At 34.5% G+C, this 72,089-nt stretch overlaps 4 protein-coding genes across 4 annotated transcripts in view; 2 read left to right on the forward strand and 2 right to left on the reverse strand.

Moving 5' to 3' along the window:
• Positions 1–6,383: 6,383 nt before the first annotated feature.
• Positions 6,384–22,904, forward strand: LOC120426077 (trichohyalin-like). The gene is made up of 4 exons (XM_039590787.2): positions 6,384–6,691; positions 10,623–11,047; positions 16,485–18,017; positions 21,932–22,904. The coding sequence occupies exons 2-4, from the start codon at positions 10,644–10,646 to the stop codon at positions 22,728–22,730; spliced, it is 2,736 nt and encodes a 911-aa protein (XP_039446721.1). The 5' UTR covers positions 6,384–6,691; positions 10,623–10,643; the 3' UTR covers positions 22,731–22,904.
• A 14,036-nt stretch (positions 22,905–36,940) lies between these two features.
• LOC120426080 (uncharacterized) lies at positions 36,941–38,669 on the reverse strand. The gene is made up of 2 exons (XM_039590790.2): positions 38,014–38,669; positions 36,941–37,953 (listed from the first exon to the last, which is right to left on the reverse strand). The coding sequence occupies exons 1-2, from the start codon at positions 38,505–38,507 to the stop codon at positions 37,098–37,100; spliced, it is 1,350 nt and encodes a 449-aa protein (XP_039446724.1). The 5' UTR covers positions 38,508–38,669; the 3' UTR covers positions 36,941–37,097.
• An 824-nt stretch (positions 38,670–39,493) lies between these two features.
• On the reverse strand, positions 39,494–40,717 carry LOC120426084 (AP-2 complex subunit sigma). Its single transcript, XM_039590794.2, has 3 exons — positions 40,496–40,717; positions 39,872–40,438; positions 39,494–39,810 (listed from the first exon to the last, which is right to left on the reverse strand). Exons 1-2 carry the CDS (start codon positions 40,496–40,498, stop codon positions 40,013–40,015), a joined length of 429 nt encoding a protein of 142 aa, XP_039446728.1. The 5' UTR covers positions 40,499–40,717; the 3' UTR covers positions 39,494–39,810; positions 39,872–40,012.
• A 9,838-nt stretch (positions 40,718–50,555) lies between these two features.
• Positions 50,556–72,089, forward strand: part of LOC120426081 (uncharacterized) — a 33,600-nt gene continuing 12,066 nt past the window's right edge. Inside the window, exons 1-5 of the mRNA XM_039590791.2 lie at positions 50,556–52,785; positions 52,843–52,927; positions 61,654–61,930; positions 62,057–62,871; positions 62,953–63,469. Of these exons, the coding sequence (XP_039446725.1) occupies positions 50,770–52,785; positions 52,843–52,927; positions 61,654–61,930; positions 62,057–62,871; positions 62,953–63,469 (3,710 nt within the window). The 5' untranslated portion in view covers positions 50,556–50,769. The remainder of the gene's footprint in view (positions 52,786–52,842; positions 52,928–61,653; positions 61,931–62,056; positions 62,872–62,952; positions 63,470–72,089) is intronic.

Below are 72,089 nucleotides of genomic sequence, written 5' to 3' on the forward strand. Positions count from 1 at the left end.
TTTTGCCGGAAAACAAAATTTGCGCACCACTGCACTGGTTCAATTCTAGTGGAAAGACCCCAAATCAAATCGAAGCAGCGGAAAAATTGCACCGCGTACGGTCATTTCCTTGCTGAAATTCTTGCGCAGAGGGAAGTGAAAAGCCCTTACCACGCACATTGGATATCACTTGGACTTGGAACCAGCTGGAACCGATGTCCAGCAACGGGGTGTGAAAGTGCGCCACGGAGAATGATGAAGTAGAGCGTAGCGAGTGAGAGAGAGGAAAATCTAATCAGCTGCGGTGGTAATTTTGTGTCGTGACATGTCAGGTTGAAGTTCCTCCCAGCAACAGCAGCAGCAGGTAGTGGATTGATGACTTAATTTAAGCAGCATTCCAGCGATGTCCGGAGCTTCTGCGGAAGCACAATTTTGTGCTAGCAATTTGCATTTCCTTCTGGTTAGTTCCATTATTTTTATAGCATATGCACTGATTTATCCAGATATTGATTGGACGAATCGCCACAAGAACATGACTTTGCTGAATAAGTTTTCTGTAAGGGCTGCTATTTTCTCAAGTATTTTTTCCAAAGATAGGTAAGCCATTAGTCAACACAAAACTTAAATTATTATTAAATTATTAACCCTCTACTGCTCTAATTTTTTTTTCAATTTTTTTACCCGTGTTGAGAAGGTCATTTTGAGCAACTTTTGTTCTACGAAAAACTTTACTTCTCTTGTTTTAAGTTTTTCTTGTTTTAATTTTAGTATTTTGATTTGCATTTATCTTGTTTAGTTTATCTTAGCTGTTTAGTTTATCTTAATTTTTACATGTTTTAAAGTCACTTTTCCCATTTGTTGCTTGTTTCCACATTTTCTGCATCTTTTGAAGGAACTTTTTGATCGATTTGGTGTCTTCGGCAAAGTTTTTTTTTTTTTTGTTCATAACTTATTTTTATTAGGTCCTTTTAGGTGCTGTGACCAGGTTAGGACCGAGGATCAAAGTTTCGGCAAAGTTGTAGGTATGGATATGGACTACACTGAAAAAAATGTTACAAGGTAAAAAAAAATTGGTGATTTTTTATTTAACTTTTTGTCACTAAAACTTGGTTTGCAAAAACACACTATTTTTTTTTTTTTTTTTGGTATGTTTTAGAGGACATCAAATGCCAACTTTTTAGAAATTTCCAGGTTGTGCAAAAAATCTTTGAGCGAGTTATGAATTTTTGAATCAATACGGTTTTTTCAAAAAATCGAAATATTGGTCGCAAAAATTTTTCAGCTTCATTTTTCGATGTAAAATCAAATTTGCAATCAAAAAGTACTTTAGTGAAATTTTGATAAAGTGCACCGTTTTCAAGTTAAATCCATTTTAAGGTGACTTTTAAGAAAAAAAAAAGTTTTTCATTTTTTTAAATTAATGCACATGTTTGCCCACTTTTGAAAAAAATATTTTTGAATAGCTGAGAAAATTCTCTATATTTTGCACTTTTGAACTTTGTTGATACGACCCTTAGTAGCTGAGATTTTGCCATGCAAAGGTTTAAAAACAGGAAAATTGATGTTTTCTGAGTCCCACCCAAACAACACACCATTTTCTAATGTCAATATCTCAGCAAATAATGGTCCGATTTTCAATGTTAAAATATGAAATATTCGTGAAATTTTCCGATCTTTTCGAAAAAAATATTTTAAAATTTTTTAAACCAAGACTCACCTTTCAAGAGGGCCAAACATTCAATATTACGCCCTTTTAATTTTTCCAATTTTTCGATTTTTTGAAAAAATCAGTATTGATTGAAAAATTCATAACTCGCTCAATGATTTTTTGCACAACCTAGAAATTTCTGAAAAGTTGGCATTTGATGTCCTCTAAAACATATCAAAAAAATAAAAAAAAATAAAAATAGTATTTTTTTTGCATATCAAGTTTTAGTGACAAAAAGTTAAATAAAAAATCACCAAAAAAATTTTTACCGTGTATCATTTTTTTCAAGTGTAGTCCATATACATACCTACAACTTTGCCCAAGACACCAAAACGATCAAAAAAATCCTTCAAAAGATACAGATTTTCGAATTTTCATATATCACTTTTGTATGGCCAGCTGCCAAATTTGTATGGAAAATTAATGATTAAACTAATGATGCAAAATGGCTTCTAAAATTTAAAAAAAATACAAAAAATTAAAATTTAAGAGAAAAGAACAATTTCGTAGAGAATTGCTCTGTTATAAAAAATCGTAAAATATCAATGGATTTATGAAAAAAATGTTTTTCTTAGCTTTTACGTGTTGTACAGACTAGTGAGCACGAAATTCCATTTTTTTATATTAAAAAAAACATTCATCAAAACAAGGCCAAAGTCGTGACCAAGGTTAAACTCCAAAATTTGTCATTTTAAAATCATTGAAAAGTCACACGAAGGTAGACTTCCAACACCGATAATATTCTAAAAATTTAAAATTTAAAAATATAATAAAACAGATATAGACTCAATTATAGGAATTTCGATAATCCGCAGCTTGTATGAGACTTTTAATAAACCAAATTCTGAACAATTTTTTTTTGTGATTTTTTTCTTCAATCGAGTCATGTGGATCTAGTGCGTCCATCCCGGGAATTCCCGGGACAAAAATCCCGGGATTTTTCCAAAACCGGGAATTCCCGAATCCCGGGAATTTTCATAATTTGTCCCGGGATTTCCCGAAATTCGCAATTCGCAATTCGCAATTCGCAATTTTCAGTGTAAGAACGGGCCTTGACCGATCTTATGCACCAGGTTCCCGACGAACACGCACTGCCCTTACACCTACATCTCACCCTTGCTCTGAGTCAGTACGAGCAGCACGCTAGAACACGCTTTGAGTGTTCGTGCCAGGCATGCACACCTTCTTTTCCGGGTACGCATTTTAACTCGGCCGGGGGTGGTACATTACGTAGGGTTTGATGTAAGTATAAGCGCCTAACCATTCAAAGTGTGCCTATCAATTTTCATTAAAGCAAAAACTGTTTTATTTTTAGTTTGAATTCAAAAACTAGTTGTTATTTTACTGTGTATTGTTTTCTCCTGAAATATTCCCTAATGTTAAGTCGTGTTTATCTGTTGCTATTTCTTTTGTCGCGGTGTTTTGTTACAATTTTTGATCCTAAGCATGTTATAAAAGTTTACCAAAAGTACAATAGTAGTGTTTGTGTTAATCCTTTAATCATTCCATAAATTGAGTAAGGGCTCCAACCTTGCTTAAGAAAAAGGTGAAGTTTCAAAACAATGAACAGTGAAGGAAATATACTATGTAAAGAATCAAAAGTAAAAGAAAGATAGTAATTTATGAAGTAGATAAAGAAATTAACAATAGTTAATAAATAGAGGTAACAAACAAGCTTAGATTGTATTGAGGGCAATTTACAGGGAAGATGAGAAATTATTCAAATAGATAAATAAAGAAAAGGCACATGATAAACAAAATTAACATCGCTGCCAAATTAAGGGAAAGCAGACAGTTTGTTACAGCAGCATCAATTGGTAAAATAGAGTGGAAAAGCGTTGAGAAATAAGAGAATCAAATGAGTAAAATCGAAATCAAATGGAGGATAGTAAACAGAAGCCGCGTTACAAAATCAGTGAAACAAAATAAATAGAAGATAGGTGGTAGCTGAGAATGGAGAGAAGAGAAACCCCGTTGTGCGATGTTTCAGGTACATCCACAGCAGTTGACTCAACATACTGCGAATCAAAACAATACCGTCTACAATCACAAATTACTTCCCTTTCCCACATTGACGCGCCCCTTTCTTCTAGCCGTCTCTACTCTGACCCTCGCTGGTCAAAGGTTTACGAGTCGTTTCCACAGGCCACCAGCTAGGTTACACCTTGTCATCATGATGACTAAACCAAGCCAACGTGGAGGTAAGAAAATAGGACACTTGCAAGGAACCAGAGCCATGCTGTTTTGTCCAAACAGCACTACGGATGTAGTTGGGCTCTTTCCGGGATGTTCCTCGCCTAGGTGTGTCAACCGACGAGTATCATCAGTATCATGCACCCTTGGCCTGCAATTTGTCCCGGGATTTCCCGAAATTGAAAAAATATCAAATTTTGGTGTGGAAATTCAAATATGGTTGTAGAAATAGATGAACAGTTGAATACATAGTTATCAATCCGATTTTTAAAGCATTAAAATTTGTATTCGGCATAAATCAGCTTTAATTTGGCTTATTAGGGAAAATGGTTTAAATTTTAGTTCACAGATCTGCAAATTGCCTGGCGCTTTGAATATTTTCTATTTAATTATATGTTTTTTTTAAGACTGTATATTATATTTATACTTAGGATTTTAAATTTGAAAAAGAATAATCTTAAATTATCTTTCATCAAACACCGGAATTAAACCAAATAGTACACCGATTTCCAAATTTATTGCTCTGAAATCTCCTGTTCCTTTTCAGCCTGTAGTCCTTATTTTCACCAGTTGGCAGAAGTAACTTAAAGATAGTTAGTAAAATATGTTTTATATCAAATAAGACATTCAAAACTTATCTAAAATTTTACATTGACGGGTATCATTTAATATCTACAGTTTTTTTTAAATCTCTGGAATTACTCTTAGCTTTAAGAAAAATGTAATTACAAAAGCCGACCAGATCCCAGCATCGAAAAGGACTTAATGAAAACAATTTTATGAAAAAAAAATTTTTTGGAAACATGAAAGATAATAGTAAGCTATAGGACCTTTTATTTAAATAATTTAAATTTATTTAAATAAAACTCTGGTTTTGTTCTCGCTTCTTGTTTTTGTAGACATTTTTGAAGAAATTTGTCAAGCTTTTCTAGTTATGGCATAAAAATATATGTGTAAAAGAAAAATATTTCTAAAATACTTATTTAATTTGAATCACATTGAAATTAAAATTTGTAGTTTTTTTCGAATCCTGAATAAAATATTTTTAATTTCTTTTAAGTTATTTAAAAACTGTCGTAGATTGTCACCAATTATTATTATTATTATTTAGCTAATTCTATAATGTTATGCTTGAAAACTTATAAAATATTATTAAAGCATAGATTTTATAACTGCTTCAAAAATTTCCTGGGATCCCGGGAGTTCCCGGGATTTCAAAAATATTTTTCCCGTTTCCCGGGAAATTCAAAACCCGGGAAAATTGGACGCCCTATGTGGATTTTCGGTTCTTCGAATCAACGAATCCTCGGATCTTTGATTCTTCAGATCTACGGATCTTTAGATCATCAAACCTTCGAATCTGCAAATCTTAAAGACTTCGAATTTTAGAAAATTGGGAGCTTCGATCTGCTAATCTTCGAATCAAGGAATCTCCGGATCTTCAAATTCGAATCATCGAACCTTTGATTATTCAAATCTTTGAAACTTTGAACAGATCTTCGAATCTTCGATTCTATGGTTCTACATATCTTATTCTTAGATTAAAACTTATAATAATAAGTTCCCTTGCATCTCCTAAACTGGACTTCAGTAACTCCATCTAGCATACACTAGAGCAAACAGCATTTAAAAAGTACATCCATTAGCCATCAGAGGTCTCTCCAGTTCAGCCCAACCCGTCACTGAAAATTGGTCCCTTTAAATTCAAGAATCATATTTAAATGTGGGCAAAAAAATAACTTTTTCCAAAATTGCTCAAATCCTGTTTTTAATTGTTTGTAACAGTAACTTAATATATAACGGTTTGTTATTTTTATCAACCAGTCTTTTTCAAAAGTTGATCAAGAATGTCTATAATACACAGAGAAACAGTACATTTAGCTCTGTCTGTATGTGTAGCCTCTCCGCCGAAGTCAACACACTCGCAGCAGTGTAAACGGTGTAAACAAAACATTTCTGACTCTAATCCATCAACGAAACGCATGAATGAATCATATGGACGGCATTGTGTGAGTGAGCTCGATTAGACATTTGAAAGACTAGACTAGATAAAATTATGATGGTCATATTGTATTACTAATAGTTTGTTTAATATTTTATTAGTCTTAGAAAACTACCAAGCATTTCCACTAAAATTACTCCATCAAAAAGAAGTCGCGTGGTGATTTGTTTAAGGTAATTCCAACAAAAACTGAATCCATAATGGAAAAATTAATTTATCAATTTTATGACGTTCTAAAATTAAAATTTCTTTTTTTTAGTCAATGTTTTAGATTTTTTCCAAGCTAAATTAATTCAACAGATCATAACAAAAACAAATTTCCCGGATTCTTTCAACTACAAACACAACGATAATCTACACACACAAACATGTGTGTGTGTGTGTGTTTGTGTGCGTTCGTTCATAACCTGGCAGAACAACACAACTACAAAACGCAGCCTAGCAAAGTGTGATACACCCTCGCGCGCACGTTTCATTCTTCAAATCATTTCTGGTTGCGGCGTTGACGTCGTCGAAGGTCGTCGTGACGGCTCGGCTTCGAAGGGCTTTTTTTCGCAGTGCAAATTTAAGTAATATGGCCTCCGTGGTGCGGGAAAATTCGCGAAAATCGAAGTAATCGCTGGAATTTGCTGGAGTGTTTGGGTTGTTGTGGTGGAAGTGGGAGAGACGTCAAAAAGTAGAAAAGAATAAAAACAAAATTTTGCAAGTGTGAAAAAATCCAGAACCAGGAAGTGTTACCAAATGTTTAGTGACAAACAGTGAAAATTTAAAGTTCAAGTGCAACGAGCTCGTAAATATTCACGTAAAAGGTAAGAATGAGTAAACAATACAGTGATTACAGCATCTGCTTGATGACGTAAAAAATGTCGCAGTTATCATTGCGAAGGGCCTAACAGATACTTGCGCATAAACAAAATAAAGATAGCGACTTTAGTTATCTGAGTTTAAGATCTTTAAAGTGAATCTGAAATTATTGTAATTTTGCAAATCGACTTTTCTTTGTATTGTTTTTTTATTTGGAAGAATCCTTGTTCATCCATTCCCTACGTCAAAAGAAGTCATTCTGCATCATTAGTTTTTCCATACAATTTTGGAGGCTGATCATACAAAATGAGTTTGTAAATGTATGCAATATTGAAAGCGACGCAAAATTTTCTATCTTTGAACGGAAAATCATGACAAAAATGGAAGTCTTCACGTTAAATTTGAATTTCAAAAACATATATTTTTGAAATTTTCATATGTTTTAGGCGACTAAAAAAGACAGGTTTTGAGTCATAGTCCGCTCAAAATCCGTTTAGTAGATATGATGAGTTGAAAAAACCGTGTTTTTTTGGAAAATAATGTCTATTTTTAGACACTTTTTCAAAAGTTGAGCTTGAATTTAAAATTTTGAAATCAATATTCAGAATCAGAAACTCAAAAAACCTTAAAAATCTAAAATGTTTATCAAAAAGTAGCTATGTACATATAACTGAGCAGTTTCGTGAGATTTCGGTCCTTCAGTTTTTTTTTTGTATTTTTTAATCCGGCTTAACTTTTTTGAAACTTTTTTGATGCTTGCCATTTTGCATCATTAGTTTGTCCATGATTTTTCATACAAATTTGGCAACTGGCAATACAAAAATGAAATATGAAAATTCAAAAATCTGTATCATTTGAAGGAATTTTTTGATCGATTTGGTGTCTTCGGCAAAGTGGTATGGATAAGGACTACACTGACAAAAAATGATACACGGTAAAAAAAATGTTGATTTTTTATTTCACTTTTTGTCACTAAAACTTGATTTGCCAAAAAAAAACTATTTTTATTTTTTTTATTTTCTGATATGTTTTAGGGGACATCAAATGAAACTTTTCAAAAATTTCCAGAACGGGCAAAAAATCTTTGACCGAATTATGAATTTTTGAATCAAAGCTGATTTTTAAAAAAAACGAAATATTGGTCGCAACAATTTTTAACTTCATTTTTAGTGTTTGCCTACGATTGGAAAAAAATATTTTCGAAAAGCTGAAAAAATTCTCTATATTTTGCTTTAGAACCCTTAGTTGCTGAGATATTGCCATGCAAAAATTTAGAATCAGGAAAATTGATGTTTTCGATTTTCAATGTCAAAATATGAAACATTTAAAAAAGGCCAAACATTCCATATTACGAATAGAAACATTCAATATATAACACAATTCGAAAATAAAAAAAAGGTTTTTTTCGTGTACTTTTTTTCTGAAACATCCTAATCATAACCTACAACTTTGCCGAAGACACCACATTGATCAAAAAATCCCTTTCCAAGATACAGAATTTCAAACATTAACACACCCATTTTGTACGACCAATTCCGGGTTAATTCTATCTTTCTATAAAATATGTACAAAAGTTCTACGTTCTACGCGTCCAAAATTAGAATTTTTCTGATTTTTTAGTTTATTTTGATGTAGACTTAAAAAAACTCTAGTAAAATCTAGTACACTTCAGGCCTTGGAAAAATTTCACTTCGGTTAATCGAATCAAGAAATAAAAAAAATTGGTTGTCTAATTCTTGATTGTCGAGCATAAGACTACGTTAAAATGATTTAGAATTTTTATATCCAAGATGGCGGAAAAAATGGCGGTGATGTAATATTGAAAAAAATGCATTTTACAGTCGACTCTCGACTCGATCTTCTCGATATCAATAATTCTCCATCTTTCGATGAATTCTTCAGTCCCTTCAATCTGCATACTTCAATTATCTTCATTCCTCGATATTTTCCCTTGCTTGAAGGATCTCTTCCTCGACGGTCCCTTGGATTCTGTTTGCTTTAAAAATCTCATCCGGTTGTCAATAATTTCACTTTCTCATGGCTTGCATAGACATTTTTCTTTGCGAAACGAAGCCTTGAAGGGTGTATGACATTAGTTTGTTTTTGTTTGATGGACGTTGCCATGATTCTCTCCCATAGCTGGGTATCAAGAAAAAAATATTTTCAATCGAGTCTTCATTTTGCATCGCTCTGTAAACTGATGATTCTCTTCCTCGACGGTCCCTTGGATATTGACAACCAGAGAGTCGACTGTATTTTTAAATAGGCAATCAACAAATCAAATTTGACTAAAATGGGGTCGCAGAACTCGAATTTTATGTTTAAAACGTTGCTTAATCCACCTTTAGGTGGGTGGTGCCTTCCTTACATTCATAAAGTTACACTACAGAGCCTCAAAAAAGAGTTTAAACAAGACTTATTTTTATCAAAATATCTGAGATCCGGCCTAAAAAAGTGTATAAATAACACTTAAGTGGTTATAACTTTTGATAGGGTTGTCAGATCTCCAACGAAAGATCTTTTGATTACCTATACAAAGACAGGTCGCATGGTGGATCCGGACAACGTTTTCATCAAAATATTTGAGATCCGGCCTCCAAAAAGTGCATAAATAACACTTAAGTGCTCATAACTTTTGATAGGATTGTCAGATCTTCAATCTTTTGAACGCGTTGAAAAGGTTTTTCAAATACCTTTCAAAAAATGTATAGCATGTTTTCTTACAAAATGCGAAATCGTTTTTTAACTAGGGTCTTGTGGGACCCCAAGACAGATCGAATGAGACCAAAACGGTCGAAATCGGTTCAGCCAATCCGGAGATAATCGTGTGCATATTTTTCGGTGCACGGACTCACATCCAGACACACGCACAGACATTTGTACAGAATTTGATTCTGAGTCGATAGGTATACGTGAAGGTGGGTCTACGAGGTCTAATAAAAAAGTTATTTTTTCGAGTGATTTTAAAGCCTTTCCTCATTGAGTTGAGGAAGGCAAAACAAGAAAATTAAAAAATACGAAAAAAAAAATGATTATCCGATACAAACCTTCGGATAATCTAAACTTACACTTCAACGCATAATTGGGTTATAAATAAAAGTAATAAATTTCTAACTGGGGCAAATAGAGACATATAGAAACGAGTTCATATATGGGGTTTAGGTTTCGAACTATTCAACAAAGAAGTCAATTCGAGCCTTGGTCTGCCTGGAACTTAAACTGAGGAAAGAGTATGCTCTCCAGTACCTGTCGTAACATTCGATTGCGGCAGGATCGTAAGAAGTTCTTGGCATACAAATTTACCTGTAGCAATCCACCAGCCAAAAGCATGTGTTTTCTCGTATTTAAACATATATGCGCAGTGCAATAATTACGCCTCTAACGAGTCTCCTAGTACAGTTCCGACACTGTAAAAGAGCACGCAAAGTGTACAATTTGCTCTTTTTGTTTGGATTCTTTAGATGATTTTATAGTACGTAAAGTGCATGTTATGTACATCTTAAGGTGCAGACAGGAGAGAATCTGACTTGAGAAAAGCAAGGTTTATTTTTAAAAAAGTTTCAGAAAAGAGAAGCTGCGAGAGGTATCTGAGAACGAAAGAGTCTCTGTGTTGATATTTTGTGCTGAACTAAGATTAATGAATTGTGGTAGAAAGTATTTTGGTGTCACTTCTATGGTAGAGTGCAAACAGTGGAAATTTGAGCAATTTTTTCACGGCTTTACTTTTTCATCAAGTGAAGAACACAATACAATCATGGTTTTCTTAAGTACTCAGATGATCTGTTAACCTGAACTTGTAACATAATTCTGCATAGTTCCACTATTCACATCGCTACCCTACGGATGGCCCCACGCAAGATTTAAATTTAAACGCGAACTCTCTGTTTGACTCTCACACTAATGTTTTAATTTGATTTTTTGTATCTTTTCCTACAGAGAGAAGAACCTACCGCAGCCATGGACCCGGTCGTGGGAGAGGATACCGCCACCGGTAACACTCTGAGCGCAGACGAGCTCGAGAGTTGGACCCTGCTAGACAGTTCGCCCCGGCGATCGCCCAATCCGGTCCAGACTATGGACTCCAAGCGGAAGGATCACCCTAGTCAGGTGGAGGACGAGGAAGAAGAAGAGGACGTTTCTGAGGCGGAAAGTGCATCCGAAGAAGAAGAAGAAGCAAACGAAGCAGACCAGGAACAAGAGGAAAAAGTAGAAGAGGTAGTTAGTGTCAAGGAGAAGACCAGCCGCGTTGAAGTGGTCCAGGAGAAGGGGCCTGCTGCACGTGACACCCGGCAGGATGATGCCGTCCAGAAGAAGAAGAAGAAGCATCGGAAGAAGCGCACCGACAGTGAACCAAGCGTCGAGTGAGTATTTGCGTGCAAAACTCTCTTCAGGAATAATTGCACGACGGCACGAAAAGAGTATAGTGTGCACTCGGTTCTTTCTATTTACGGCACTAAAACCCCCCGGTGGAAAACAAGACAAAGTCAAGGGCCACGCGGAAGTTGTTGACGGGATCTCTGAACCTTGTTGTTAATGGCGGTGGAGCACATGGGAAGAGAGGCATATCTTTACCAGAGTTTGCCAGCTGGATAAAGGATGGTATTTTTACAATTTCAAATGCCAGACAAATGGCATTTTCCTGTATCTGCTTTTAAAACATCGGAGCACTGCAATATCTGTTCTTATTGGTTTTATGTTTACTTTGTAGGGGCCTCCCCTAAGATCAAAAAGCCTTTTGCCGGGTGGCCACTCAAGTCGGGAAACCGGGATAGTAGGGACAAAGTCAGGAATTTGTCAAAATCCACGAAAAATCGAAACATCTAACATCAAACAACAGCAAAGCCAAATATGAAAAAAGAGCTTAATTTCTAGGATTACATCAGCACATTGCTTGAATATTTGAAAGCCGAACTTTAGTTTTTCTTTTAAATATTTTACATTTTATGCTAAATTCATTAAGTCATTTCCAATATTGATTCCAAATGTATGTTTACCTTAAATTTTTGTGTGATTTTCAGTTATCGAAAAACTTAAATATCAAACAAAATCCAAACGTTTTTTGTTCTAAATGAAACAAACTCTTTTATGCTTTGAAAATAATTAAACTTCCAGTAAGGATAGAACAAATTTAAATTAATGTTTTTGTCCCTAAGCTGTGGACAGTATATTAATAAATTTATGAAAATATTTTGTATCAAAGTTTAACGCCTTTTTAATTTCTAATTTTTTTAAAGTTTCAGAAGCCTTCATTTGATAAGAAATTATAATTAGGATTAATTTAAAAAAAAAAAGTTTGAGTTAATACAAATATGTTTAAACATATTTTGTCTATAAACATTCGTATAAAATTAGCGGTAAAATATGAAGTGTTATCAAACTGGATTTTCAATGAGGAAAAAAAAACATTCAAATAACGTCATGATTCGAATTCCCGGACGCTTCGAAACCCGGACACCTCATCTTGTTTTATCAATTACTTAGATACAAGTTCGCGTTATGAATGTCAAAACTGTGTTATTGGATGAATTCTAACACCAACTTTCATTTAAAGTTTGTTTGAACGCTTTAGTTTATGCCAAAACAATCAAACACAGTAAAATTATAAGTTTGCCAAAAATTCGAAACATTTCACTGAAATATTTCATGTGCATCCTAAGCACTGGGAAGGCAAAGCAGAAATTTATGGTTTTGATTTTCTTAAATTCTAGCAAATTATTGTATAAAATATCGATTGTTTCGATATAAACAGCTTATTTGAGACCTAAAGAATGCCATTCACTAACATTTCAGTCCAAATTAGTACGATTCATAAGCAAAATAGAGTGTCCGGGATTCGAAGCAAAAGTGTCTGGATTTCGAATCAGGTTTTATCAGTGTCCGGGATTCGAAGCACAACAAGTCATTTTAATTTTAAAATTCTGATGAAAAATTGCTAAAAAAGACATATTTTGCAAACATTTTCCTAAAACTGACTGTTTATACTATATCCTGATGATATTTCTACATTTCCAACTTATTAAATATTTTTTTGCCAGCTATAACAAAAATGGTATGCTACTAAGTGTCCGGATTTCGAAACGTGACGTTACTGACAACTCGATAAATTGACATTAATTCAAAAATTTAATATCGAAAATTAAAAATATATATTGGTAAAAACATCATTTAAACGAATTAAAAGATATTTTAAAATTATAATTGAAAGAATAATAGCTGTAATCATGTGTAAAGCGTTCTTTGATAATAAATATAAAGATTTAAAATAAAATTTAAAATTTTGCTGTCTTTTACTTTTTGTCAGCACCTTTTTCATTGCTAGTTGAAAGGAAGGTTCAAAAAACATAATTTTTGACAATTTTATAAATAACTGTAGTATTTTTTTAAAAGGTAAAAAAAAACAAATTTCCAATTTTTGCTTTTTGGGTGTTTTTGCAACCGCCTTGAGTCACCCAAAAGCCAAAAGCAAAAACTGAAAATTTGGTTTATTGGACCTTTTAAAAAAACTCCAGATAAGGTTTGAAATTATAAGCAATTGTTAAGCTTCCGTTATTTTTTAAAGACTCTGAATAAAAATAATGCTTCCATCACGGACGAACGGATATGACACCACGAACAAATTTGGCCCAGTTTTGTGAGGCAAAATTCAAATTTCAGCCGAATAAAAATACGTTGAAACCGCGATGAAACACTAGCGCCGCTTGTGTTCACGTTGGCGAACTATATTTGTTTTGAAATTATTACACGTTCAGTCAAAGTTTTGGCATACTGCGGCGATTGAAAAAATTCTGTTTTTTTTAACCGCTACCAATACTTTTGTATTGCGCGCTGTTCTTTTTGCGGCGAACGGTAGTTATACACATTTTATTGATGTCAACAATACTTTTTGAAGCGAATCCAAAGTGAATCATGAATTTGTCAATAAACAGAGCAAGCAAGATGTGCTAAGTTCACGACAAATTTAGTAAATAAGTTCAGCTATTTAATTTATTTATAATTTTCCTGACAATTAGAATTTTTCATTATTTTGAGCTCGTGATTAAGCATAACATTTTCCGCTGTCGTAAACGGGAGTAAACCAACATTTTGATGCCATTCTTCCACGTCCCAGGATTCCAGCTTTCAACAGCTATAAATGGCAAAGATATAACCACGGTCGTCCGTGATATAACTAATCAGATCGTCAGAAGGACGCTTAGCACACGGAATTCGAGAACTGGCCTCCCAACACTAGAGAATGGCAAGTTCGTAAGATCCGGTCCATTAATCCGCAAAGCCTCTGCCACAAAACACATGTGCGGGAAGGAAGGAACAGCCAACGGTTCGCGGAACTGTCCCAAATCTAAGCTCTCGGCTGGTCGACACCCAATACGGAAATAAACTGAGCATCTTTGCGGTCGCGGCACGACCTTCTTGCTCCTTTCAATTATTTGATAGTTCTTCTGAGCCGCAAAACAAAACCCACTGCTTAGAAACTGCAAGATCTGAAGGAAATCTGAAGATGCCCCATTCTGTTTCGTTTAGTTGTTAAGGTGAAGCCGTTGATCATTTTCGAAAAAATTTGATCATCACTATAAAATATTCTGTATTAAATTCAATTTAACGAATTTCAGCACCAAAATGAATCAGCATGTGCCAGTTGTTGCCATCTTGAAGCCACTGAAAGAATTTTTGATCTAAATCAATTGTGCTTCAAAATTTATATAATTTTGTGGCACAGTCATTGACGTCCTAGTTGGCAATCATTGATTAATGACGATTTCCATAACTTTACAAGGAATGGGATAATCATTACCAAAAGGAATCAGCATGTGTAGGGCACTATTCTAAATAACTTGTTGAAGGAATTTTGTCAAAATATTGAAAGCGACACAAAATTTATATCTTTGAACGAAAAATCATGAAAATTATGGAAGTCTTCACGTTAAAACACGTCGAAACTTTCATTCCATTTCATTTAGCACGCAAATCGACGATTCCAAACGTTTTGACAAGCAAACGGTCAAGTAAAGCAAACTGTCAAATTTTGTTTTGACATTTACGATCTCGTTCTGAAGGTAAGCAGGAAAAAAAAGAACATGAAGAAGAAAGAGAAGACCAGCTTCAAAATCGAAATGCTGGTGTCATGTCCGTTCGTCCGTGCTTCCATTTTGAAGTGAAGTTTTTAGGAACTTATTGCAAAGTTTTATGTTTACTGAAACTTCATAAAAAATTGTTTTATTTGAAATCAGTCTTAAAGTCAGAAATGCCTATTATTTGAGGTTCTGGAAAAGTCAGGAAAAAGTAGAGAATTTGAAAATTAGATTTGAGTGGTCACCCTGCTTTTGGTGTCATTGGTTCATCCATACAAAACTTGTACGTAAACACTCAAAAATCTGTATCTTGTTGAGGAATTTTCTGATCGATTTGGTGTCTTCGGCAATGTTGTAGGTGCAGTACTTGTACGGTAACTGGGCTGAGAATGCTGCTCGCTAACTGGGCTGAACGAAGAATTACGAGGGAACCACCGATGCAGAATATTTTCCTGATGAAATATAAAAATGAAATTTACTCAAATTTATTTGCTATGCTAGCTTTTCCTATTTCTTTTATTGTGACTTGAAATAAAATAAAAGTTTGAAAAAAGTTTTTTTTTATTTATTTAACATTATTTTTGCACCCAGTTACCGAACAAAATTTAAAAAAAAATATGGGAACTATACCCTTTTTCAGCCTATTTCTATTATCGGCCTATCAGCACTTTGATCATGAATTACAGCATAAAGTGTTTTGGACTGTTTCAAAGAATAAATAGCTCAAATAAAAGTGAGCCAGCAACTACCCATTGTTGATCTGAAAATGTTGATTTATTAGCGGAAAACGACAAAAGTGATGAGAATTGGACGAACGGCTTAGAGTGATTAAAATGGGTAAATTTCCCCTAGTTACAGGAAAAACATTTTTTCCGTATTTTAAATCAACTTTTTTAAATAAAATAAACACACTTTGTAAGGACACTTCTAAGAAACCCCAAAAAGACGCGACTTTCGAAAGGTTAAACAATTGTATAGGAAATTGATCAAACTTGAACGTACTTTTTGATTTAAAAAATATTTTTAATGAGTATTTTACCCCAAAAAAACACAATTTTTTAACACGGCGGCAAACTTTTGGCTCTTACTTCTCTATGGCAAGTTGCGGGCTTGTATCCTCTAAAACACCAAAGAATAAAAATTTGCCGAAGACACCAAATCGATCAAAAAATTTCTCCAAGAGATAAAAATATATTTGTATGGACAGCTGCCTAAATTGTATGGAGTCTTATGGGTTAACCAATGACACAAAATGGCTTCTTTGGTCATTAAAACGTCTCCTTCAAAAACATAAAAATAAAAAAATGCATGCAATTGGCCAACTTCGTATAGAATTGCTCTGGGGTGTTATTGGGGTTTGTTGGATTTGGAATTTCATGTGATCATACCCTAAACCGCATTGTTCAACTTGGGCCAACCGCCTTAAAACAGTCAGTCTGCCAATTGTTTACAGTCCTTATCGATCCAGGGTGTATCCCCAATGTGTACGCCTCCTCGCCTAATAACCCAAAACCGCGTCCAACAACATCTGACGAGCCGTTTCTTATCTCGCCACACGACCTTTGCGCGTGCGCTTCCGCCTTCGTGCACGCCTTTGTTGATCTTTCCGATAATAGATCCCGTGTCCCACAAGACCACCCACAACACAACACGTTACACAACCATTCCGAAACGCAAACACCGAATCCGGTTATCTCTAACGCGCGGGGTTTGTCTTTCTTTTTCACAGATCCCAGGACGACGACGGATGCTCCTCGGACGGCATCAGCGTGATAAGCGAAAGCGATGGGTCCGAGACCCGGGTCGCCCGAGCACGTGATCAACGGAAGGTGCACCTCGCCAAGGGCATCCGGTTGGAACCGGTGGTGACGCCGCTTGACTTGAAGGAGCAGCAGCAGCTGAGTCGAGACGACGCGAGCAAGCAGTTGGTTCGGGAAGACGCGATCGTTCCCTGGGGAGGCGTTAACAGGACGTCGGTGGTCGTGCTGGGGATGGTTGTAACGGCGATCGTCGCCGTTTTGGTGGGGAATTCCCGGCTGCACACGAATCGAGTTGATGAGTTCAGCTTCCAGCACGAGCAGCGGATATCCGAGCTGGAGTTGGAGAATAACATCCTGAAGAACGAGATGAACAAGCTGAAGCATTTGTACACGCGATCCGAGCTGGACGAGCAGGTTCAGCAAGCGGACACCGAGTGGGCTAAGGTGCTGGATGAAAAGCTAGCTGAAGAGCAAGAACGAGTGCAACCCGAACCGGAACCGGAGCCTGAGCCGGAATCGCCAGCGGAAGAACCGCTAAAGTTCCGCAAGGTTCCACCCCAGGACGAGGACGTCAAGCACAAGGTCGTTTGGTCCGGTGACGATGGCCAACCGATGCTGATCGCGGACAAGGACTACGTGCTGCCCGATTTCTGCTTCAACAAGGACGCCGTCCAGGACGATCTGTTTTCCGAGTATTCCGGCAAATATTGCGACATCAAGAAGCGCAAGATCGAAGCCAAGCAGCGCAAGGCGGAGTTTGCCCGGAAGAACCACAAACGATACCGCGACGAGCCGAAGGACTACTCCAAGTACATCATCCCAACCAAGGAGGAGATCGAAGAGTACCAACGACAAGCAACAGCCACCCCTCCAAAACCCCCGTCCCTCTCGCCCTTCGATTTTGACTACCAGAAGGCGTTCGAAACCATCAAGGAGGAAGGTGCCGTCATCGTCGACAGTCTCGTGGCCATCCTAGACCTGGACCCCGAACCGGAATACCTCCCAACCCCATCCCCATCCGCCTCCTCCCTCGAATCAGCGTCCTACCAAGCGGACGACGAGGCCAGCCCCAGCCCAACGCCCAGCACGGACAGTGTTCCGTCCGGAATCCGCTGGGAATCGTACCCGCCCTGGGTGAGGGAAAAGTACGAAAGCCAGCCGGAAATGCACGCCAAGCTGCGCCACAAGGAGTCGCTGCTGTGGGACTGGGAGCGCAAGAAGAACGAGTTTTTGCACCAGGTTGGGCTGGAAACGCTCGAGGAGGTGGGCCGGAAGTCGGAGGATGAGCTGCGGCAGCGCAGGGATGAGTACAAGAGTAAGGGAAGGCAGCAGGGCCAGTCGGGAGAGTGGCGAAAGGAGGAGCATCCGTACAAGGAGAGGAAGCATGACGGACGGAAGGAGGAGTTCCGTGGGAAGAAGTACGACGAGCGGAAGGGAGGAAAGGAGCGGTACGAGGAGAGGAAGGAGTGGAACGATCGGTCGAGGGGAAGTGGTGAAAACAGGTGAGTTTGAGCATTTGATTTGATGTAGTTTTTAGACATTTTTTGAAAATTGATTAAAATTTGGCTCGTGCTGCATCAGGAATCGGCATTAACATTTTTTCAAGTATGTATATAGATTTTAATTTATTGTTTCCATTTTTAAAAACAAAAATTGCACCAAAAATAATCTAAACGATTCAAGGCAAAAAGACGAAGATCAAGAGAGTAACGAGAGTTACTCTCGTTTCTCTCAAGAATTATCTTGCTTTGCTTCGCTTTATTTTCTCTCTATCCATTGTTTACGGAACAAAAAAGAGAGTTTCTCTCTTGCTCACTGTCTTAGCTCTTTTATTATAAAAAAATGTTTCGCTGTTTCCAAATTTTTATTTATTTGTTTTATTTTTTTTATAAAAGACTCTCTGTACCGTTCTTATGATAAAAAAAAACAATTTTTATTATTAGTTTTTCATACAAGTCTCCATATAATTATCTAAATATAAAAAAGATCTATTACTTTTTTATCTTGTTTAATCCGTTCAACTTTCGAACAAATTGGTAATCCATAATTTAAATTTACACTTGCATTTCTGGTTCTTCAATACAAGATCCTATAAAATTGCTATGCAAATATTCGAAAATCTATATCAAGAAAAGAAATTGTTCCGATTATAATAAGAACTTTTACGAAAAAAAACAATATTAAACTCTTCAAATAAAAACTAAATTTTAAAATAAACTTTTTTATCATTAAACATGCAAATCGATAATCTGAAGGTAATGGACAAAAATGGTCATTTTGTGGTAAAATCATGCATAAAATAATATTAGTGATTTATGCATATTATCGAAAGAACAATTTTCAACAAAAACAACTTAGGTACTAATATAAAATCGATTCAAGAAATCGACAAGAATTTCTGTTAAATTATGACAAATTGCAGCAAAGGTCCTGTTTTTCGCCTCAAATATAAAAAATCGCTCACTCATCACCGACCGAATCTTTCCCAACTGAACCATTAGCGAGCGACCCACTAGCTGTCAGCACCTCGGCCAATCGCTTCACACAGCGAAACAAATACTTCGTGATTTTCCTTTCCGTCGACCCGAGTCAAAAAAAAAAAAATTTTCAGCGAGGAGAGAATCTGACAAAATACCAGCGAGGCGCTCACTTGGCATGCACTGCCACAGTTTGCCGTCCATTTATATTTATATTTATGAATATTTCGAGTCTGCTTTGAGCGATAGAATACAATCGCTCTCCCTGAGCCATTCGCTGTACCACCCGATTTGAGTGAGAGGGAGAGCACAGAGAGAGAGAGTATTCAGTGGCGATTGGTGTGGAAGTGACAAACGGTGGAAAAGGGTCAGAGCAGTTTTTCGTCGCGTTTGATTTGTGATCGCGAGTGAATGAGTCTTTTTTGAGCAATCCGGACCCTTGCTTTGTAGACAATTTTTCTAGAAAAAAAAGCTACGGTTGTTTAACAAAACTGAATTCCAGAGTTTTTTTTCGGCGGAAAAAAATTTCTTCAACACTTGGATATTTAAAAAAATAATGATTGCAGATTAGATTAGAAATAATGATTGCAAAACAACTGGGCACGTGTAAAATGCATTTTAAAACACGTTTTTCATTGAAATGTTAATATCATGGCTTGTTAATTTTTTTTTTAATTTTTTTTCGAATTTATTTCAATTCTAGTTTTGAATCTAACTTCTCAGAAGTCTTATATTTTGTCATTTCTTAACCCGATTAAAAAAATCAGTTTTTGATCTTTAAATTAATTCAATCTTCAGGAATCCAGTTTGGCTGTATTTTTTCTAACAATTTCTACATTTTAAGTAATAAATTAGTATGCAGTTATGTTTGAAATGTCCCAGACTACAACAATTTATATTTTTTTACAATTAGGTCCTAAAATTAAGCTTGAATTTATGATATTACTGTTTACAACGATAAATCGATAAAAATAACTTCACGGCCCTTCTTGACAGAAAAGGTCCTGCTTGACAGCTCATTCCAAGGGAACCATAGTTGATCCATCGAAAAAATGTTGTCTTGTCAATTTTTTTTGCATTTAAATCAGGGATGCCACATTTAAAGATTTTCGAGCACAGGCTCAATGCTCAAACGTATTGTTTTGCCATGTTATTCGATGATTTTTAATTAAAATAATTATTCACGTAAAAGATAACAATGTTTAGCTTCTTTTGCCAAAAACAGATTTGTTAAAAATTATTTTGCCATCAAGTTAAACTCATTTGCGTTTTTTTGATGTGCCCGAAAATCTTCAAAATCTGGCATGCCTGATTTAAATGAAAAAAGGTGATCAAAAGTTGTTTGTACATACAACGGTAAAAAACACGCTTAAAAAACATTTCTGATCACTTTTTTTCATTTTAATGCAATTTTTTTTTGACAAGACAACATTTTTTCGATGGATCGACTATGGTCCCCTTGGAACGAGCTGTCAAGTAGGAGCTTTTCTGTCAAGAAGGACCGCGAGGTAAATTTTTCGAAATTGATTTAAAAATCCATTTTAAACTTTTTGTGGTCGTACAAAGGGTCATTGTACTCAGAAAAATAAGCTTTATCGCTGTAAACAATAATATCAGCAATCTAAGCTTCATTTTAGGACCCAATTGAAGTGATGATTTTATTCTACAGTACAGACTCGATTATCCGATGTTTCGTTTATCCGAAGGTTTGACTTCGCCGGGACCCGTGGTGTAGGGGTAAGCGTGGTTGCCTCTCACCCAGTCGGCCTGGGTTTGATCCCAGAAGGTCCCGGTGGCATTTTTCGAGACGAGATTTGTCTGATCACGCCTTCCGTCGGACGGGAAGTAAATGTTGGCCCCGGACTAACCTAAAAAAAAGGATAGGTCGTTAGCTCAGTCCAGGTGTAGGAGTCGTCTCCCTGGGTCCTGCCTCGGTGGAGTCGCTGGTAGGCAGTTGGACTAAAAATCCAAAGGTCGTCAGTTCGAATCTCGAAGGTGTAAAAAGAGGTTTGCAATTGCCTCAACAATCAAGCCTTCGGACACTTAGTTTCGAGTAGGAATCTCGCAATCGAGAACGCCAAGGCAATGCTGTAGAGCGAATAATTTGATTTTGATTTTTTTTTTGTCACGAAAAAAAATCGTTTTATTTTTCGTGTTTTAAACATCAAATTCAAGTTCTGCGACTTCATTTTAGTCAAATTTCAATAGTTGATTACCTATTAAATAACAAAATGCATTTTATCAATATTTCACCACCGCCATATTGGCCGCCATCTTGGATTTAAAAATTTTAAATCACTTTAGTGTAGTTTAGGGATCATACTTAAGCTCGATTATCAAAAATTAGAAAACGAAGAAAACAAATTTTTCGTGATTCGATTATCCGAAGCGTAATTTTTCAGAGGCTTCCGGATAATCGAGTCTGGACTGTTTATCAGAAAATGACTATGACTGACTGACTAAAATTATGAGTCCAAAATGGCAAAAGGTAAAAATGATAGGTGGAGGAAGAATAAGTCAAATTCTATAAGAAGCAAATATAAAAACTAAATGTAAATTTTAATACTTATAAATGGAACAAGAAAAACAAAAAAAGGATAAAAGTAAAAAAAATGTATAGCAAAATTTAAATACTTAATTTTCAACAATTTATTTACAAAAAAAAATTTGGACATTTTGTTGTTTCATTGCCGAGATATACCTATTGAAGTTTCAAAAAATGGTTGCTACGATATCTTCTCACGGCTTTGACCAATTCAACTTCAACTGCATGATGAAGTCCAATTTAAAAATAAATCTGTAATATGCAAATTTGAGATTGTCTACGTTTCTACCCCTTGAAACGATCTCCTAAACACACAATATATTTAAATGTTTAGGTGGTTTAAAATGTAATTCTTCGATAAATATTAATTTTCGCAACTCTCTCATTCTTGTAGATCTCGTGACTACAAAGAGCAGCACCACGACAAAGATCATCAGCAGCAACCACGGAAGAACGACGGCGACAAGCACCAGAGGAAACCCGAGCACCATGGCGAATCCTCAAAGGAGTGGAAAAACAACGAATACCGCAATGATCGCTCTCGAGAAGCATCCGGCGCGGGCAAACCTTACAACAACAACAAGAAGGAAGAACGGAAGGACCCTTCCCGAGAAGACAAGAAGTTCTCGGAAGAGCGTGACCACAAGAAGGACTGGAAGGAGTCGGGTTCTGGAGAGCAGCGGAAGAATCATTCAGGTGAACGTCGTGACGGCAAGCCACAGAACTACAAGAAGGACTGGAAGGATGGTTCCGGTGAGCGCGACGGCAAGCCGCAGCACAAGAAGCAGTGGAAGGAAGCGTCCGGGGAGCATTCCGGCGAGCACGGAAAGCGGAAGAACGATCACGGGGACGACATGCGGAGTGGAGCCAAACGGAACGGGGATCAGTGGAACTGGAGCAAAGATCACGGCGGTGAGGATCATTCCGGCGAGGGATCCTATCTGAGTCAGTATCGCGGGGAGGATCATCACAAGAAGAAGGAGCAGGAAGGGTGGAAGCATGAGGGGAAGCGGAACTACCGCGATGACGATGACGACGATGATGATGATGACGATCATCACAAGAAGCATCACGGCGGCAAGGAAGATTATCAGCGTAAGCATCACCACAAGGATGACGATCATTGGAAGAGGAAGAAGCATCACGACGGCGACCGGAAGTGGCAGGAACACTCCCAGGAAAGGCGGCGATAAGTTGGCGTGTGATTTGTGCGGGATATCGGAAGAATGTGTGAATGAGATTTGAAGATTTTTAAAATTTACGATTGGAGAATGTGCAAAAACTTTGGATAGGAAGGAGGCGAGCTTAACCAAAAATAACCGGAACCGAAGAGATTCCGGAAAATATATATTTTTTCTACCCATTGACAGATTATTTTTGCTGAATCACCCTGTATTATTCGTAGTTTTTATTTGATATTATAGATTTATGCTTGAATAAAAAATCAAAAAGCTACGATTACCGACTACCAACCTACTAAAATAGTCAAATTTAGCTGCTAGAATAAAAACAATCGTGCTTAAAAAGTGGTTTTGAAAAATCGAAAGAAATCCAATTCGAAAATATTCCAAACTAGGTATTTAGAATTATAGCCCAACATCTGTTTCTATAAGGTTTGCCATTTCGACGTCGTCGTGCTATCTTGTCGCACCCGCCATTTTGACGTTCCGAGAAAAACGCGTTTTAATGTTTGACCTTGAATAAACAAAAACGAGAGCACGCAATCTAAACAATAACAAACACGTTTTGTTTGGCTGACCATTCTGTCCATTGTCCCGAAGTTTGGTTGAAGTTGATTGCTGGAGTCCCGAGTTATAATTACAAATGTTTACAAATGTAGTCTTAATTATACGTGCGACAAACGCGTTCTGACCTGAAATCCCTTTGGCCTTTTGTCACACTTACATCAATTTTCAGGTAGTGACAAGATAGCACGACAAGATTGAAATTACTTTAATATGAAAAGTGACAAAAATTTTCTAAGCTTTTTTGGTTTTCATTGAATATCTCAGGATTGAAATCGAATTTTGGGGATCTGTGAAGGTCAAAAGATGTGGCATTGTGAGATGCACAGAATGGCGTTCTTACGACAAGTTAGCACGACGGCGACGATTTGCAGATTAATTTCCTTTTGAAAGTCACATTTTTCTGGCCGTATCGTTACAAATTGTTTTTGCAGGCAGTAAACTAAAGAAGCTATTACACTACAGCAAACAAACAAACTCGTATACTTTTCTGTATTTGACAGTTTGCGGCAAACTCGCAAACAAGACAAAATGTGTGCGGGCTGAAGTTTCTGCAAACAAACAAAGCAGGCAAACAAACAGAGCAGGAAAACTGGTAAACTGACAAAAAGTTTGTTTGTCGTAGCCTAATATGTCCTTAACATAACCTAACTTTTTAAATCTCCAAGCAAACGCCAAAACAGACAATACCTACTAGCAGCAGGTTTTTTTCCAGATCACTTCTGCAATTTTAGAGTTAAACATGTTTAGAATTTTGAGAAATTTTATAACATGTAGAATTAAAATTTGAGGGTTAGAATTTGAAGATTTTGCTCGACTATTTGATAACTAAAAAATAAAATTTCTTATATTTTTTTGATTTTTTTAATGCTTCATTTTTCAATTTAAGAATTTAAGAATTTAAGAATTTAAGAATTTAAGAATTTAAGAATTTAAGAATTTAAGAATTTAAGAATTTAAGAATTTAAGAATTTAAGAATTTAAGAATTTAAGAATTTAAGAATTTAAGAATTTAAGAATTTAAGAATTTAAGAATTTAAGAATTTAAGAATTTAAGAATTTAAGAATTTAAGAATTTAAGAATTTAAGAATTTAAGAATTTAAGAATTTAAGAATTTAAGAATTTAAGAATTTAAGAATTTAAGAATTTAAGAATTTAAGAATTTAAGAATTTAAGAATTTAAGAATTTAAGAATTTAAGAATTTAAGAATTTAAGAATTTAAGAATTTAAGAATTTAAGAATTTAAGAATTTAAGAATTTAAGAATTTAAGAATTTAAGAATTTAAGAATTTAAGAATTTAAGAATTTAAGAATTTAAGAATTTAAGAATTTAAGAATTTAAGAATTTAGATACAATCATAATCCGACAACCGTTAGTTCAACAGATCAACGAATTTAGTCCGATATCATTTCACTATTGATTGATCGAGACTCTATGGAAATTTTGACAAATCAGAATGGTTTTATGCTACTTGAATGAAAATCACCGATTCTGATAGAATTACTAAATTCACTGTTACTAATTTTGTCCCTAAATAACTAAAGGCAAAATATAAAAAGTTGATATTTATAGTTAAAATCCTAAATTCTACAAACACTATTTTTTAAACCCGCATCCTAACCTGACACCCACATTAAGATAGGGAAAAATCACATATGTAGCGGTTCATTGTACAAATGTGATATTTCCACTATCAGAGAACCTCCTTGTCTCGATGACAGCTTACCGGCCATCGATTAAGCCCTGAGACTACGCCAAAGTGGGTTCTCGCAGCATGAAGTGGTGTCCATGTGTAAAAATGGAAGCTTCAGCAATATACTGAACACTTCGATTTTAATTCCACATCGGATCAAATCATACTCTTTGCCAAACAAGCATCAAACCTATGACACTCATTATGACAAAGCCCAGGGCAAAATAATACACAGCTTATAATATACTTATATATCTATGTTTTCTGCAGCCCTACCAGGCCTAGAAGAGGCATCTGTTTATTGTGAGTAAGCGCTTGTTTTCAGAGTTCATTTTTTCAATTTAAAAGGGAGGGGAGACTATTTGCTTCAATGAACTCCTACTTAAGCCCTGGGACCATCTCTAACACTGATCACTCCTAGCTAGGAATTTACACCTAGACACAATGTAGAGATCCGATCGCAAGTGTTGGCCGGATAATTGGGTAATATTATCAATATTTAATTTTATAATTGAGCCAACCCGCTAGCGGCGACAAGATCCTTACTCATGCCCAAGGAAGAATTTAAGAATTTAAGAATTAAAGAATTAAAGAATTAAAGAATTAAAGAATTAAAGAATTAAAGAATTAAAGAATTAAAGAATTAAAGAATTAAAGAATTAAAGAATTAAAGAATTAAAGAATTAAAGAATTAAAGAATTAAAGAATTAAAGAATTTAAGAATTTAAGAATTTAAGAATTTAAGAATTAAAGAATTAAAGAATTTAAGAATTTAAGAATTTAAGAATTTAAGAATTTAAGAATTTAAGAATTTAAGAATTTAAGAATTTAAGAATTTAAGAATTTAAGAATTTAAGAATTTAAGAATTTAAGAATTTAAGAATTTAAGAATTTAAGAATTTAAGAATTTAAGAATTTAAGAATTTAAGAATTTAAGAATTTAAGAATTTAAGAATTTAAGAATTTAAGAATTTAAGAATTTAAGAATTTAAGAATTTAAGAATTTAAGAATTTAAGAATTTAAGAATTTAAGAATTTAAGAATTTAAGAATTTAAGAATTTAAGAATTTAAGAATTTAAGAATTTAAGAATTTAAGAATTTAAGAATTTAAGAATTTAAGAATTTAAGAATTTAAGAATTTAAGAATTTAAGAATTTAAGAATTTAAGAATTTAAGAATTTAAGAATTTAAGAATTTAAGAATTTAAGAATTTAAGAATTTAAGAATTTAAGAATTTAAGAATTTAAGAATTTAAGAATTTAAGAATTTAAGAATTTAAGAATTTAAGAATTTAAGAATTTAAGAATTTAAGAATTTAAGAATTTAAGAATTTAAGAATTTAAGAATTTAAGAATTTAAGAATTTAAGAATTTAAGAATTTAAGAATTTAAGAATTTAAGAATTTAAGAATTTAAGAATTTAAGAATTTAAGAATTTAAGAATTTAAGAATTTAAGAATTTAAGAATTTAAGAATTTAAGAATTTAAGAATTTAAGAATTTAAGAATTTAAGAATTTAAGAATTTAAGAATTTAAGAATTTAAGAATTTAAGAATTTAAGAATTTAAGAATTTAAGAATTTAAGAATTTAAGAATTTAAGAATTTAAGAATTTAAGAATTTAAGAATTTAAGAATTTAAGAATTTAAGAATTTAAGAATTTAAGAATTTAAGAATTTAAGAATTTAAGAATTTAAGAATTTAAGAATTTAAGAATTTAAGAATTTAAGAATTTAAGAATTTAAGAATTTAAGAATTTAAGAATTTAAGAATTTAAGAATTTAAGAATTTAAGAATTTAAGAATTTAAGAATTTAAGAATTTAAGAATTTAAGAATTTAAGAATTTAAGAATTTAAGAATTTAAGAATTTAAGAATTTAAGAATTTAAGAATTTAAGAATTTAAGAATTTAAGAATGTAAGAATTTAAGAATTTTAGAATTTAAGAATTTAAGAATTTAAGAATTTAAGAATTTAAGAATTTAAGAATTTAAGAATTTAAGAATTTAAGAATTTAAGAATTTAAGAATTTAAGAATTTAAGAATTTAAGAATTTAAGAATTTAAGAATTTAAGAATTTAAGAATTTAAGAATTTAAGAATTTAAGAATTTAAGAATTTAAGAATTTAAGAATTTAAGAATTTAAGAATTTAAGAATTTAAGAATTTAAGAATTTAAGAATTTAAGAATTTAAGAATTTAAGAATTTAAGAATTTAAGAATTTAAGAATTTAAGAATTTAAGAATTTAAGAATTTAAGAATTTAAGAATTTAAGAATTTAAGAAATTAAGAATTTAAGAATTTAAGAATTTAAGAATTTAAGAATTTAAGAATTTAAGAATTTAAGAATTTAAGAATTTAAGAATTTAAGAATTTAAGAATTTAAGAATTTAAGAATTTAAGAATTTAAGAATTTAAGAATTTAAGAATTTAAGAATTTAAGAATTTAAGAATTTAAGAATTTAAGAATTTAAGAATTTAAGAATTTAAGAATTTAAGAATTTAAGAATTTAAGAATTTAAGAATTTAAGAATTTAAGAATTTAAGAATTTAAGAATTTAAGAATTTAAGAATTTAAGAATTTAAGAATTTAAGAATTTAAGAATTTAAGAATTTAAGAATTTAAGAATTTAAGAATTTAAGAATTTAAGAATTTAAGAATTTAAGAATTTAAGAATTTAAGAATTTAAGAATTTAAGAATTTAAGAATTTAAGAATTTAAGAATTTAAGAATTTAAGAATTTAAGAATTTAAGAATTTAAGAATTTAAGAATTTAAGAATTTAAGAATTTAAGAATTTAAGAATTTAAGAATTTAAGAATTTAAGAATTTAAGAATTTAAGAATTTAAGAATTTAAGAATTTAAGAATTTAAGAATTTAAGAATTTAAGAATTTAAGAATTTAAGAATTTAAGAATTTAAGAATTTAAGAATTTAAGAATTTAAGAATTTAAGAATTTAAGAATTTAAGAATTTAAGAATTTAAGAATTTAAGAATTTAAGAATTTAAGAATTTAAGAATTTAAGAATTTAAGAATTTAAGAATTTAAGAATTTAAGAATTTAAGAATTTAAGAATTTAAGAATTTAAGAATTTAAGAATTTAAGAATTTAAGAATTTAGATACAATCATAATCCGACAACCGTTAGTTCAACAGATCAACGAATTTAGTCCGATATCATTTCACTATTGATTGATCGAGACTCTATGGAAATTTTGACAAATCAGAATGGTTTTATGCTACTTGAATGAAAATCACCGATTCTGATAGAATTACTAAATTCACTGTTACTAATTTTGTCCCTAAATAACTAAAGGCAAAATATAAAAAGTTGATATTTATAGTTAAAATCCTAAATTCTACAAACACTATTTTTTAAACCCGCATCCTAACCTGACACCCACATTAAGATAGGGAAAAATCACATATGTAGCGGTTCATTGTACAAATGTGATATTTCCACTATCAGAGAACCTCCTTGTCTCGATGACAGCTTACCGGCCATCGATTAAGCCCTGAGACTACGCCAAAGTGGGTTCTCGCAGCATGAAGTGGTGTCCATGTGTAAAAATGGAAGCTTCAGCAATATACTGAACACTTCGATTTTAATTCCACATCGGATCAAATCATACTCTTTGCCAAACAAGCATCAAACCTATGACACTCATTATGACAAAGCCCAGGGCAAAATAATACACAGCTTATAATATACTTATATATCTATGTTTTCTGCAGCCCTACCAGGCCTAGAAGAGGCATCTGTTTATTGTGAGTAAGCGCTTGTTTTCAGAGTTCATTTTTTCAATTTAAAAGGGAGGGGAGACTATTTGCTTCAATGAACTCCTACTTAAGCCCTGGGACCATCTCTAACACTGATCACTCCTAGCTAGGAATTTACACCTAGACACAATGTAGAGATCCGATCGCAAGTGTTGGCCGGATAATTGGGTAATATTATCAATATTTAATTTTATAATTGAGCCAACCCGCTAGCGGCGACAAGATCCTTACTCATGCCCAAGGAAGAATTTAAGAATTTAAGAATTTAAGAATTTAAGAATTTAAGAATTAAAGAATTAAAGAATTTAAGAATTTAAGAATTAAAGAATTAAAGAATTTAAGAATTTAAGAATTTAAGAATTTAAGAATTTAAGAATTTAAGAATTTAAGAATTTAAGAATTTAAGAATTTAAGAATTTAAGAATTTAAGAATTTAAGAATTTAAGAATTTAAGAATTTAAGAATTTAAGAATTTAAGAATTTAAGAATTTAAGAATTTAAGAATTTAAGAATTTAAGAATTTAAGAATTTAAGAATTTAAGAATTTAAGAATTTAAGAATTTAAGAATTTAAGAATTTAAGAATTTAAGAATTTAAGAATTTAAGAATTTAAGAATTTAAGAATTTAAGAATTTAAGAATTTAAGAATTTAAGAATTTAAGAATTTAAGAATTTAAGAATTTAAGAATTTAAGAATTTAAGAATTTAAGAATTTAAGAATTTAAGAATTTAAGAATTTAAGAATTTAAGAATTTAAGAATTTAAGAATTTAAGAATTTAAGAATTTAAGAATTTAAGAATTTAAGAATTTAAGAATTTAAGAATTTAAGAATTTAAGAATTTAAGAATTTAAGAATTTAAGAATTTAAGAATTTAAGAATTTAAGAATTTAAGAATTTAAGAATTTAAGAATTTAAGAATTTAAGAATTTAAGAATTTAAGAATTTAAGAATTTAAGAATTTAAGAATTTAAGAATTTAAGAATTTAAGAATTTAAGAATTTAAGAATTTAAGAATTTAAGAATTTAAGAATTTAAGAATTTAAGAATTTAAGAATTTAAGAATTTAAGAATTTAAGAATTTAAGAATTTAAGAATTTAAGAATTTAAGAATTTAAGAATTTAAGAATTTAAGAATTTAAGAATTTAAGAATTTAAGAATTTAAGAATTTAAGAATTTAAGAATTTAAGAATTTAAGAATTTAAGAATTTAAGAATTTAAGAATTTAAGAATTTAAGAATTTAAGAATTTAAGAATTTAAGAATTTAAGAATTTAAGAATTTAAGAATTTAAGAATTTAAGAATTTAAGAATTTAAGAATTTAAGAATTTAAGAATTTAAGAATTTAAGAATTTAAGAATTTAAGAATTTAAGAATTTAAGAATTTAAGAATTTAAGAATTTAAGAATTTAAGAATTTAAGAATTTAAGAATTTAAGAATTTAAGAATTTAAGAATTTAAGAATTTAAGAATTTAAGAATTTAAGAATTTAAGAATTTAAGAATTTAAGAATTTAAGAATTTAAGAATTTAAGAATTTAAGAATTTAAGAATTTAAGAATGTAAGAAATTAAGAATTTTAGAATTTAAGAATTTAAGAATTTAAGAATTTAAGAATTTAAGAATTTAAGAATTTAAGAATTTAAGAATTTAAGAATTTAAGAATTTAAGAATTTAAGAATTTAAGAATTTAAGAATTTAAGAATTTAAGAATTTAAGAATTTAAGAATTTAAGAATTTAAGAATTTAAGAATTTAAGAATTTAAGAATTTAAGAATTTAAGAATTTAAGAATTTAAGAATTTAAGAATTTAAGAATTTAAGAATTTAAGAATTTAAGAATTTAAGAATTTAAGAATTTAAGAATTTAAGAATTTAAGAATTTAAGAATTTAAGAATTTAAGAATTTAAGAATTTAAGAATTTAAGAATTTAAGAATTTAAGAATTTAAGAATTTAAGAATTTAAGAATTTAAGAATTTAAGAATTTAAGAATTTAAGAATTTAAGAATTTAAGAATTTAAGAATTTAAGAATTTAAGAATTTAAGAATTTAAGAATTTAAGAATTTAAGAATTTAAGAATTTAAGAATTTAAGAATTTAAGAATTTAAGAATTTAAGAATTTAAGAATTTAAGAATTTAAGAATTTAAGAATTTAAGAATTTAAGAATTTAAGAATTTAAGAATTTAAGAATTTAAGAATTTAAGAATTTAAGAATTTAAGAATTTAAGAATTTAAGAATTTAAGAATTTAAGAATTTAAGAATTTAAGAATTTAAGAATTTAAGAATTTAAGAATTTAAGAATTTAAGAATTTAAGAATTTAAGAATTTAAGAATTTAAGAATTTAAGAATTTAAGAATTTAAGAATTTAAGAATTTAAGAATTTAAGAATTTAAGAATTTAAGAATTTAAGAATTTAAGAATTTAAGAATTTAAGAATTTAAGAATTTAAGAATTTAAGAATTTAAGAATTTAAGAATTTAAGAATTTAAGAATTTAAGAATTTAAGAATTTAAGAATTTAAGAATTTAAGAATTTAAGAATTTAAGAATTTAAGAATTTAAGAATTTAAGAATTTAAGAATTTAAGAATTTAAGAATTTAAGAATTTAAGAATTTAAGAATTTAAGAATTTAAGAATTTAAGAATTTAAGAATTTAAGAATTTAAGAATTTAAGAATTTAAGAATTTAAGAATTTAAGAATTTAAGAATTTAAGAATTTAAGAATTTAAGAATTTAAGAATTTAAGAATTTAAGAATTTAAGAATTTAAGAATTTAAGAATTTAAGAATTTAAGAATTTAAGAATTTAAGAATTTAAGAATTTAAGAATTTAAGAATTTAAGAATTTAAGAATTTAAGAATTTAAGAATTTAAGAATTTAAGAATTTAAGAATTTAAGAATTTAAGAATTTAAGAATTTAAGAATTTAAGAATTTAGATACAATCATAATCCGACAACCGTTAGTTCAACAGATCAACGAATTTAGTCCGATATCATTTCACTATTGATTGATCGAGACTCTATGGAAATTTTGACAAATCAGAATGGTTTTATGCTACTTGAATGAAAATCACCGATTCTGATAGAATTACTAAATTCACTGTTACTAATTTTGTCCCTAAATAACTAAAGGCAAAATATAAAAAGTTGATATTTATAGTTAAAATCCTAAATTCTACAAACACTATTTTTTAAACCCGCATCCTAACCTGACACCCACATTAAGATAGGGAAAAATCACATATGTAGCGGTTCATTGTACAAATGTGATATTTCCACTATCAGAGAACCTCCTTGTCTCGATGACAGCTTACCGGCCATCGATTAAGCCCTGAGACTACGCCAAAGTGGGTTCTCGCAGCATGAAGTGGTGTCCATGTGTAAAAATGGAAGCTTCAGCAATATACTGAACACTTCGATTTTAATTCCACATCGGATCAAATCATACTCTTTGCCAAACAAGCATCAAACCTATGACACTCATTATGACAAAGCCCAGGGCAAAATAATACACAGCTTATAATATACTTATATATCTATGTTTTCTGCAGCCCTACCAGGCCTAGAAGAGGCATCTGTTTATTGTGAGTAAGCGCTTGTTTTCAGAGTTCATTTTTTCAATTTAAAAGGGAGGGGAGACTATTTGCTTCAATGAACTCCTACTTAAGCCCTGGGACCATCTCTAACACTGATCACTCCTAGCTAGGAATTTACACCTAGACACAATGTAGAGATCCGATCGCAAGTGTTGGCCGGATAATTGGGTAATATTATCAATATTTAATTTTATAATTGAGCCAACCCGCTAGCGGCGACAAGATCCTTACTCATGCCCAAGGAAGAATTTAAGAATTTAAGAATTTAAGAATTTAAGAATTAAAGAATTAAAGAATTAAAGAATTAAAGAATTAAAGAATTAAATAATTAAAGAATTAAAGAATTAAAGAATTAAAGAATTTAAGAATTTAAGAATTTAAGAATTAAAGAATTAAAGAATTAAAGAATTTAAGAATTTAAGAATTTAAGAATTTAAGAATTTAAGAATTTAAGAATTTAAGAATTTAAGAATTTAAGAATTTAAGAATTTAAGAATTTAAGAATTTAAGAATTTAAGAATTTAAGAATTTAAGAATTTAAGAATTTAAGAATTTAAGAATTTAAGAATTTAAGAATTTAAGAATTTAAGAATTTAAGAATTTAAGAATTTAAGAATTTAAGAATTTAAGAATTTAAGAATTTAAGAATTTAAGAATTTAAGAATTTAAGAATTTAAGAATTTAAGAATTTAAGAATTTAAGAATTTAAGAATTTAAGAATTTAAGAATTTAAGAATTTAAGAATTTAAGAATTTAAGAATTTAAGAATTTAAGAATTTAAGAATTTAAGAATTTAAGAATTTAAGAATTTAAGAATTTAAGAATTTAAGAATTTAAGAATTTAAGAATTTAAGAATTTAAGAATTTAAGAATTTAAGAATTTAAGAATTTAAGAATTTAAGAATTTAAGAATTTAAGAATTTAAGAATTTAAGAATTTAAGAATTTAAGAATTTAAGAATTTAAGAATTTAAGAATTTAAGAATTTAAGAATTTAAGAATTTAAGAATTTAAGAATTTAAGAATTTAAGAATTTAAGAATTTAAGAATTTAAGAATTTAAGAATTTAAGAATTTAAGAATTTAAGAATTTAAGAATTTAAGAATTTAAGAATTTAAGAATTTAAGAATTTAAGAATTTAAGAATTTAAGAATTTAAGAATTTAAGAATTTAAGAATTTAAGAATTTAAGAATTTAAGAATTTAAGAATTTAAGAATTTAAGAATTTAAGAATTTAAGAATTTAAGAATTTAAGAATTTAAGAATTTAAGAATTTAAGAATTTAAGAATTTAAGAATTTAAGAATTTAAGAATTTAAGAATTTAAGAATTTAAGAATTTAAGAATTTAAGAATTTAAGAATTTAAGAATTTAAGAATTTAAGAATTTAAGAATTTAAGAATTTAAGAATTTAAGAATTTAAGAATTTAAGAATTTAAGAATTTAAGAATTTAAGAATTTAAGAATTTAAGAATTTAAGAATTTAAGAATTTAAGAATTTAAGAATTTAAGAATTTAAGAATTTAAGAATTTAAGAATTTAAGAATTTAAGAATTTAAGAATTTAAGAATTTAAGAATTTAAGAATTTAAGAATTTAAGAATTTAAGAATTTAAGAATTTAAGAATTTAAGAATTTAAGAATTTAAGAATTTAAGAATTTAAGAATTTAAGAATTTAAGAATTTAAGAATTTAAGAATTTAAGAATTTAAGAATTTAAGAATTTAAGAATTTAAGAATTTAAGAATTTAAGAATTTAAGAATTTAAGAATTTAAGAATTTAAGAATTTAAGAATTTAAGAATTTAAGAATTTAAGAATTTAAGAATTTAAGAATTTAAGAATTTAAGAATTTAAGAATTTAAGAATTTAAGAATTTAAGAATTTAAGAATTTAAGAATTTAAGAATTTAAGAATTTAAGAATTTAAGAATTTAAGAATTTAAGAATTTAAGAATTTAAGAATTTAAGAATTTAAGAATTTAAGAATTTAAGAATTTAAGAATTTAAGAATTTAAGAATTTAAGAATTTAAGAATTTAAGAATTTAAGAATTTAAGAATTTAAGAATTTAAGAATTTAAGAATTTAAGAATTTAAGAATTTAAGAATTTAAGAATTTAAGAATTTAAGAATTTAAGAATTTAAGAATTTAAGAATTTAAGAATTTAAGAATTTAAGAATTTAAGAATTTAAGAATTTAAGAATTTAAGAATTTAAGAATTTAAGAATTTAAGAATTTAAGAATTTAAGAATTTAAGAATTTAAGAATTTAAGAATTTAAGAATTTAAGAATTTAAGAATTTAAGAATTTAAGAATTTAAGAATTTAAGAATTTAAGAATTTAAGAATTTAAGAATTTAAGAATTTAAGAATTTAAGAATTTAAGAATTTAAGAATTTAAGAATTTAAGAATTTAAGAATTTAAGAATTTAAGAATTTAAGAATTTAAGAATTTAAGAATTTAAGAATTTAAGAATTTAAGAATTTAAGAATTTAAGAATTTAAGAATTTAAGAATTTAAGAATTTAAGAATTTAAGAATTTAAGAATTTAAGAATTTAAGAATTTAAGAATTTAAGAATTTAAGAATTTAAGAATTTAAGAATTTAAGAATTTAAGAATTTAAGAATTTAAGAATTTAAGAATTTAAGAATTTAAGAATTTAAGAATTTAAGAATTTAAGAATTTAAGAATTTAAGAATTTAAGAATTTAAGAATTTAAGAATTTAAGAATTTAAGAATTTAAGAATTTAAGAATTTAAGAATTTAAGAATTTAAGAATTTAAGAATTTAAGAATTTAAGAATTTAAGAATTTAAGAATTTAAGAATTTAAGAATTTAAGAATTTAAGAATTTAAGAATTTAAGAATTTAAGAATTTAAGAATTTAAGAATTTAAGAATTTAAGAATTTAAGAATTTAAGAATTTAAGAATTTAAGAATTTAAGAATTTAAGAATTTAAGAATTTAAGAATTTAAGAATTTAAGAATTTAAGAATTTAAGAATTTAAGAATTTAAGAATTTAAGAATTTAAGAATTTAAGAATTTAAGAATTTAAGAATTTAAGAATTTAAGAATTTAAGAATTTAAGAATTTAAGAATTTAAGAATTTAAGAATTTAAGAATTTAAGAATTTAAGAATTTAAGAATTTAAGAATTTAAGAATTTAAGAATTTAAGAATTTAAGAATTTAAGAATTTAAGAATTTAAGAATTTAAGAATTTAAGAATTTAAGAATTTAAGAATTTAAGAATTTAAGAATTTAAGAATTTAAGAATTTAAGAATTTAAGAATTTAAGAATTTAAGAATTTAAGAATTTAAGAATTTAAGAATTTAAGAATTTAAGAATTTAAGAATTTAAGAATTTAAGAATTTAAGAATTTAAGAATTTAAGAATTTAAGAATTTAAGAATTTAAGAATTTAAGAATTTAAGAATTTAAGAATTTAAGAATTTAAGAATTTAAGAATTTAAGAATTTAAGAATTTAAGAATTTAAGAATTTAAGAATTTAAGAATTTAAGAATTTAAGAATTTAAGAATTTAAGAATTTAAGAATTTAAGAATTTAAGAATTTAAGAATTTAAGAATTTAAGAATTTAAGAATTTAAGAATTTAAGAATTTAAGAACTTGAAAATCTAAGAATTTAAGAATTTAAGAATTTAAGAATTTAAGAATTTAAGAATTTAAGAATTTAAGAATTTAAGAATTTAAGAATTTAAGAATTTAAGAATTTAAGAATTTAAGAATTTAAGAATTTAAGAATTTAAGAATTTAAGAATTTAAGAATTTAAGAATTTAAGAATTTAAGAATTTAAGAATTTAAGAATTTAAGAATTTAAGAATTTAAGAATTTAAGAATTTAAGAATTTAAGAATTTAAGAATTTAAGAATTTAAGAATTTAAGAATTTAAGAATTTAAGAATTTAAGAATTTAAGAATTTGAGAATTTAAGAATTTAAGAATTTAAGAATTTAAGAATTTAAGAATTTAAGAATTTAAGAATTTAAGAATTTAAGAATTTAAGAATTTAAGAATTTAAGAATTTAAGAATTTAAGAATTTAAGAATTTAAGAATTTAAGAATTTAAGAATTTAAGAATTTAAGAATTTAAGAATTTAAGAATTTAAGAATTTAAGAATTTAAGAATTTAAGAATTTAAGAATTTAAGAATTTAAGAATTTAAGAATTTAAGAATTTAAGAATTTAAGAATTTAAGAATTTAAGAATTTAAGAATTTAAGAATTTAAGAATTTAAGAATTTAAGAATTTAAGAATTTAAGAATTTAAGAACTTGAAAATCTAAGAATTTAAGAATTTAAGAATTTAAGAATTTAAGAATTTAAGAATTTAAGAATTTTAGAATTTAAGAATTTAAGAATTTAAGAATTTAAGAATTTAAGAACTTGAAAATCTAAGAATTTAAGAATTGCGCCCAGAGATTGTTTGACTTGATTTTAATAAAGCTTTAATCAATTGAAGCATTAAAGCAATTTAATCTTAAAAGACAGTTTTTTTCAATTTTTGCTTCTTTTAAATAAATAATCGGTTCAACATTGTAAAAAGCAAACCAGATATTTAATCAAACCTTTTTTATTTGTTATCTCGTATCTAATTTTACGAGTCCTTTTAAGATATCATTTTAAGCCACAAATTGATGAAATTCAGTCAAACCAAAAACACCAACTCCCAATAAATTAATGAAATTCAGCTCTCCGTTACGCCACAACACTTACCCCGCCTCCCTAGTCATCAACCCACTCGCGCACGCCAAATCCCATCTCCAGCCGCTTCCCGTCCACCAGAAACTCCTCCTCCAGTCGCTTCTTCTCGATGAACCGCGGCTCCTCGACGGCGTCCACCAGCCCGGAACCGGCCAGCCGAAGCGAGATCCCCGCGCGCGTTCCATGCACCAGCTCGACGAAGAACTCGTGTTTGGTCGAGTTCGGGCCACACTTGACGATCTGGACGCCGACGTGCGTTCGGTTCGAGTTGTTGCCGCCTTGGTTCAGCTTCAGGCGGAGCGTCCAGCGGCTCCCGTTTGGCGTGAGAACCGGCTTCGAGTGGAACTGGCCGTCGGTTTCGGCGAAATAGTCCGCGACGGAGAGCGTTCCGATGGTGAAGTTGGACCGTTTGAGCTGCTCTTGGAGGGCGTCGATTCGTTGCTGGAGGAGCTTCTGTTCGGTTAGGAGACAGTGGCGTTCGGTTTGGGCGTCTTCCGGGCCGATTCCGACGCGGACGGTCATTTTGCCTTCCTTCGAGAGGAATCCTTTGTTTTCGAGTTCCGTTGTGTCGATCATGGTCGGGGTGGGGATCACGAAGAAGCGACGCATGGTTAGACCTTTCAGCGATTTACGGATGGTGAACACGGACTGATCTTCTGGGCGGATTACGTCCAACCGGAGCTGGAAGTTTCCCTCGAACTGGGGACACTCTTCGGCGGTGCGACAACTGATGGTGAGTTCGCAGTGCGAGTCTTGTTGTGGCGTGAACTGCATGTTCCAGGTGATGCCGTACTCGTAGCTGATGACCACGTTGCAGGGGGCGTCGCTCTTCAGGTTAACGGCACTTTGCCGCATGTCGATCACGGGAATAATCGGGCTGTGAAATAGAAACCATTTAAGATCAAACAGATCTTCAAAGACAATTCCCACTAAATACCGCTGCTTCTCGTTCGGACAATCCTCTTTCTTGACCACCGCCAAATTGGGCGGTCCACCACCCTCCGCCGAACCCCCCGGCACCATCTCCGCCGCATGCTTCTCCAGATAGCTCTTCCAGCTCACTTCCTGCTGGGCCACCTTCTGGTGGATACCGGCCACGTACTCCTGGGCGTTCAGCACCAGGCGGCCAATCTGTCCCAGCAGGTCCGACTCAAAGGACCGCACCGACTGCAGCATCCGGGAGTTTTCGTCGTTGGCCAGGGCCAGCGCCCGGAACGTTCCGGCCACCGACTCCATCCGTTGCGTGGATTCGTCCTGGATGACGCGCAAGCTGTCGATCATGTGGCGGCGGTGCGTCGGCGACCCCGTGAGACATTCGGCACAGATTTGCGCGTCGCAGGTCACGCAAAACAGGTCCAGCGGATGCTCCGGGTGGTGCTGGCAGGAAGAGGGTGGGGCGGATGGGAGGGCACGTTGTTTGATCGGTTCCATGCCGCGCGCGGGTTGGAAGAAATTCGGTCGTTTTGTAAGACTAATCACAAACAGATTAAATAATTCAAGAATTTGAAGAAAATTTAAATTTAATTGCAGCACAAACTGTAAAAATACGAAAAAAACGAATTTTTGAATTTCTTGAACTTGTTTACATTCTTGAAGTAGTTCGTGAAAGAACTGTCAAAACAAAAAAAAAAGCTTTCCAGAGTAGATTTTTAAAATGTCGCAAATTTTAAACTAATGAATTCTGTCCTTGAAACTAAAGCATGTAGCTTTTCAAGCAAAATGATCGTTCAAAATTCAATTTGACAAAATAAATCACATCTCCGTAACTAAATAGTGCTTGAAATCTCGAAAATTATCACGAATTCCTTAACTACTTTTTTAACCAATACTGCTTTTAGCCGTTTTCGTAAACCTGTTATACCTTTCCTATTTTGCATGATCTGGTTCGTGTCCAAGCTGCAAGAAAGCTCCTGGCGCGCGGCGCCCTCAGAAGTCAGCTGTGACAATCTGATTTTGTGAGGTGCTCGGTTGCCTACCGTTAGGCGTTTCGATCGTTCTGCGACAATCAATAATTTTGGCCTTAGAGACCGTTCTTTAAAAATACGTAACGCAAAAACGGATTTTTAAAATCAAAATATAAAAAAGAAATATTCTTCGGTTGCACCGAACACGATCGATTTGTATTGCATAATATACTTTATTTTACTTCTCTCTAGTAATCTTTACACTTTATAATCAGATTTACGATTAATAATATTTTTTTTTGTAATATATTAACGCTACAATCAGGGGGGGTGGACTCGATTAAACTTTATGCGCGTCGATTAATTTCATATTTTTTCGCTTATGTTCCATTTGTTTCGTGCGAATAGTTTTTACACCGAACCATTTTTTGTTTTGTTTGTCTGTTTGGCTACAAACTACACCAACTGACGCCACACGAAATACGGAAACAAACAAAACTGTCCTGTAATGAATTATGTTTTTTTTTTTTGGTAGTTTCTCCTCTCTTATTGAATCGTTTCGCGTTCAATTATGACACAGTTTCTTTGCTTGTTTTGAGTTGAGTTGAGTCGTGGAATGCAAAATTTGTGTAGCGCGATTTGATAGAAAGCATTTGAAATGTTCCAAACTCTTTGGACCCGAACGCTTGTTTGAGTTTACGATGAAATGGCAGCTTCTTCTTTATTCCTCCGAGCATCGGCGAGAGTGAGATTCACACTTTTTACACTTTTGGTTTTGTGTTGAAGCCTACAAGCTACGGTTTTTTTTTTGTTCGTCGTCACCATCGATTCTGCAAAAGTTTTAGGACAGAATGAAGTATTTTATTCAGATTATTATGAAGATCTTCATACCTTCTTTAAAACAATCACGGATAGTCCTGTACCCGCACGGAACTTAGAGTAAATTGCATAATATTTAAATACGAAGGAAATAATTGTCATTACAACAGGATGATTTTATGCGAAGCAGAACCTCCCTTTACCGAAGAGAATCTACTCGAGCGAGTTGAGCGTCAGCAGCTGTTTCAGCACCTTGGTCTGCGAAGTCTCCCGGATCTCACCCGCCAGGAACATCTCGTCCACGACGGTGTAAACCTTGTAGAAGTTAAACACCAAATCGAGCTCGCACACATTGTGGAAGTACTCGTTCAGCACCTCGACAAAGTTGTGGATCGCCTCCAGATAGCACAGGTTGTTGTCGTTCACGTCCACGCAGATGCAAAAGTACAGCCCGGCGTACCTCCGGTAAACGATCTTAAAGTTCCGGAACTCGACAAAGTTGGTGTGCTTGGCGTCGCGGACCGTCACCACGGCGTGCACCTCCTCGATCAGCTTCTGCTTCTCGTCGTCGTCAAAGTTCATGTACCACTTGGCCAGGCGGGTCTTCCCCGCACGGTTCTGGATCAGGATGAAACGGATCTACGAAGAAACCGAAATCAACAAAACTCTCCTCCCCTCTTGCAATTAAAAACCTACCATTTTCAGAACGCCAAACGAGCTCTCACCCCCAGCAAATCAAGCAAACTCTCGCCCCAAATCCCGTGTCCGGTTTCCTGTTTGAAATCTGGCGACCTTTTCGCAGAAATTGATTAGCGAGCTTTTTCCTTGGAGATTTTTCGTCTTCCTTTGATGATGAAGATGAGTGATAAAAAAATTATTGACAACTCGACCCGCGGACTGACAGCGCGATTTGCGAGTTGACACCCACTTTCGTGCTGCCAACGTGACGGCGCGAAATGAAAATAATCCGTCGAAGGTGCACGGAAAGAAAAAGTTGTCGGCTTTAATCTGCTAAAGCCTTGCCCCGCCGAGAGGCGGGGAAGACATAAAATTTTTATTGAATAACTCGAATAACTTCAAATTTGAGTTGGATTTTAAGATTAATGAATTCTAGACTAGAGTTTTTTGCTTTTCTCACCTCACTGAGGAAAAGCTATGAAATTACTCGAAAAATTAAATAGAGATCTGCACGGTTTCTCTCACACACACCATGATTCTGTGTTAGTATTTGTATTTGAAGTTTTGTTTTGGTTTTGAACGATTGTGATTGGCTGAATTCCAAGCAGCTGATTTTATTTACACTTTTTTTACGCAGACATAGGCAAATCGAGTAGATCAATCGTCTGTAAAAACCAGCTGTTTACCACGTGCTCGTGGTATAACAAAGAACACAGCTGATTTTGACAGACGAATCATTCTACTCGATTTGCCTTAGTCTGCGTTAAATTTTGTTACAAACTAACACACTCTGGCGCGTGGATATCTCTATGCTTAATTTGACCACACACCTTCATGTATACATATCGACTCAGAACTACACTGAAAGAAAGACACATAGCAATATCACATGTTTCACACGTGATTCTGCCCCTCGTTCTGCCCCATACGAATTTACATGGGAATGTCATGTGCAAATCACTTGAACAAAATTCATCGCGCGACGTGGTAGATTCAAAGGCAAATCACGTTAACCTCACGTGTCATTGCACATGATTATCACATGAAATGTTTATGGGAATGAAATGGATTGCACATTAATATCAAATGATTTTCTGTTCAGTTTCAAGTGAATATTTTATGTAGCATATTATTAAAATACGTTTCATATGTTTTTGAGTTTTGCCTTTTATTTTTAAAATATAAATAAAACTTAACAAACTTTTAAACGTATACACAAACTTAACTTTTTCGAGAAATTTAACTTTAACAATTCACACTTAAAAATAAGATGTACGCACATTCTGGACGATCAGCGATCCGTGACTCCTTGGCCAAACACCGGAGCTCTCACCTCACGGAGGTCCTGGAAAAATCTCTTCCATGGAAATCCCTAAGTTTCGCTGGAAATTAGCCTATCCGTGATTTCCTGGAAAATGGCATAAAATTGTCTACTTAGTATTCAACTTTGCAAAAAAAAAATATAAGAAAATACTTACCACATAATCCTAAAATACTTAAAATATAAAAACCACTTTTTCCGGGAGCAAATTAAAATTAAAAGTGCGAGCTCCAACTCGTACCCATTGAAAATTGCCATCTTGCTTTAGGATTAATTTTCATCATCGATAGCATTTGAAACTAACGTGAATTTCACTTGGAAATCAATGGACAAGTCGATTAGGGCAAATCAGAATGAAATTCATTTGAATCTCACGTGACTTCCACTTCAAAACCAAAGGACAAGCCGATTGGGGCAAATCAAAGTGAAATTCATTTGAATCCCGCGTGAACACCATGCAACAGATGAGTGAATGTTTTTTTCCTAATGATCAGCTGGAGCTGAATGATTTTCACATTCATTTGAAATGAAAAGCATGTCAGAGTCAAAGGAAAATCACGTGAAGTTTTCGTGTTGGTTTTTGGAGTAGCTCACGTGAAAAAACATTGATTTTGCTATGTTGGGTTTTTTCAGTGTAGTGTGTTTTGCTAGAGAAAAAATCACCAAAGTTGTTTACAACTGATGGTAACCTTGACAGCATGCGGTAACATCCCAAGTAACATTTTAGGCTTTATCAAAGCTGTCACAACCGCTATAAAACCTATCAGCCAAAACCAACATTAAAACCCCTTAGTCGTAACAAACTCCCCAAAACCTTGATAAACCCCACTTAAAACCCAAAAGTGTAGGGATTATGGGTTGCAGGATTGAATATGTAATAAATTATTAAATGAGTATTTATTATAAGATTGATATAATTCATAAATAAGAGTTAAGAGCGCAACAAAAAGTGCGCACCTTCATGAATATTGCCTTGTTAGCTAATTGTGGATTGAGTGCGAGAGCGCGCTAGCGAGCTGCGAGAGAGAACAACGAGCGAGAAAACAACGAGATGCGCGCGGCCGGCGAAAGAGAGAATGAAGATTGTCAAATCAGTTTTGTGGTTAATTTCTGTGGAATAAGACGTGTTGTTTGTTAATTGCAAAATATCTGTGTTTTTATTATAAAAGAAAGTCCCCGATCACGACAATGGCACAGTCCGGTAAGTCGAACCTTTTGATTCATGAAAGATCATTTGTTTTGCTTGAATTGTTGTGTTGTGAAATCTAACAGTTTTGTTTACCTGCCAGGATGCAGGTCCAAAGTTTCGCTTTGTTGTTTTGCCTGTGTTTTGAAACAGGTAGATTTTTGCTTGAACTTGTTATTTGAAATTGATAAAAAGGCATAAAACTATCTGCGATAATTGACGGTCTTAAATTTAATGAATGATTTGCTTGTTGTTGTGATATTGGGAACGAATGTTTTGTTTTGAAGAAGTAAATTTGGCTTTTCGTTGTGATAATTGAAAACCAATGTTTTATTCTAAGTTTATGGTGGAATTTGAAGGCAAATAATTTGCTCAAAATTTGATTGTTTTTTTACAATCACATTTTTGCTTTAGATTTGATTGTTGTTGTTTTGATTGACGACCAATGTTTTGTTTTTAATTTGATGCAATGTTTAATCGTTGTTGTGGAAATTGAACTCCAATGATTTGTTACGAATTAGACTTCATTTTTTTTCTTATTTTTGTGATTGATAAAAAATCAATATTTTGTTTATAATTTGACAAAAGATTTGACAAGATTGTGGAAATTGAAAATCAATATTTCGTTTTGAATCTGATGGAGGATTAGTTTGCGATTGAAGGTAGATAATTTGTTTTTAATTTAGTTATTGTTTTGGTAATTGAAATCAAATTTGTTGTTTGAATTTTATTGTTGTTATTATAATTGACGACCAATGTTTTGTTTTGAATTTGATGCAAAATTTGATTGCTATGGATTGTTGTTATTATTGATGATCATGATCAAGGGGTAGGACAGTGAGTGAGTTTGAGAAATTTTGAATAATTTTGAGTCAAATTGAGCCACTCGAGTTACTCAGAATTTCCTAATCTTCACGAACTACGTAACGGATTTTGACACTGACATTTGACAGCGATGACGATCGACGTTGACAAATGCAGAAAAATAATCGGCGGAAAAAGTACTAAATAAATTTAATAAGTAAACGAGACAAATAAGCGACCGAAAAATTCTGGTTCTGATGCCCAATCTATTTTCTACACCGGTTGAGAAGGATCAGACTGCTTTGCTAGAGGTCACCAAGGAAACATCGACACCGACTAGCCGATTCCGGCAATTCAGGCGGGTTGAAGCCGATCTGTCTGCGGCTGTTGCTGCCGTGCCGGCCGTCACCGGTGCCACCATCTGTCACCGGTGCACCATCTCGGCCACCATCTGGAACGATGCGAAACCCAGACCATCGGATTGTGTGGCAAGCAACCGGTGGATTTTGAGGAGGCGCGCAAAGGACGGTGTTGAACGATCGGCTGGTCTTCGATGCGATGGTCATCAATAGAATCTCTTTCTCTCTTTATAATCCGTTTGCTTCGACGGATGCTAAGGCAGGCTTTTTTACGGAGGAAAGTTCCGGTTGCCACATTAGGAGAATCATTGAAACGAAGGAGGAAACGGGGAAATTGGTATATGAATATGAAAGTTGTATTTATTTTATGTTTGATAGTTTTGGTCACCGAGAATTTTAGTTTTTTGGCTTTAGTTGATGATGGCCGAAACCAAGAAGTAGGCCGAAACGTAACGAAGAAGAATTTTGTTTCATTTCTCACCGAAAAACATCAACTAAAGCCAAAAAACATATTTATTTTATTGAAGAAAATTGGGCCCTGTGCCAAACATTTCGGATTTCGCGTCAGTAGAAAAACTCAAAATTAAACTAAGTTTTCATGAGTATCAGCGTCATTAGCGGCAGTGACTGATAGCACAAACACGAATCGAGTTTGTGGCAGATTCCAGCGCCATGGACGTCAACGTGGCCAAAATCTCCACCGGCCGCTGGCTCCGAAATTTAAAATATTTGGTTTGAACCACACAATTTTTCAGCTGAGACCGTTCCGACGGCTGCGACAGTGGTATTTATAAAGAGTCAACCGATGGAACCGTTTTGTTCCTGCAGCGGTCTCGCAGCCTGAAATTGTCGCAGCGGACCAGTGCTGGGGTCACTTGTAACTGGCAAGAGGTCAACACTTGGCCGGAACGGTTACGCTTAACGGCCACAAAGGAGTTTAAACTTGGTCAACACATCGACAGTAGTATATCCTCCAGGCCTTAATAGTAATAGCCTTCTGATAAACCTCCTGGAAAGGTTCCTTTTGCTCCGAAATCGGCACTAAATTTGAGGAATTGGGCAGCACCGTAACCAGAAAAATTTTCTATCCTGATTGTCACGCTCATCTGTCAATCTATACGTATTCAAATATTCCGTAACCTGACTAAAAATCGTTGTAGAGGAAAATTGAGTAACTTTGAGTAACATTGAGTCATTGTGAGAAATTGAGTCACTCAGTTACTCTCTGTCCTACCCCTTGATCATGATCATTATTTTTATTTTTTATTTTGGATTGGATTCTGGTTACTTTGGTAATTGAAGACCAATGTTTATTTTTGAATAAGATAAATATTTGCTTCTTGTAAGTTTTGTTTTAAATTTGTTTTTTTTTTGTGTGGCAATGACTTAATGCAAAGTCCAACAAAATCACAAATTACAAAATTTACAGGTTTAATTTTGATTGAAAGATTTGATTGTTGATGAGGGAATTAAAGACCAATGTTTTGTTATGACAAGATGACAAATTTGCTTATTTTTGCGATAAATGAAAACCAATATTTTGTTTCGAGTAAGATACGAGGTTTGATTGATATTGTGGTAATCGGAAACCAGTTATTATTTTGAATATGATGATAGATTTGCTTTTTGTTGTGGCAATCGAAGGCCAAGATTTGTTTTCTGAATTTGAGTATTGTTATTATAGAACGGTATTTATATTCGGTTTTACATTTCATGCAATATTTGATTGTTGTTTTATGATGGACAATTTTGAGTTTTAAATTTGACGCAATATTTGATTGTTTATATGGTAATTGATGACCAATGTTTTGTTTTGAAGTTGATGCAAAATTTGATTATTAATTTTATGGTTAATGAAAAATTTTTAGTTCTCATTTGAATGAAGATTTGATTGTTGTTATTATTGACGATAAATTTTTACTGTGAATTTGATGCAATATTAGATTGTTGCTTGATGCTGTGGAAATTGAAAACTATCGTTTTAAAATTCTAATGAAAATTTTATAGATTTATGCAGACAAACAATGTTTTGCTTTGAAATTTTGAGCAACGTTTTTTGCCGTTATAATTGATTAGTCATAGTTAATTTTGAAGTCTCTTCTGTGTTGGAGGCTGACAGACCTCTGCAATGGTAGTCAGAAAAAAAGTCTCCTCTGTGTTGGAGCCTGACAGACCTCTGCGATGGTAGTCAGAAAAAAAGTCTCCTCTGTGTTGGAGCCTGACAGACCTCTGCGATGGTAGTCAGAAAAAAGTCTCCTCTGTGTTGGAGCCTGACAGACCTCTGCGATGGTAGTCAGAAAAAAGTCTCCTCTGTGTTGGAGCCTGACAGACCTCTGCGATGGTAGTCAAAAAAAGTCTCCTCTGTGTTGGAGCCTGACAGACCTCTGCGATGGTAGTCAAAAAAAAGTCTCCTCTGTGTTGGAGCCTGACAGACCTCTGCGATGGTAGTCAGAAAAAAAAGTCTCCTCTGTGTTGGAGCCTGACAGACCTCTGCGATGGTAGTCAGAAAAAAGTCTCCTCTGTGTTGGAGCCTGACAGACCTCTGCGATGGTAGTCAGAAAAAAGTTTCCTCTGTGTTGGAGCCTGACAGACCTCTGCGATGGTAGTCAGAAAAAAGTCTCCTCTGTGTTGGAGCCTGACAGACCTCTGCGATGGTAGTCAGAAAAAAGTCTCCTCTGTGTTGGAGCCTGACAGACCTCTGCGATGGTAGTCAGAAAAAAAGTCTTCTCTGTGTTAGAGCCTGACAGACCTCTAACATCATCAGATAAAAAAAAATAATAATCTGTGCTGGAGTTCTTTGCGAAAGCATCAGATAACAATCTCCTCGATAAAGGAACCCGACAGACTTTTGTGATGATTTTTTTTAAATAACTTCGCAGAAGGAGCCTTATGGATTTTAAAAATATATTGTTCAGCAAATCTTTTCATTCAATTAAGGACCGTCTTTAACATCACAAAATAAATTGACCTAAGAAAATGAATAAATAAATTTAAATGTGAAAGTGAGCACTTTTTGGTATCCACAGATAAAGCAATATGTATTTTGGCGTTATTTCTGTGAACTGCCTGAAAAAAAGATGATTTCAAATTCATCGAATAGGATTAAAACGCTTGTCACTATAACTAACACTGGAGTTGTCCTCTCTTGAAATATAAACCTCTAAATTGAAAGACGTTAATGATTAAGTATTCCATATTGATAGTTGTTATGGTTAATTGTTACTTTAATCGATTTACTCAGCTGTGATACAAAAGTTGCTTGAAACCCAACATTATTTCACAGGAAGGTAAAAATTTAAGTAATCGTTAACATGAACAATACATTATTAGTTAAAAAAAAGGAAAAATAATTCACTTAATAATTAATTTGATGCAATTTTTAATAATAAATAAAGGAATGATTAATCATCAGAAATGCTTAAAATATAATTTAAAGTGTGAGAGCGTTGCGTCACATGAGAAAATAATACAAATATTTAAATATTAATTTTGAATTGAGAAGTATGAGTGACAATTTGAGCAACGAAAAAAAAAACATTATTTAAAAAAAATAGGAAATATTTATATTTATTTTTCAATGCAATATCTGTTATTTGTATCAAAATAGTTCAAAATCATTCATAATTTCGCTAGAAATTATATTTTAACACTGTATCAATTTATTGAGTTAAAAAAAAAACAAAACTTTCAGAATTTTAGTAAAGTAAATATATCAAAATTCAATAAGGAGAAACATTATTTTGAAATAAATTAAGGAAACTTTGGGGTTCGTCAATCGATTGTACTTAATTATGAAACCAAATTTTATCAAATTACATAACAGGAGTTTATCAGCAAAGAAAAAGTTAAAATTTTAAATAAGAAAAGAAATTATTGACAGGGATCGTAAAGATCGTGATTAAAAAAAAAATAAGTTTCTGTGAACAATCTACTCAAGTAATATATCAAAGTAGCTTTGAACACATTTTACATTACGAGAAAAATAAAACAAAATATTTAAAAATAAAACATTAAAAAATCTTTCAGCTGATTTTAGATAAGCAAGATACGTTTTGAAAGAATTTATGGTTAGGATATTGTCTCCTCCGTGTTGGAGCCTGACAGACCTCTGCGGTGGTAGTTTGAAAAATGTTTCGCCTGAGCTGGAACCCTTTGAGAAAGTAGTCAGATTGGAATCTATACATTTATGCATTATAAGAATAATTGATTAAAATATGTTTTTGTTGTTATCTGATAAGCACAGTACATTTTGAAGGTATATATAAATAAAATGACCCTAAACATTGTTTTGATCATGATTAAATGTAACATTGAATAATCTAATCTACGGTAATATCAAAAGTGCTTGAATCCATACCTTTAGCTACAATAAATACATTTGAAGAGAAAATTAATTTGACATATAATAGAAATCGAATATAGCGGAACGGCATTTATTTCAGTTTATATATTTTATTTTTATTGCAACAATTTACCACATGATTTTGTTTTATTCATTAGAATAATATTTTTTTGAACTATGTTTTGTTTCAAGATAAACAAAAATATTATTTAGTAGACACAACAGAGAAAAAAAAAACTATTCGGTAAAAACTATCGTTTGTCTGGTTAAAAGATCGCGTAAGTGAATATTTATAGAAAGTTCAAAATTTTTAATATAAAAGTTGAAAAATGTTGATACTACCATGCATTTGCAGAACAAAATCGTTAAATCGGTAATTTTTTTTTTTTAAGAAAGCTTTTGTGGCAAGAATAAACATCATTTGATTTTATTTTTTTATAAAAAAAATGTATTTTGTGCAGAAAAGCACATTTTGAGCATTAATTGGGTCCTAAAATGAAGCTTAGATTGCTGATATTATTGTTTACAGCGATAAAGCTTATTTTTCTGAGTACAATGACCCTTTGTACGACCACAAAGAGTTTAAAATGGATTTTTAAATCAATTTTGAAAAATTAACCTCACGGTCCTTCTTGACAGAAAAGCTCCTACTTGACAGTTCGTTCCAAGGGGACCATAGTTGATCCATCAAAAAAATGTTGTCTTGTAAAAAAAAATGCATTAAAATGAAAAAAGTGATCAGAAATGGTGGAATAAGACGTGTTGTTTGTTAATTGCAAAATATCTGTGTTTTTATTATAAAAGAAAGTCCCCGATCACGACAAAAAGGACCTCCGCAAAAGGTTGTTACGGCCTATTTATAAAACCTACATAGCAGTTCAAGGCTTTACAACTGAATCCTAACAACATCCTCAAAGCCTTGATAAAACCTTTGCAATTATTTGAAAAAAAATGTTCAAAATATTTTTAAACATCTATCGCTATATTAATCATACCAGAAATTCAGCATAAATGAGTGATTCATCAAATTTAAATCAAATTTTTCAGTTTTCTATTTTTTCAACCAAGATGGCGGTCAATCATATTCAATCAGAGCACGCGTTTAGCGCCATATTCATGCAAAGCTTTTTGTCCGCGATAAATGCTCTTGTAGGAGCTTATGGTTTTAAGTGAGCTTTTTACATGCCTAATGGCACTTGACAGCTACAACACCCTTGGTTTTAACAAAGCATGCGATAAAACCGTTTGGCATGGCATTGCCATCTGGTTTTCAAGCTTCTATTAAAACTTTAATAAAACCTTATTGAAAGCCAGTCGGCTTTTATTTCCACCCGGTTTTATGTCCGAGGCATAAAACCCTGTTAGAACCTATTAATTAGCTCTTGCTTGTTGGTTGCGGTGAATGCCCAAATAAAACTACTAAGCAATCAAGATGCTACAATAAAACCTTCGTGGTGGCCAGTTGGTCTAAAAATGTCGAGAAAAATGTTACTTGGGATGTGCGTATACAGCGGTATACGCACTTCGGAAGGAACCGGTCATGAAAAAAAATCAAATGGGTAGCAGCAGCAGCGCAAGCAAGTCAGAGAGGGTGAAGAAAAGCCCCAAGAAATCGCTCCTTCTCCTTTGTTCTGCTGTTCGTAAAGCTGTTTCTTGACCCCTTTCCTTCCGATCTGCATACTAGCCTTTTGATCGGGCTGGTTTGCGATCATTTCTGGAGTTTTTTTTAACGTTCCAATAAACCAAATTTCCAGTTTTTGCTTTTTGGGTGTTTTTGAAACCGCCTTGAGTCAGGGGTATTAAAAACACCCAAAAAGCAAAAACTGAAAATTTGGTTTATTGGACCTTTAAAAAAAACTCCAGATTTTGATGAACCATGAAGGTGATGAACATTTATGCGAACAGGGGCAATTTAACAACTTAAGGAATTTAATTTATTTATTGGGCCCTCGATTGGACCTAAAAAAACACCAAAGTTGTATTTCTGCTTCGGAATATTTGGTCGAACCCCTCCTTTGAGGGCGGGATTAAACAAAATGTTATGCACACCTTTGACATTACCAACTTTGATTGTTGGAAAAAAAATGTCAACAAACATCCGAAGCTCTGAAATTCTGCTAAAATTGTTTTAATAATAGGTTTAGTTTTTTGTGTTTTTCTAATTTATTGTGAATAAAAAAAGTTTTTAATGTGTTTAATAAGCAGCTAATGAAAAAAACGTGAAAACTCAGTTTTAAAACTGTGAAAAAAGCTTGCAAAAAATTCAAACTCCCTTGCGCGATGGACCCGTCCGTCGACTTCGATCTGGCCAAACTGTGCCGGTGCTGCCGCAAGCGGGGCTCGGGCCTGCAGTCCATCTTCACCTTCGTCTGCAAATCCGGTGCCGCCACACTGCACGAGATGCTGCTCATTTGCATCCCCCAGTCGCAGCTCCAACCGGACGACGGTCTGCCGGAGCAGCTGTGCTCGCGGTGTATCGCCGCCGTCAGCTCGGCGTACCATTTCCGGAAGCGGTTCGAGGAGAGCGATGGGATTTTGAGGGCGTATGTGAAGGAGAGGGGTCGACAGGTGGAGAGCTTGCTGGGGGGGATGTCTGTGAAGGTGGAACTGGTGGACATTAAGGCGGAGCAGATTATCGTTGAGGCGAATCCGCTGGTTGAGGAGGAGCAGGAGGAAGAACAGGTGGAACCCGTCAAGGTGGAGCTGCAAATGGATTCCGATGATGGAAGTGAATTTGTGGGGGATGATAATGTGGACTTTAGTTCGGAGGAGGAGCAGTACGAGGAGAAGCCCAAAGTTAGTGGTGAGAAAAAAAGAGTCAGGAATCGGAAGAAGCCGGATCCGAGCGAGTACAAGGAATGTCCCACGTGTGGGAAGAAGTTTGATACAAAGTATCACTTGGACAGACACGTGAGGGCGCACAAGAATGACACCCAGTGCGAGCATTGCGAGAAGCGATTCTCGGCCATGGATTATAAGGACTATCGGAAGCACATGCTGACGGATCATCCTGGGATGGACATTCAGCCGCACAGGAAATCGACGGACAAGTCGGAAGGTCGAGACGATGAGGGCAGTGATAATGTGCCAAGTGCCAACGAGCCGGACGAGGATGACGAAGACAAGCCCGCTGGTAAAAAGAAAAGAGCCGGGAAACGGCGAGGTGCGAACGAGTACCGGGAATGTCCAATATGCGGCAAGGGTTTCCCCTCGAAGTATCACCTGGAGAGGCACGTTAAAACGCACAACAACGACACCAGGTGCGAGTTCTGCGACCAACAGTTCTCCGCCACGGCTTACAAAGAGTACTGCGAGCACATGCAGCTGGAACATCCCGGAATGCCGGTTCAACCGCACAAGAAGACAAAACCCATTGATAATTCGCTGGTCGAAGAATTCTTCAAAAGTATTCAGCAAAAGGAAATTTCCTGCAAGCTGTGCGATGCCAAACTTGAGCGGATCGCAGAGTTGCGGAACCACCTACGAACTCACTCCGATCCCAGCACGCTGATCAACGCAGGCATCCCGACAAAGACGTTCCTCTTCGCGGAGGGTTACGTCCCGGACAATTACCTCGACATCTTGGTTCAGCAAATCAATAACTGGGACGTACAACGCTTCTACCAGATCGTCGAACCCACCGGCGAAGAACTCACCTTAAGCGATTCCGACTCCGACCCGGAAGACCTCGTCCAACGAGTCCACACCTGCTTCATCTGCCACCAGAGCTTCCCCCGGCTCAAACTCCTCACCGACCACGCCGCCACCAGCCACAACCCCGAACAACTCCTCACCTGCCAGCACTGCCAGCAGCAAGGCTTCCCAAACAACACCATCCTCGAGCGTCACCAGCGGCAGCAGTGCGCCAATAGCGCCAAAAAGTTCCTCTGCGCCATCTGCAACACCAAGTTCATGTGGCAATCCAGTCTCGATAAACACGCCGCCGCCAACCACGCCAACCCGTCCGCCGATCCGCAGCACGATTCCGGCAAGCGGTTCCTCTGCCCGATGTGCAACAAGGGCTTCACCCAGATGCACCATCTCAAGCGGCACGTCCGCGGCCACGTGCCGTCCGAGAAGAAGTTCGAGTGTCCGGAGTGTCACCGGAAGTTCCACCGCAAGGACAATATGAAGTTTCACATGCGGACGCACCAGCCGAAGCGCGAGGACGAACCGCCCAAGCAGACGCACCTGTGCTCGCTGTGTGGACGGGGGTTTACGTCGAATTACAACTATGTGGTTCATATGCGACGGCACACCGGGGAGAGGCCCTTCAAGTGTGATCAGTGTGATAAGGTAGGTTGAATTGTAAATTTTCAAATTGATCGAAAATAACTGAAACTTAAATTGTAGGCTTTCCCGCGTTCGCTGGATTTAACGTATCACAAACGGACGCACACTGGCGATAAACCGAGCGTTTGCAACATATGTGGCAAGGGTAAGTTCCCAGACACATAAATTTCAAATGAAACTCCAAAATAATTCGTGGAGATTTTCCCCTATCCCCTATAAAAAGTGGAGCATCATCACTTCCGGTCTTCCAAGTCCCCTGTCCTTGCGGTGCGCAGTCTGGTTCAAGTGGGCTCAGGTATACAACCATCACATCACATGGCGAAATCCAGTCTGCAATCCGGTAAAATCATTTTTTCGTTGTCTTATTTTTGATTGTCGAGCTTAAGTATGACCCCTAAGCTACACCAAAGTTATTTAGAATTTTTAAATCCGCGTCCAAAATGGCGCTGATGAAATATTGAAAAATGCATTTTTTTTAAGAGGTTGACTATTTGACCTCTTCAGTTGACGCTCAGGCGAGGAACATCCTGGAAGGAGCGTCACTGACTACGTCCGTAGTCCTGTTAGATCATTCTTGATCAAGACAGTATAGCTCTGGTTCCTTGCGAGTGTCCTATTTTCTTACCTCCAGGTTGGCTTGGTTTTCATGATGACCTAGCTGGTGGCCTGTGGAAACGGATCGTAAACCTTTGACCACCGCGGGTCAGAGTCGAGACGGGCGCGACAATGTGGGAAAGGGAAGTAATTTGTGATTGTAGACGGTATTGTTTTGAATCGCAGTATGTTGAGTCAACTGCTGTGGATGTACCTGAAACATCGCACAACGGGGTCTCTCTTTTCTTCATTCTCAGCTACCACCTATCTCCTATTTTTATTTTTATTTTGCTCTTGTGATTCCCAATTCTAACAAACTTTATTTTGTTTTTTTTTTCCTTAAAAATATACTTTTCCTTAATGTACTAGTATTATCAAGTCTAATTATCATTCGCTTAATCTTTTTTGATTTTATTGCGAATTTATTTATTTGAATAATTCTTTATCTGTCCTATAAATTATGATTACTATAATCTAAGCTTGTTTTGTATCTCTATTTATTAACTATTGTCTAATTTTACATCTAATACATCTAGCTTCTCATTTTTATTCTTCAAAATACGCTCATCATTCTCTTACTATTGATACTTGATTTTTATAAAATAAATTCTCTTTTACTGTCTATTGTTTTCAATCTTCACCCTTTTTTCAAACAAGTTAGGTTTGAGCCCTTACTCAATTTATGGAATGGTTAAAGGATTAACACAAATATTACCATTGTATTTTTGGTAAACTTTTATAACATGCTTAGGACCAAAAATTGTAACAAAACAACGCGACAAAAGAAATAGCAACATATAAACACGACTCAACACTAGGAAAGGTTTCAGGAGAAAACAATACACAGTAAAATAACAACTAGTTTTTGAATTCAAGCTAAAAAAACAGTTTTTGCTTTAATGAAAGTTAATGGGCACACTTTAAATTGTTAGACGCTTATACTTACATCAAACCCTACGTAATGTACCACCCCCGGCCGAGTTAAAATGCGTAACCGGAAAAGAAGGTGTGCATGCCTGGCACGAACACTCAAAGTGTGTTCTAGCGTGTTGCTCGTACTGACTCAGAGCAAGGGTGAGATGTAGGTGTGGGCAGTGCGTGTTCGTCGGGAACCTGGTGCATAAGATCGGTCAAGGCCCGTTCTTACACTGAAAATTGCGAATTTGAAACACGAACTTCCAGCTTTCATTGTAAAGATTTCATCGTCTGTGACTTGAACCGCTTCCAACGACGATTGTTTTCTCCTGTTGCTGTTGGGTTGAGGGATTCCGTGTTTCCACCAATAAAATCATCCGCCCAGGGTCTTGGCATGCATTCAGAACTATTATTCTATATTGCAAAAAATAATCACTCACCTTTTTAAAAATTGCTGAGTTCAAACATCTGAAAAGGAAAATCATACATGAAGAGGAACACAACCCTCTTGATCCCCTACCGGTCAGCTTCGTACCATTCTCCATCACATATCCAGATTGGCGTAAAATTCCTCCACGTTGACGATGGTCGTCGGATTAATGTGCACCACCGAACCAACTTTGGGGTCGTTTCTTGTGCAGCGTCTGGTTGCGAGTCCAAAAAAACTTTTTCCTTAAAATATCATCGTAGAAAAAACACGTCTGCCCACACCATACCGAACGCCCCAAACCAAAATTCACAAAAAAAACTAAATTCATCTTCAAAACACCGTCATTTTTCTCCAATTTGCAGTTCGGGATTTTTTGAACGCGCTCGTAACCTCGAAAACCGTACAGCAAAACAAAACGATACGAACGATATAAGTGAAAACCGACGCAATTTGACGTTTGCGAGTGCAGCAACGCGATGCTAAAAAAAAGAACACAACGAAGACAACTTTGAAAGTTTTACTAATTTATCCTAAAAACCACAAAATCCGTCAACTTTCAGCAAAATCCACAAGGAAACACTAAAATGGATTACGGGGCCATCCATAAACCACGTGGACAACTAAGGGGGGGGGGGGGTTTGCCGATTGTCCACGCTCCATACAAAAAAGATTTTATTTGTATGGAAATTGTCCACGATGGGGGGGGGGGGGGGTTTGCGATTCCCAAAAAAGTGTCCACGTGGTTTGTGGATGGTCCCTACTGTGCCGCTTTTACACAAAGAGTATAGGCGCTCCTCAAACAGTTTTACACCATATAATCGCGAAATAGATTGCCGTGCTACCACAGACTTAACAGACCTCCATTTTTGAATTTTTTAAAATCAGTTAATTTAAAAAAAGTAAAAATTTTGAAATTTTTAAAATGTTCAATTTCTTTTCCTTAAAATCATAAATTGAATAAAAACTTTTTTACTATTTTGGTTTTAAGAAAATTTTGGTTTTTAGAAATTTTTGAATTTATGATCTTTTTTGTTCTTTTTGTTTTTTTATTCTTTTCAATACATAATCTACATTTTTTATGTTAGATATTTTGATTTTTTTTAATGACTGAATTTTTAATTTATTATTTATCAAATTAAAAATGGAGAATTTCGAAATTTCACTCGTTTTCGACAGCTCTGAGAGTGTAGACGTGTTTGTTGTGTCGTGCGCGCTAAAGGCATCGTTGCGGGCCTCGAGTTGTTTGACGGATGGAGGTGGAAGAGACCTCCGAGACGGATGATTTCCAACTCATCCCCGGAAATCGGAAGCGGAAGAAGTCCCCTGAGATCACCGGAGCTGTCGTCGAAGAAGGAAAAGTGGAGCAGAATGTGCTCAACAACAACAAGTTCAGCCCGCTAGCGGAAAATAACAACAACAACAATGCCAGCCCAGCAGGAGGAGGAGACGCCCCGGTGGTTCCGCCACCCGGCCAGTCGGCAGGTAAACAAAAGCAACCACCTTTGGTGGTAAAGAGCTCTACGGCCTTTTACAGGCTTGTGAAGATAACGTCGCTGTGTCAATACGATTTCGAGCCAATTTTCAAGATTACCCGGTTTGGCACCAAGGTAACCAGCTTCTCTGTCGAAGACTTCGACAAGTTGCAAGTGCTCTTCAAGAAGCACAAAGTAGAATTCTACACCCACGAACGACGGAGCGAACGAAATCATCGGGTAGTTGTTCGTGGTTTACCTGATGAACTAAAACCGGATGAGGTCAAGTACCTGCTGAAGAGGGATCTAAAGCTGGACGCGCTGGAGGTGCATGTCATCAAGCGGAAGGAAAAGTCCACCGTGGACGAAACTCCGTACATCGTGGTCTTCCCCAAGGGGTACACCAATCTAAAGAAGCTCTCTCCACTGAAGGTTGTGGCAAGCACTATCATCCGGTGGGAGGCCTACCGGAATAAGCGGCCGAACGTGACCCAGTGCAGGAACTGCTTGCATCTGGGCCATGGAACCAGGAACTGTCACCTAAAGGCCAGGTGCAACAGCTGTGGGGGTCCCCACACGACGGACGACTGCCAAGTGCAAGAAGCCGAGCCGAAGAGGTGTGCCAACTGCAACGGAACGCACGAAGCCATGGACCGAAGCTGCCCCAAGCGTGCGGATTTCATCCGGATGCGGCAGCAGTCATCGAATTCGAAACCGCCGGTACGGAAGGCGGAAAAGCAGAGTCCAGCAGTTCCGGCGTTCACGCCGGCGGAGTTCCCTCCGCTGCCGGGCGCAGTCCCGGACGTAAAACCAAAGGATCGCCCTCGACCCGCAGGAAGCAGTCACCAAAGTATCGGCGCCGGCGCCGGTACCACCCCCACGGCGGAAGAAAAGGAGGTGCTCTACAGTTCGACTGAGCTGTGGCACATTTTCAACGAGTACAGCGCCAGGTTTCAGACCTGCAAGACCCGCGTTGATCAACTAAGACTAGTTAGCTACATGCTCGGCAAGTATGGAGGAAAATGAGCATCTTTTTGTAATGTAGTATAATGTATTTTGAACTGTCCCTCGGTCCTAACCTGGTCCAAGCACCTAAAAGGACCTAATAAAAAATAAGTTAAGAAAAAAAAAAAAAAAATTTCGAAATTTTTGGCATTGCATGGCAAATTTTAAACTTTTTTTTAAATTTCGAAAATATAAAGAAATGACAAAATTTTTGAAATGCTCCATTTTTAATTTGATAAATAATAAATTAAAAATTTCAGTCATTAAAAAAACAAAATATCTAACATAAAAAAATGTAGAACTTTAAATTTTAATATTCATAAAAAATAGATTTTTCAAAATTTTCAAACTTTATTTCAATTTTATTTGAAAAAAAAAATGGTTTTCTAGAATATTTGATTTCTTTAAAGTAAAATAAAAACATTCAATAAAATTCTTGAAATGTTTAATTTGACATTTTTTTAAATTGAAAATTTTGATCATAGAGCAAATCGACGCCAACATTACAAAAAGCATCATGTACTAACCTTGCGTTTTGAGAAAAACGTATTTCTTGAGTTTTTTTTTATTTTTTTTAAAAAGGTCCAATAAACCAAATTTTTCAGATTTTGCTTTTTGTGTGTTTTTTAAATACCCCTGACTCAGGGCGGTTTCAAAAACACCCTAAAAGCAAAAACTGGAAATTTGGTTTATTGGACCTTTTCAAAAATAACTCCAGATTTGAATGATGAGCTGAGCATCATTTTTCAGTTCCCATTTTAATATAAAAGCAAAAGAAACTGTTCTAATGATATCAAACGATGAAAAACGTTGCTCTTATTGATACTTGATCATCCATATTCAATAAAACAGTATTTCCCTCATTATATTTATTTAAGAAAAACAAACATAACTTCTTTTGAAATCACCAACGTCTATATCACCCTTCTGTCATTGGAGGGCAAGTTTTGTTATGATTCGCTTTTCGTCGGCAAATCATGACGGCAGATCATGATTTTCATAATGTTTTTTTTTTTCGTCACGAGGTTCATGTAGTCTTTTATTTCATTTTAAAAGCCGTCGATCGAGTTGTCGCTGCTGCGGTTTGTTGTTTTGGAGTTTTGGGCAATAGAGCTTTATGACGTTTCGCGTACGCACACTAGCGCACCATTTGATTTTGCTGGCAGACAAAATTTAACCTCACTTTATTTTCGTGTACGTACACGCAATACATACGTACGTAGATTACTATATGACCAGATCGAGCCGATACGACTGAACGAGGCATAGTTTTTGGGCAGCTGCGGCAGAGAAAACGTTTACTTAACCTGTGAAACATATTAATATCAAAACAAAACGCAAAAACTAAATTTTTTGTTAAAAACCTGGAATCTGTTGAAGGCCGCTCCTTCACTTGTTTAATATTGTCCGCCATACTACTTTCTGGTTCATAAGGTTTGGCACATGACATTTTCACATAAATAATATTATTGAATGCCATAAGCCCACCATATAAATTGAAAAAGATTTTGAATAGTCATAATTTAAACTTATGGAATTCTAAAACGATTCACTTTTCACAGTTTATATGGTACGCCATATGAATTTTAATAGATATTTTGGCTGAGTGTAGGAGTACTCTCAGAATTTTTTTTTTTTTTTTTTTTTTTGCTGTGAACAGACACGGACCACTGCGACACTTGCGTATCTATTGTAGTATGATCTGTTCTCAGGTTTTCTGTTTTGCTGCTCTATACAGCCTGCCGAACGATCGTCTTCCGTAGCGCTATTGTTTGAGCGAGACAGTTTTTGACGAATTTTTCGAGCAGTTGCCCCCTCTCATTCCCCAGACCAATCCCCCAAATGCCATGCCACACGAGCACGAGAGACCGATCCGAGGACGTGGAGATGAGCGAGATTGAGGGGAAATCTCGTTTATTGACAAAGAACTTTGTCCTAAGACTGTCTGCAGCGCGAAGTTTTATAATTGTTTCAAATTGCGAGCAGCTTTAAATTTTTAGAACTGGCGGAAATGAAACTAGAACACGAACCTCGCAACGCGCTGATCTAAATGTTGTTTCAAAAAAATGCTTTTAATTGTGTACGTATGATTATCAACACAGCATCATAGTGTGTGTGTAAGAATACGTGGATATATCTATATATCTGATTTTTTTTTGAAACTGAGTTCTATTCCAGTTTCAAATCGTCTCACGTTTGAAACAAACTCGTCGAGCAGTTTTATTTCGGTTTCAAAATACTGCTCGAAAAATAAAACTGCAACTCCGCGTTGCGGGTGGTCTGTTTCAGTTCTATTTGAAAAATGAAACAGCTAGAACAAAGTAGAGCCGCGTTGCAAGCAGTCTAAGGTTTCTATACGTGGTGTCAATCCAAAATTTTCGCAAAGCGAAAACGTTACGTGACGAATTCCCCTCTCGGCAAATTTCCCCTCTTTTTGGTGCACGCTGGTTGGATGAACGAACGTTTCCCAATCAGTCAATCGAGAGACGTGAGATTAATGTATCTAAAATCACCCCCACTCCACCTCATAATTTTCGGATCTTCGACGAGCCAACAAAACTCGGCTCGGTCGGTCCCGGAAATTCATTCTATTGCTGGACGTCGACGAGAACACATCAGAAGCAGATGGCCTGGTGGCCCGGTAGCAGACGGCCTGGAGGTCTGGGAGCAGATGGCTTGGAGGCAAGGACCAGCTAAGACATGGCAGTCGCGGGAGTCGATCATTGGAACTGGCCACCTGGACTGGAGTGGCCGGAGGCCCCGCGGATGTTCCGATGGGGGGACATTTGCCGAACCATAAGAGTAGGGGCAATATGGGTATCAAACTTTATGGTTTTTGATACTGGACATGAAATTTGACATTTCGGCAGTAGTGGCCACATTTCGGAGTGGCCGGAGGCCCCGGGGATGTTCCGATGGGGGGACATTTGCCGGACCGTAAGAGTTGGGGCAATATGGGTATCAAACTTTATGGTTTTTGATACTGGACATGAAATTTGACATTTCGGCAGTAGTGGCCACAATCCGAAGTGGCCGGAGGCCCCGGGGATGTTCCGATGGGGGGACATTTGCCGAACCATAAGAGTAGGGGCAATATGGGTATCAAACTTTATGGTAATTATGAATCTAGTGAATCTTGGGAAATTTGGACCAGACAATGTAATCGAAAATTTCAACAACCATCTTGCAAAGTTCTTTGTCATACTGGTCATGTGTAACATAACCACCTGCACCTTTTTTTGACCCATCTAGAGATCCTTACCGATCATATAGCACAATCTTCAGCTCGAATTTTGCCTGAGAGCATGTGACCGAGTCGAAAGTAGCATTTGAAGCTCTTCTCTGTGTATTGTTGCAGAGTTCTTCAACGCTCAGACTCAGTCGCCAACAGATCGTCCGAGAGATTGGATGGGATGGGTTTTGGGGAGGCTGGGACTTGACAAATCAATTCCCGCAGCAGCCGAAATCCCCTCTCGGCCGCCACCTACCCCTTTTGCCTCGCCAGATGGGTTTCATGCCATCGACCTTCCGACTCTCAGAATATGCAATGACCCAGAAAGTGTTAAAATGTACATGATGCCTTTTGAACTGTTGCCGTCGAAATAAGCGTGCAGATGACACGCAATTGGGTCCTAAAATGAAGCTTAGATTGCTGATTTTATTGTTTACAGCGATAAAGGTTATTTTTCTGAGTACAATGACCCTTTGTACAACCACAAAGAGTTTAAAATGGATTTTTAAATCAATTTTGAAAACTTAACCTCGCGGTCCTTCTTGACAGAAAAGCTCCTACTTGACAGCTCGTTCCAAGGGGACCATAGTTGATCCATCGAAAAAATGTTGTCTTGTCAGAAAAAAATTTTGCATTAAAATGAAAAAAAGTGATCAGAAATGGTTTTTAATCGTGTTTTTTACCGTTGTACATAAAAATTGACATAGGGCTTTAGTACCCAATTGAAGTTGAACAATCTGTCAGTTCATCATTGGTTTATGTCTCTGCTGCAACAAAGCTTTTTCAGGTTGTGCTAATCAACTGTGGCTTTTGCCGTACTTTGGCTCAACTAAAATGTTTCTGCCCTCTGTGAGAGAGCACTTGAAAAAGTAATTTTCCGTCCTGCCTATAGAGTTATCTACGTGCGCATGTATTGCGTGTACGTACACGATGGATTTCTAGGTTAAAATTTGTACCCGCCAGCAAAAACAAATGGTAAACTAGTGTGCGTGAGATCGGGCTTAGATAACTCTATAAGAGTTATACTATAAGAGTTATCTAAGCCCGATCTCACGCACACTAGTTTACCATTTGTTTTTGCTGGCGGGTACAAATTTTAACCTAGAAATCCATCGTGTACGTACACGCAATACATGCGCACGTAGATAACTCTATTGTTAGGCGAATGTTGTTGAATGTTCTTGCAAAACCCTAACTCAACTTTTCCCCCTCCTTTCTCGCAGCATTCTCGCGCCATCACCGCCTGGTCCGTCACATGCGCGTCCACACCGGCGCCCGGCCCTACGCTTGCACCTACTGCGACCGTACCTTTACCCAGTCCAACGACCTCACGCTGCACATCCGACGGCACACCGGCGAGAAGCCCTACTCCTGCCCCATCTGTAACGAGCGCTTCATCCAGGGAACGGCCCTGCGCGCCCACCAGCGCTCCGTCGGCCACATCACCGAGGAGACACTGCTTCCGGTGAGCAACTACGGGCGCAGTTTGCTGGAGGGTTGAGTGGGTTTGTGGATGAATAAAAGTGTTTTTTTTTTTGCAAAAGTAGTAACGGTTTGTTTTAATATTCGACAGAAAAAAAAACAATGAGTAAACGTGAATCGAAAGTATCACAAGTGTTGTTGCAGTCGTAGTTTAGCGAATCGGAATTCGTCGGATGCCCCAGCGGAGGCGCAGCTTGCCGTCTTTGAGGTAGATTTCGGCGCGGCTTTTGAGCAAAAAGTCCGGCATGAAGAGGACGCGTTCGAGCGTGCGGCCGCTCTGTCGCAGGGTCCACCCGTTGGCGTCGACCGTGAGCAGTTCGACAAAGTACTCGTGGCACGTGGGAGGGTCCGCCGGGGGACCGTCTTCGCACTGGCCAATCGTGACGGCCATGTGCCTGCGCTCGTGTTCGGTGGCGCCCTGGTTCAGTCTGACTTCGAGTCGCCAAGCGATTTTGTTCGCGTCCAGCAGCGTTTGGGATTGAGTCGTGCGGCTGGTCAGGAAGTCCGGGATCGTGAGGTGGCCCTCGACGAACTTGGGCATCCGTTTGAGGTTGTGATCAGCAGGAATCTGCTTCAGTCTTTTACCCAACACGAGGGTGCTCCGCTCGGCGTCCGGATCCAAGGGGACTATGGCCACGCGCAGCTTGAGAGTGCCGTCCGCGGCAAAGTAGCCATCGTCGCGCAGCTGGGACACGGCAGCGAGCGTGCTGCAGTAGACCGTCCGGAGGCGACTCACTTCCATCGAATCGCTGCGCTGGAAGCTCTTGAGTGGAGATTCGTGGATGAAGCGCACCAACAGCTGGAAACGTCCCATCACGCCACGGCACTGGCTCGTGTCGACGTCCAAAATCAACCAGTCCATGTCCTTGCGGAGGCGCAACTGCCACGGAACACCGTACTGGTCACGGATGGTGGTCGCGCTCGTGGCATCTTCCACGATTCCCACACTGATGATCGACGTTTTGATCTCCGTCAGCACAGAACTACAAAATCAAAAAGCTCAAGTTAGTCTCAAACAAACCGTCAACACTCTTCAAAAGGGAACCTACTAGGAGTGGTCGTACTGCGGCAGCGGCACCTTCACCTTCGCCGGCTCCACGTCCTGCGCCAGCCGCGCCACATCGAACAGCTTCATCAGCTGATCCTGCTGCTTGGTCTGCAGGCTCTTCAGCAGCTGCCCACTTTCGTTCCGGAGCGCCCGCTCGACCACCTTCTGCATCTGCTTCTTCGGGTCGAGCGCGGCCATAATTTCCGCAAGCTCCCCCGCCAGCACCGCATTCTGCTCCGGCGGTTTTTCCTTCGCTTCCGGCTGGTCCTTGTCCTTGGGCAGCACGTCAAAGTGGTGGCACAGCACCCACAGGCTGTGCTCGATCTCCTCCAGCTTCCGGGCGTGCTGCTCGTTGGTGATGTGGTCCGGCAGGACGGGGCGCTTGTAGCGTCGGTCGGCCGTCGTGGTGGCCACGTCGAAAAAGACGATCGCCGGACACGGCTGGAAGCTCTTGGATGCGGTGGCCATTTCTTTCTTCGCAGCGGGGGAGATTCTTTGCTGGCGGGAAGGCACGAGGGTGGGCTATTAGCTGCCTAATTGAGCGGAGGGTGCAATTTATGCTTAAAAAGTACAAACGTGCGACGAAACGTTTCTAAACTTAAAACCAAAACAAAATGAGATTGCATTGATTTGTTTTGATTGTGCGGGCCGCGTTTTGGCAGCTTCCCTGTGGGAATTTTGGCTCGAACCTTGGGTCGATTTGGCTCGAGATCGAGCATAAAGCGACTCGAGCCTCGAGCCGAAATTCTCACTGGGTTTTGGCGCAACAATTTGCAACGGTGTGGCCATAAAGTCTGGAAAATCTCGTCGATGTCTGCAGAAAATGTTCACATTTGCAGAAAAACATGCAAGTTAGTGCATTTCCAGCGCTGATGGCAAACATCGAGGCAAATCAAATTTGTACCCGACGTCAAACCCAAAATATCAAAAATTCAAAATTAAAAAAATCAAAAACTTCAATATTCAAAAACTCCATAGTTTTAAAATAAAAAAATCGTTTTTCAAATAGATCAAAAATTTGAAATGTTCTGTTATGTTTTTCATAATGATAGATTTTCCAAGCTGGATATCACAAATTTAAGCTTCATTCCAGGACACAATTCTTAATTACCTGGGTCTTAAAATGAAGCTTAAATTTGTGATATTAGTGGTGATTATTGCAAGTCGTCATTTGTCGATAGTACCTAGATTGAGATCATTCGATCGTAATTTCTCGATCTACCATCGACAAATTACGACCGAAGATCGAGAAAATCTCGATATGCACTGAAAGAAACCAGCATAGCAAACTCAAGTGTTTTTTCACGTGAGAGTCTCAAAAAATAAACACGATCCTTTCACGTGCTTTCATTGCCCCTCACGTGTTTTACATTTCAAATGGATGTGAAAATAATTTGAAACCAGCTGATCGTTAGCGAGAAACCTTGCACTCTTTTTCACATGAAGTTCACTTCAAATTCAAATGAATTTCTCATCGATATGCCCCATTCGACATTTCCTTTGATTTTGAAGTGAAAAACACATTAGATTGGAATGTTTTGGTTTTGAAACGCGTCGGACGAAACAAATCTTCATTAGTAAAATGGTCACGGACGATGGTGGTGGAAAATTTGCTTTTCGGTTCGTTTCGGATAGAAATGATCGTTTAGCCAACAAATTTCCTAAGGATATTTTTAATATTTTGAGCTGGTGGTAGGTATAATCTAGAGGAAGAATTAATCTGTTTGAAATTAATGCGTTTTATTTTTTTCCAGAAGATCAGGTTTTGTCTTCGGAATCTGCTCCAGATCCGGAGCTGTTAGTCCTGAAAACGGCCTTTTCGAGATGCATCATGGATCAGGGCGGGCTACGGATTCGCCAGCTACCGGACCGAGCAGTACTTGGTCGGAACCTGATCATAATTCATCAACGCAGCGTTACCACGAGCGTAACAGTGAAGTGAAGTGAAAAGAGTGATTTTTGTGAATGTTTTCAAAAATGTTTTTTTTATATAAATAAAACTTGATTCTGATTTAAACCAAGAAATAAATTTAAAAAAAAGAAACCCCCTCTCATTTTTTACACAAATTAAAACCATTGGAAATCTATTCCATTTACACTACAAAATCATTTAACATTAATAGGAAAAGCATTGCAAATTCACGTGCGTCGTCACGTGAAGTTAACGTGTTTTGCTTTTGAATTTACCGTGTCGCGCGATGAGATTTTTCGAAGTGATTTGCACATGACATTCACATGTAAACACATGTAATTCACATGTATGGGGCAGATTCACGTGTGAAACATTTGATATTGCTGTGTGCCTTTCATTCAGTGTGGGTTCGGCAGGGTGACCACTCAAATCCCATTTTCAAATTCCCGACTTTTTCCAGACTTTTCCAGAATGCTCAAATAATACGCATTTCTTATCTAAAGAATGATTTCAAGCAAAAAACTTTCTATAAGAAAAGTCAATATTAACCACCGAAAAAAATTAAATTAAATTAAAAATAATGCAAATATAGGCATTTTTTGTAAATACAGAAACTAAACAACAATCGAAAAAAAACTTCACAAATGGAACTTCATTATTATGATTCAGAGTAGAAACACAAACAATTAGTCTTTGAAAAAATTATCGAAAGTTCAACAATACTTATAACATTCATGTTATTTTTTAAATTGGCAAAAGTATACTTCGTTTCAACTGGAAATGACAAAAAGTTAAAGATAACTTAACTTAAAATAGCGTTCCTATTTTTTCAAAACTTCATCATCATTTTAAATCAAAGAATGATTGAAACATAATTGCTGTTATTATTCATTCAAAGTGTCGTGATCGGGGACTTTCTTTTATAATAAAAACACAGATATTTTGCAATTAACAAACAACACGTCTTATTCCACAGAAATTAACCACAAAACTGATTTGACAATCTTCATTCTCTCTTTCGCCAGCCGCGCGCATCTCGTTGTTTTCTCGCTTGTTGTTCTCTCTCGCAGCTCGCTAGCGCGCTCTCGCACTCCATCCGCAATCAGCTAACAAGGCAATATTCATGAAGGTGCGCACTTTTTGTTGCGCTCTTAACTATTATTTATGATTTATATCAATGTTATAATAAATACTCATTTAATAATTTATTACATATTCAATCCTGCAACCCATAATCCCTACATTCTCCCTCTTTTCTACTCTCAAGATGACGAATATCAATCATAATTCCTAACAGAAAAATTGCATGAATGCTAAATTAATCAATGTTTTTTTAAATTTCCTAAAAGATTTTCGTCGGGTTCCTCGACTTTGTTTTCATGCTGATCTAAATACGAAAGCGCAGTCTTCGAAATGTTTCATCTATGTTGTCCAAGAGACTGACATCCGATCGCAGGAGTTGTAGAAAATGGAATGCACTGATGAGGTTGAAAATTTAAAACACCTGAAAATATAAGAAAAAGAAAAAAAACGAGGAGAAAAACAAAAACCACAAATATTTCTCAAATAAACGCAGGTTTATCAATTTTTTTATGCAATACGAGATTAGTGATTGTTTACCTGATTTTCTTTAAATTTTATGTAATTTAAAATTAAAAAGCAAATTTTACAAACATTGCTGAAACAACACAACACGATTTAAAAAAATAATAATTCAAATTCAAAAGCAATTTTTTTTTAAACATTTCGAATTAAATGGAATCAAATTATTTTTCTTTATTATCATTTTGTGAATATGAAATATAAAACAATGTGTTCTAAATTCAAAAATCTAACATGTTGCTGACTTAAATAACAAATGAAGCATAATCCTGGCGTTTTTAAAGTTTTAAATTCATGTGTACCATATAAAACAAAGAATAAATATTTCTAAAAATATTTACAATGTGGTAATTTATTTAATTTATTTAAAAAAAAAATCTGAAACAAAAACTATGACAGGCACAGATATTGTTTTTACTCAAATTTACACTTTGAATTTATGTGCGCCCGCCACGGAGTTCAAATCGATCAGCCCAGTGCCACGTCCGATTGATCCACCAGACGGGACTTGAAGTTAAACATAAACTGATTTTTATATTAAATGCAGTCGTGACGAAAAGTATATGTTTGTAATTAATACCCAAAAACACCCAAAATGGATCTACAAGCAAGCTTATTCCTTCCTCATTTTCAATATTTTTATCTGTACTTTTCTGTAATTTATTCCCAACCAAGCTGTACAGCTAAAACAAACAACTTTTTTTTTTATATAAAGGCTAATATGGAAATCGGAAGGAAAGGAAGGCTTTACGAACAGCAGAACAAAGGAGAGGGAGCGTTTTCTTGGGGCTTTCCTTCACCCTATCTGGCTTGCTTTCGCTTCTACTGCTGCCCATTTGATTTTTTTCTTGACCGGTTCCTTCTGATGTACACACACCGCTTAACATTGTATCAAAAATTACCGCATTTTAACTAATTTTGAAACTGTTTATAAATCATGGCAAAAATTACTAAAATGCAAAATCAGTAATATTTTTAAAGAATTTGTTTTCATCAGTACCGGTACACTTTCATAAAATAAAAAATAGTCCGTATTTCAGTTTAGGATGATTTCTTAAAAAGCAATCTCAATAAATGAAGCAAATTGCAAAAATAAGATAAATAATTCAATTAATGCTCAAAATGTGCTTTGCTGCACAAAATACATTTTTATAAAAAAATAAAATCAAATGTTGTTTATTCTTGCCACAAAAGCTTTCTTAAATTTTTTTTTACCGATTTAACGATTTTGTTCTGTAAATGCATGGTAGTATCAAGATTTTTCAACTTTTATATTAAAAATTTTGAACTTTCTATTAATATTCACTTACGCGATCTTTTAACCAAACAAACGATAGTTTTTACCGAATAGTTTTTTTTTTCTCTGTTGTGTCTACTTAATAATATTTTTGTTTATCTTGAAACAAACATAGTTCAGAAAATATTATTCTAATGAATAATTTGATTTTTTTCTTGACCGGTTCCTTCTGATGTACACACACCGCTTAACATTGTATCAAAAATTACCGCATTTTAACTAATTTTGAAACTGTTAATAAATCATGGCAAAAATTACAAAAATGCAAAATCAGTAATATTTTTAAAGAATTTGTTTTCATCAGTACCGGTACACTTTCATAAAATAAAAAATAGTCCGTATTTCAGTTTAGGATGATTTCTTAAAAAGCAATCTCAATAAATGAAGCAAATTGCAAAAATAAGATAAATAATTCAATTAATGCTCAAAATGTGCTTTGCTGCACAAAATACATTTTTTTATAAAAAAAATAAAATCAAGTGTTGTTTATTCTTGCCACAAAAGCTTTCTTAAATTTTGTTTTTACCGATTTAACGATTTTGTTCTGTAAATGCATGGTAGTATCAAGATTTTTCAACTTTTATATTAAAAATTTTGAACTTTCTATTAATATTCACTTACGCGATCTTTTAACCAAACAAACGATAGTTTTTACCGAATAGTTTTTTTTTCTCTGTTGTGTCTACTTAATAATATTTTTGTTTATCTTGAAACAAAACATAGTTCAGAAAATATTATTCTAATGAATAAAACAAAATCATGTGGTAAATTGTTGCAATAAAAATAAAATATATAAATTGAAATAAATGCCGTTCCGCTATATTCGATTTCTATTATATGTCAAATTAATTTTCTCTTCAAATTGTATTTAAAGTAGCTAAAGGAATGGATTCAAGCACTTTTGATATTACCGTAGATTAGATTATTTAATGTTACATTTAATCATGATCCAAACAATGTTTAAGGTCATTTTATTTATAAATACCTTCAAAATTTACTGTGCTTATCAGATAACAACAAAAAAAATATTTTGTTCAATTATTCTTGTAATGCATAGATGTATAGATTGCAATCTGACTACTTTCTCAAAGGGTTCCAGCTCAGGCGAAACATTTTTCAAACTACCACCGCAGAGGTCTGTCAGGCTCCAACACGGTGGAGACAATATCCTAACCATAAATTCCTTCAAAACGTATCTTGCTTACCTAAAAACAGCTGAAAGATTTTTTTAATGTTTTATTTTTAAATATTTGGTTTTATTTTTCTCGTAATGTAAAATGGGTTCCAAGCAACTTTGATATATTACTTGAGTAGATTGTTCACAGAAACTTATTTTTTATAATCACGATCTTTACGATCCCTGTCAATGGTTTCTTTTCTTATTTAAAATTTTAACTTTTTCTTTGCTGATAAACTCCTGTTATGTAATTTGAAAAAGTTTGGTTTCATAATTAAGTACAATCGATTAAAGAACCCCAAAGTGTCTTTAATTTATTTTAAAATAATGTTTCTTTTAATTTAATTTTGATATATTTACTTTACTAAAATTCTGAAAGTGTTTTTTTAACTCAATAAAATGATACATTGTTAAAATATAATTTCTATCGAAATTAATGAATGATTTTGAACTATTTTGATACAAATCACAGATATTGCATTGAAAAATAAAAATTAATATAATAAATATAAATGTTTCCTAGTTTTTTTTTAATTATGTTTTTTTTTTCGTTGCTCAAATTGTCACTCATACTTCTCAATTCTAGATTAAATTTTCAAAACAACCTATCCCTCATAGGTTTCCTATGCAGATAGGGCCTTTTGAAAATTTAATCGAGAATTCAAAATTAATATTTAAATATTTGTATTATTTTCTCTTGTGACGCAACGCTCTCACACTTTAAATTATATTTTAAGAATTTCTGATGATTGATCATTCCTTTATTTATTATTTAAAAATGCATCAAATTAATTATTAAGTGAATTATTTTACCTTTTTTAACTAATAATGTAATGTTCATGTTAACGATTACTTAAATTTTTACTTCCCTGTGAAATAATGTTGGGTTTCAAGCAACTTTTGTATCACAGCTGAGTAAATCGATTTAAGTAACAATTAACCATAACTACTATCAATATGGAATACTTAATCATTAACGTCTTTCAATTTAGAGGTTTATCTTTCAAGAGAGGACAACTCCAGTGTACGATAAAGTGACAACCGTTTTAGTCCTATTCGATGAATTTAAAATCATTTTTTTGGGTAGTTCACAGACATAACTCTAAAATACATATTGCTTTATCTGTGGATACAAAAAAGTGCTCACTTTCACAGTTAAATTTATTTATTCATTTTCTTTGGTCAATTTCTTTTGTGATGTTAAAGACGGTTCTTAATTGAATGAAAAGATTTGCTGAACAATATATTTCTAAAATCCATAAGGCTCCTTCTGCGAAGTTATTTAAAAAAAATCATCGCAAAAGTCTGTCGGGTTCCTTTATCGAGGAGATTGTTATCTGACTGCTTTCGCAAAGAACTCCAGCACAGATTATTCATTTTTTTAATCTGACTACCATCACAGAGGTCTGTCTGTCAGGCTCTAACACAGAGAAGACTTTTTTCTGACTACCATCGCAGAAGTCTGTCAGGATCCAACACAGAGGAGACTTTTTTTCTGACTACCATCGCAGAAGTCTGTCAGGCTCCAACACAGAGGAGACTTTTTTCTGACTACCATCGCAGAGGTCTGTCAGGCTCCAACACAGAGGAGACTTTTTTTTCTGACTACCATCGCAGAGGTCTGTCAGGCTCCAACACAGAGGAGACTTTTTTTTCTGACTACCATCGCAGAGGTCTGTCAGGCTCCAACACAGAGGAGACTTTTTTTCTGACTACCATCGCAGAGGTCTGTCAGGCTCCAACACAGAGGAGACTTTTTTTTTCTGACTACCATCGCAGAGGTCTGTCAGGCTCCAACACAGAGGAGACTTTTTTTTCTGACTACCATCGCAGAGGTCTGTCAGGCTCCAACACAGAGGAGACTTTTTTTTTCTGACTACCATCGCAGAGGTCTGTCAGGCTCCAACACAGAGGAGACTTTTTTTTCTGACTACCATCGCAGAGGTCTGTCAGGCTCCAACACAGAGGAGACTTTTTTTTCTGACTACCATCGCAGAGGTCTGTCAGGCTCCAACACAGAGGAGACTTTTTTTTCTGACTACCATCGCAGAGGTCTGTCAGGCTCCAACACAGAGGAGACTTTTTTTTCTGACTACCATCGCAGAGGTCTGTCAGGCTCCAACACAGAGGAGACTTTTTTTTCTGACTACCATCGCAGAGGTCTGTCAGGCTCCAACACAGAGGAGACTTTTTTTTCTGACTACCATCGCAGAGGTCTGTCAGGCTCCAACACAGAGGAGACTTTTTTTTCTGACTACCATCGCAGAGGTCTGTCAGGCTCCAACACAGAGGAGACTTTTTTTTCTGACTACCATCGCAGAGGTCTGTCAGGCTCCAACACAGAAGAGACTTCAAAATTAACTATGACTAATCAATTATAACGGCAAAAAACGTTGCTCAAATCAAATTTCAAAGCAAAACATTGATTGTCAATTTCTGCATAAATCTATAAAATTTTCATTAGATTTCTAAAACGATAGTTTTCAATTTCCACAGCATCAAGCAACAATCTAATATTGCATCAAATTCACATCAAAAAATTTATCGTCAATAATAACAACAATCAAATCTTCATTCAAATGAGAACTATACATTTTTTCATTAACCATAAAATTAATAATCAAATTTAGCATCAACTTCAAAACAAAACATTGGTCATCAATTACCATATGAACAATCAAATATTGCGTCAAATTTAAAACTCAAAATTGCCCATCATAAAACCACAATCAAATATTGCATGAAATTTAAAACCGAAAAAAATACCTTTCTATAATAACAAAACTCAAATTCTGAAAACAAATCTTGGCCTTCGATTGCCACAACAAAAAGCAAATCTATCATCATATTCAAAATAATAACTGGTTTTCGATTACCACAATATCAATCAAACCTCGTATCTTAATCGAAACAAAATATTGGTTTTCATTTATCGCAAAAATAAGCAAATTTGTCATCTTATCATAACAAAACATTGGTCTTTAATTCCCTCATCAACAATCAACTCTTTCAATCAAAATTAAACCTGTAAATTTTGTAATTTGTGATTTTATTGGACTTTGCATCAAGTTATTGCCACAACAAGCATATCTTTCATTAAATTTAAAACAAAACTAACAAGAAGCAAATATTTATCTTATT

Source organism: Culex pipiens, chromosome 3 (genome assembly GCF_016801865.2).
Source record: "Culex pipiens pallens isolate TS chromosome 3, TS_CPP_V2, whole genome shotgun sequence".
In the NCBI taxonomy this organism is placed as follows: domain Eukaryota; kingdom Metazoa; phylum Arthropoda; class Insecta; order Diptera; family Culicidae; genus Culex; species Culex pipiens.

Bases quoted from the DNA above. Each gene is read 5' to 3' on its own strand.
- LOC120426077 (XM_039590787.2), top strand. From the start codon at position 10,644: ATGGACCCGGTCGTGGGAGAGGATACCGCCACCGGTAACACTCTGAGC. The intron at 11,048-16,484 runs GTGAGTATTTGC...TCTTTTTCACAG, and splicing joins GACAGTGAACCAAGCGTCGA to ATCCCAGGACGACGACGGAT. The intron at 18,018-21,931 runs GTGAGTTTGAGC...TCATTCTTGTAG, and splicing joins AGGGGAAGTGGTGAAAACAG to ATCTCGTGACTACAAAGAGC.
- LOC120426080 (XM_039590790.2), bottom strand. From the start codon at position 38,507: ATGGAACCGATCAAACAACGTGCCCTCCCATCCGCCCCACCCTCTTCC. The intron at 37,954-38,013 runs GTATTTAGTGGG...TCTATTTCACAG, and splicing joins TGTCCGAACGAGAAGCAGCG to CCCGATTATTCCCGTGATCG.